The sequence below is a fragment of the Solanum verrucosum genome, unplaced genomic scaffold (assembly GCF_900185275.1).
Source record: "Solanum verrucosum unplaced genomic scaffold, falcon-dt-bn FXZP01000118.1, whole genome shotgun sequence".
NCBI lineage: Eukaryota > Viridiplantae > Streptophyta > Magnoliopsida > Solanales > Solanaceae > Solanum > Solanum verrucosum.
In genome coordinates this window covers 2,777,076-2,849,164 of record NW_026020568.1, presented here as the reverse complement: position 1 = coordinate 2,849,164, position 72,089 = coordinate 2,777,076, and the positions used below count along the sequence as shown (strand labels likewise).

General features: G+C 34.3%; 3 protein-coding genes and 1 pseudogene across 3 annotated transcripts; all 4 read right to left on the bottom strand.

The window, feature by feature from the left end:
- Window positions 1-9,043: 9,043 nt before the first annotated feature.
- Window positions 9,044-25,594, bottom strand: LOC125810626 (uncharacterized; annotated as a pseudogene).
- A 14,922-nt stretch (window positions 25,595-40,516) lies between these two features.
- On the bottom strand, window positions 40,517-46,791 carry LOC125810627 (uncharacterized). The gene is made up of 7 exons (XM_049490097.1): window positions 46,606-46,791; window positions 44,856-44,927; window positions 43,282-43,371; window positions 42,605-42,647; window positions 42,152-42,258; window positions 41,318-41,422; window positions 40,517-40,773 (listed from the first exon to the last, which is right to left on the bottom strand). The coding sequence occupies exons 1-7, from the start codon at window positions 46,789-46,791 to the stop codon at window positions 40,570-40,572; spliced, it is 807 nt and encodes a 268-aa protein (XP_049346054.1). The 3' UTR covers window positions 40,517-40,569.
- A 1,005-nt stretch (window positions 46,792-47,796) lies between these two features.
- Window positions 47,797-56,048, bottom strand: LOC125810622 (cellulose synthase-like protein H1). The gene is made up of 9 exons (XM_049490093.1): window positions 55,634-56,048; window positions 54,782-55,106; window positions 54,092-54,220; window positions 51,953-52,069; window positions 51,590-51,802; window positions 51,043-51,154; window positions 50,026-50,219; window positions 49,125-49,475; window positions 47,797-48,448 (listed from the first exon to the last, which is right to left on the bottom strand). Exons 1-9 carry the CDS (start codon window positions 55,894-55,896, stop codon window positions 47,921-47,923), a joined length of 2,232 nt encoding a protein of 743 aa, XP_049346050.1. The 5' UTR covers window positions 55,897-56,048; the 3' UTR covers window positions 47,797-47,920.
- An 831-nt stretch (window positions 56,049-56,879) lies between these two features.
- LOC125810476 (secreted RxLR effector protein 161-like) lies at window positions 56,880-57,452 on the bottom strand. The gene has a single exon (XM_049489945.1). The coding sequence runs from the start codon at window positions 57,450-57,452 to the stop codon at window positions 56,880-56,882; it is 573 nt and encodes a 190-aa protein (XP_049345902.1).
- Window positions 57,453-72,089: the final 14,637 nt, after the last annotated feature.

The following is a 72,089-nucleotide window of genomic DNA, read 5'->3' as shown; positions in this document are numbered from 1 at the left end:
GCAATAAGGTTCCATCAGTTCCATCCCCAAAATCTAAATATTTCTCCGTGGAATTCGTCACCAAGTCTGTGGGATTTCACTAGTGGGTTCCTTTCGCCCATTGGGTCCCTAGAATTCAGTCAGATTCTTGATTCCGTGATTATGAACAAACCTAGGGTTTCTAGAATCTCAGTAGATTATCATGAATTACTTATGAATATGTCCCAAATTAGATTATCATATTTGTACTCAGTTTATTGCATGAATTTCAGAACCCTAGCTATGTATTTCTTTAGTTCTTGAATTACACATGCCAGGTCAGATATTTCAGTTATTCAGATATACATGCTCCAGTTTTGAACGCCATATTATTAGTATAGTTCAGCATAAACCCTATTTTGAGTTATAAATCTTGAGAAGCTTTTTTTAAGACAACAGTTAAGTTTTAAACTGAGTTTTTGAGAAAGTTAAGATGAGGTTTGAGAAAGACCTTCTAAAACATGATTAGTATGACAATCGAGTAGGTCATCAATGTATGAACAGTATGGTATCTAGATATACCATCGATGTTTATGCAGTATGACTTCCCAAGTCATCAACGATCATAGTATTATATGATTTTGAATTATTTTCTAAGAAGGAATTTTCAAGTATGAGTATCTACACGTCAGTATTTTGAGCTATTCAGTATTTCAGTCATAAAGCATTCAGCTATACATGCCTCAGTTTATGAATGCATCATTATTAGATTAATTGTTGCATTCTCAGATTGCATGTTCAGTTTTGAGCTATCCAATATTTTACAGAAATTCAGTCATAACCCGTAACCACTTAATTCATTGGGAGTAGCATAATACCGAGTTGGACTAGGGTTCAGTGTACCCATATAGTCCCAGAACTACGAGCCACGTAGGTGTAAGTCCCCTTTGTGGGCAACATCAGTTTAGTGATCACGCCAGCATGCCTCTATACCTCTGGCAGGGTATATTGGGTCCTCTCGATGGGGGTATACATTGGACTCCACATTTAGCTCATGTGATTTTACGTCGGTTATTAGTAGCTCCCACAGTTCAGTCAGACTCTATTGCATTGACCATATTTCAGTACAGTTAGTATTCAGTCTCAGCATGTTATAAATTTGGTCATTACATCAATTAGCTTAGAATTTAGTATTTTCAGTATCTATATCATGTTCAGATTATATCATTGCTTATTTGCTTTGTTCAGTTATATGTTATTTCAGTTTTACTCTATCTTGCATGCTCAGTACCTTTCAAGTACTGATGCATACGTGCGCTACATCTTCTTGTGATGTAGGTTCAGGTTCTAAGCATCCAGATCACGCTTAGATCGGTTCCCGATTTCCAGTTCAGCAGAATCAGTGGTGAGTCCTCATTCTCTGAGGACAACAGTCATGAGTTTCTTTTCAGTATTTTTTTTTGTCCTTTAGTTTCAGTTTTGCTAGACTTAGCTAGGGCCTGTCCCAACATTTCTAGTCAGTTAGAGGCTATTTTCAGACATAGTTAGATTCAGCTTAGTATTGAGTTAATAGCTTCTATTTATTAAACTCATCAGTTTTCATTTATCTTAGTTATAGTATATGGGTATTCCCCATCTTTTCATTTTATTTATGATTTAGCTTCCGCATCAATTTATTATCTTTAGTATGCTCATGATCATGCCAGCAGGGTTAGCTTGGGATCAGTTGTACTCCTAGGTCCCATGTCCGCGTCTCGGGGAGTGACAACTATTTTCTAGAAATTGATTTCTGACTGTACTGTGTTCCAAGAACGTGCAAATACGATGAAAATGCAAGGCTGAATGAAGGAACAAAATACTAAGACTGAATTAGCGCATGAATGACTGAAAAATTGAAGAGGAACTATTACCTCAAGCTGGAATGGAATCGGAAGGAAAGAGGTGAGGATACTTGGCCTTCATGGCTGCTTCTGCTTCCTAAGTAGCTCCCTCTACGGACAGACTCCTTAACAAAACCTTGACTGAAGCGACTTCTTTGTTTCTCAACCTTCGAACCTGACGATCAAGGATTTCAAATGGTACCTCTTCATAAGTGAGACTATCCTTCACAGCCACACTTTCTAAAGGTACAATAGATGCTGGATCACCCACACTCCTTCAATAGCGAAATGTGAAAAACTGAATGCATTATTGCTAGTTCAGTTGGCAACTCTAACTCATACGCCACTCTACCAATCCTTTACAAGATCTTGTAAGGGCCTACATATCTAGGACCGAGTTTCCCTTTCTTGCCAAATCTCATCACCCCTTTCATAGGCGACACTTTTAGAAAAACCCAATCATCAACTTGGAACTCTAGTTCCTTTCTCCTTACATCTGCATAAGATTTCTGGCGACTCTGGGCTGTCTTAAGTCTATCTCTAATGAGTTGCATTTTCTCCATAGTTTCATGAACTGAATTTGGTCCTATCAAGGCTGCTTCACCTACTTCAAACCAACCAACATGAGATCTACATCTATGCCCATACAATGCCTCATAATGGGCCATCTGAATGTTGGAATGGTGACTATTGTTGTAAGCGAACTCAATAAGAGAGAGGTGATCATCCCAACTACCCCTGAAATCGATCACACAAGCTCTCAACATGTCCTCTAAGGTCTGAATGGCACGCTCTGCCTGACCATCCGTCTGTGGATGAAATATTGTGCTAAGGTTAACCTGAGTACCTAGACCTTTCTGAAATGACTTCTAGAAATGAGAGGTAAAATGAAGACCTCTATCTGAGATGAAAGACAAAGAATCCCATGCAACCTCAAAATCTCATTAATGTAAAGCTTGGCGTAGTCCTCTGCTGAATCTGTAGTCTTGACCGGCAAAAAGCATGAAGACTTAGTAACTCTATCAACAATCACCCAAATAGAGTCATGTTATCCCATAATTATTCAAATATTATTTCTAATATTTAAGAAGTTTGCACAAATTAACATTGAATTATACATGAGCAACGTACGTGTCTAAAATTAGTTTTCAAATAAAAGGTTAAATTGAGGTCATGTTGAATTCTACATCATGCCCATTTTGGGTAAATATGACCTATTTTCTTATAATATAGAAAGAGAAAACTAATTATATCATCATAAATTCAATAAAGACCGCTAACAAAAGTTCATTCATTGTGAAATCTAATGTCCATTAAAAAAACATCACGAAAAAAATCAATGATCGATGAACTTTTTCGCCTCTCTATCTCACTCATCGAACGAGTATCAAGTACAAGAAAACAATATATAACAAACATATATATCAAAATTAACACTTATATAAAATAGATATATAATAAAAAATAATTTAAAAATTAAACGTGCCATATACCTTGTAGAGGTGATGCATGACATCTTCATGAAGACTAGCATCATAGATTAATAGCACCAACTGACTTGGAGTGAGAGCACCTAAGTCAGTAGGATTTTTCTGTGATGTTGATGATGACGATGATCCCAATGTTGATTCAGAAAATGGTGACTCTGGTAGATTATCCATTCAAAAGTCTTAAAAAAAATTATTCGCTTAAAAAATCTTCCAAATGAGAAAGGAGACACTAAAATGACGCGTTTGATTTTCTTTCATAGTGAATGACAAAGAGTAATTGTTTGTTTACCTTTAAAAGAAATTGAAGAAGGAGATAAATAAATGTAGTTATATTTATAGGGCCACCTTTGTTGACATAATAGAGCTCAAGATCCTCAAGAAAGATGACGACGATACAATTGAGAGAGTTGAAGAAACAATGATTCAGTATTAAAGAAGATGAATAATGTAACGCTTGAGAATTTGTCGGAGTAAACAAAGTAAAGAAAGACTTAGCCTTTCAAATTCCAACCATGTGGCTTTGGCTGGATGGGACTGGGCTACCCGTTTTGACAAATCTAAGCGTAAGTAAGTCTTTTATTTCAGATATGGACAGACTCACTATATATTGGGCCACTCAACATTTCTTTTGGGCTTCTCACTTTGGTCTCATGTTTTATCAGAAGTTTAGTAGAGGACCAAACTCAAAATAGACCCAAAGTTTCTCAACCACACAACAACAACATATCATAATATTAGTTCTGGAAACGTGTGTTGCACATTTATTCCAAAAAAAAATCATATAAATTTTGTAATGAAAATGACATATTTTATTCATTTCAATTCTATTGGTATTTACTAAAAAAATATGATCATAAAATACATCTTGACAAAACAAATATTAGTCTAATAAATATAATTCCATTACAATTTGAGATAGATAAATTTGTTGACTTTCAATTAGTACATACATTTTGTATGATCTTGAAACAAGAAATCATTCATTACATTATTTTTCCTAATTAATATGGTGTATATCTTTATTATGATTCTTTTTTTGGTTAAAAAGGCTTTTGTTTATATCACAAACTAGATCGTTACAAACGGGTTATTTCCCCCTTCTACCTCAATAAGTTGAGACATAGTAGTAGCTTCTAAAGATGCAGGTGGATGAGGTATATTTAAGAGTTCTTCCTCATCCTCTGCTAGACTGGAATTTAAAATACTAAGATTACTAAGTTTTGCTAGATTATTACAGTACAACATGCTAGATTTCCTAGTAGTATATCCTCCAAAAGAGTCATTATATAAGTAGTCCTTAGACCATGGTGGAGGTTCCATCAAAAACATTACTTCATCTGATGTGGCTCTCCTTTGTCCTTCACTTGCTAACATATGAGCCACTGTGTTGCCTTCCCGGAAGTTATGTCGGATCTGGGGATTCCCCAGTTTCCTCAGTGCATACCTGCAGTCATTCACAATATTAGAGAAGAGTGGGGATGGGTGTTGTATTTGTTTAATTACCTCTGTAGCATCTGTTTCAACCTCTGCGACGGTTAATTCATGAGCAATAGTCACTTCCAATCCTTGAAGGAAAGCTTGAAGTTCCATATGAGTGTCGTCAACACCTTTGCCTCGTTTATAGAAGCCAGCGATCCAGTTCCCACAATTGTCACGAAAGACACCACCAATCCCATTAAAAATAGAGTTTTGGTTATAAGAACCATTGATGTTAAGCTTTATACCCGGAGTCAAGGGAGGTAACCACTTGATTTTAATGTCAATTGTTTTGTTGCTACGACTGGTAGGACCCACCGTATATTTAATTCAAGAACTCAGGCCACGAGATTGACGATGTTAATGGGTCTGACACATTTGTTAAAAGTATTATGATTCCTATTAAGCCAAATATGCCAAAGAGCAAAGGGATAGAAAAGATCCCAAGATAGAAGAGAGTTTTCGAAGGTATGATTGATGGATCGAAAGTTCAAGAGCCATGAACTAGTGAGAGGGGGAAGGTTAAATAAGACTTACTTTTTCTTTAATGAGAGAAGAATGAAGGGGATCATTTAAACTTCATTTGAATGAAATTTGTGGTGTGATTGTACTTTATAGCGATAATAAATATCGATTGATTGTACTATTCATGAATTTGAAAATGCATCCTTCCCTTTCAATTTTGTCCAACTCATCACACAATTATTCAAATATTATTTCTAATGTTTTAAGAAGTTTGCACTAATCAACATCGAATTATACACGTGCGTTGCATGTGTAAAAATTTGATTTTCAAATAAAATGTTAAATTGGGGTCATGTTGAATTCTACACCATGCCCATTCTGGGTAAATATGGCATATTTTCTCATAATATAGAAAGAGAAACTAATCATATCATCATAATTTCTATAAAGACCACTAACAAAAGTTCATTCATTGTGAAATCTAATGTCCATTAAAAAAACATCACGAAAAAAAATCAATGATCGTTGACTTTTTTGCCTCTCTATCTCATCCATCAAACGACTATCAAGTAGAAAACAACAATACATAACAAACATATATACAAAAATTAACACCTACATAAAATAGACCATATAATAAAAAATATTTTAAAAATTAAACGTGCCATATACCTTGTAGAGGTGATGTATGACCTCTTCACGAATACTAGCATCATGGATTAATAGCACCAACTGCTTTGGAGTGAGAGCACCCAAGTCAATAGGATTTTTTTTGTTAGCGATGATGACGATGATGCCAATGTTGATTCAAAAAATGGTGACTCTGGTAGATTCTCCATTGAAAAGTCTTACAAAAAAAATTATTCGTTTAAAGAATCTTCCAAATGAGAAAAGCGACACTAAAATGACGCGTTTGATTTTCTTTGCTAGTGAAGGACAATGAGTAATTGTTTGTTTACCTTTAAAAGAAACTGAAGAAGGATAAATGTAGTTATGTTTATAACGTCGCCTTTGTTGACATGATAGATCTCGAGATCCTCAAGAAAGATGACGATGATACAATTGAGAGAGTTGCAGGAACAATGATTTAGTGTTGAAGAAGATGAATAATGTAACACTCTCAGAACTTTGTCAGAGTAAACAAAGTAAAAAAAGACTTAGCCTTTCAATTTCCAACTACGTGGCTTTGGCTAGGTGGTACTGGGCTGACCCGCTTTGGCAAATCTAAGTGTAAGTAAGTTTTTATTATTTCAGACACGGATAGACTCACTATCATGGGCCGCTCAACATTTCTTTTGGGATTCTCACTTTGGTCTCATGTTTTATCAAAAGTTTAGTAGAGGACCAAACTCAAAATAGACCCAAAGTTTCTCATCCACACAACAACAACATTGTACAAGATCTCATAATAGTAGTTCTGGAAAAAAAATATTTCGTATAAATTTTGTATTGATAATGACATATTTTATCCATTTCAAATCTTTTGGTATTTACTAAAAAAATCCACCATTTTTACGATAGAAAGTACTTTTAGAAACATACTAGTTTCTCGACACGTGTTTTGCACGTGTATTTCATGTTCTTTTTTTATGAATTTGTTAAAACCAAAAATTCTATGGATGTGTAGTAGGATTAGCTTTCTCTGCATGGACTCTCTCTCTCGGTGAACGTTAGCCTAACGTGCCAGCCATGGGCAAGAGGACTCGAGCTCCATCCTTGAAGGCTATAATGGCAAAGGAAGCGCAGGAAAGGATTGAAGCAACTCAGAGGGAAAAACAACATGCTAAACTCTTGTGGCATATATATACTTTTCATGTGTTCATGCTAGTAGCATTTTTAACTGCATCTGCTGCCCCTTGTGTCGTGACATAATTATTAGCATCCCAAAAATCCCTCATAATCAGGCACAATCAATAACTTAAAATATATTGTTAAGATATACGATATATGAGCAATATCAATGAAACCCCTTAACTGACACATTGAAGATAAATAATGAAAAAGAAGGAGAGGAGGACAAGTGGTATTGAAACTCCAAAAGAGAACCTCAATGAATTTACCATGATTCACTGATTTGACAATTTATAAAATTCTAATTTCTAAAGCTACAGTTGGAAGTTGAAAAGAACTTCCAAACATTGAATTAGTTTAGGAAGATGAAAAGTTATTCTAGAGTATTGAATAGGCTGCAATAAGTGGAAATTGCAAGAAAATTAATTCACCCCTTTGTATACTCAAATATTTGATTGAATATTGTTATTAAACTTTAAGTATGCAACGTATGTGTCCATTCTGGAGTAGTATTGAATATGGTGATTTTCTTAATTAATGATAGAATATTTAATTAATTATATTTTATAATAATTTAATCTAGTGTAGGGGTAAAATGTAATCTAACTTTTTACTTTGGAGCTTTCCACTTATATTAAAGTAATATAATATAAATATATAGTATATATATATATATATATGATATGATGATAATTGATACTTTGTAAATAGGATTCCTTTTTAGACTCTTCTAGATCGAATAACTCTTCATATGTGGTTATAATACTTCTAATATCTTTTGGCATGAATAAAAAATATAATTTTTTAGGAGTTGAACTACAATTACCCTTCCACTCAAGCCCATACATCCTTGACATAGATATGAAAACTATCTTGGCATGATCGTCTAAAACAACGTTGTATGAAGACAACCAAATCATCACAAAAATGACATCGAAACCAACCATGTTTAAGATCACTAAGTCTACCAAGATTTTATACACACAAAACTAATAGACTCTATCAACAATCACATAATCACCCAAAGGAGTAGAAAATATGAATATGAACATCAGGTGATTCACAATTAGCCATGACAATCAATGATAAGCTCGCTTCATTTTAATGAACCTCCAAAATAGATCATGCTCATCTCAAATCATTGTCGATCCAATCATCAGTCAAAAAAACACCTATTTCTTAAAATCTCGTCCATCTGTAGAGCCATAAAAACATGCTAAACGCTTGGATACTGCCTTGTGGGAATTGTAAGTGTCGCCCCAGTCTCTTTCAAACTACCCAGCAAAGTTATCTAACGAAGTCAGAACAGGTGCAACATTCTCCTAAACTGGTGCCTCTGTCTCCTCTGCTGCTATTTCAGGAGCGAGAGGCTCTGATCTGTCTCATATCTAATCAGCAACTTGAGCCCTGGCCCTGGATATGGCTGCTTCTCATTTCCTTGCCCGAAAGCCTTCTCTAACACATCTCTATCAGTGAGTTATATATGACAACAATGGCAGCCTCTTGTAGTACATATAACTGAATGAGTATTTTTTAATTAAGTTTAGGATGCATGCAACATACAATAACAACAACAATGTACCAAATTTAATCCCACAAATGGGATCTGAGGAGGATGGTGTGTACGCAGATCTTATCCTTGTGAAGGTAGAAATGTTGTTTCCACTAGACCCTCGGCTCAAATAAAGCATAAATATACCGTGAAAGAAAGACATTGACAAAGTTGCAATACAGGAAACAACAGATAACTTCATTTCAGATGAACAAAGCTACCATTCAGTACACACAAACCAACCCATTCAGTACACAACAAAGCAACCATTCAGTATACAACAAAGCAACCATTCAGTACACAATAAAGCTAAAGTATCAGTCTTAACGAGGCTCAAAACGTTCTCGAGCTTTTAAAAGTTGAACAGTCAACTTAAAACATTCTTCCCTCTACTGAGGTCATTATTTGCTGTCTTTTCCTACAGAACAAGTTCACTTCTTTCCCTTTCCCTTACCCTTTGAACTTGATGCAGAACTTGATGCAGCCTTCATTGCAATCTTTTTTCTCTCTTCAATTGGCGGAAAATATAGACATCCATAAATATTGAGATGTAGCACCTGCAACATCCACGAAGCTTCGCGGTCATGCTGCAAAGACATACAAAAGCTTACAATTATACACATGAAGCTGTAACAGTAGTTGAAAAGATCTATATTTTTTTATCGATACAAAAGAGATTTATCGATGGTCACTAAACTTAGTCACAATTATTTTTTTAAGAGTAAAGTAACTAACTTTTTGTAACACTAAAGTAACAAGACTAGTTTTTGTAACAGTAAAGGAGAGCAGATGAAACTCACAAGAAGAGTGCGCCTAAAGGTGTTGTCAAATAGCTGAGGAGGAATTTGTCTTACGAATGCATCACATGGCCTGCATTGTGAAGGTTGATCAAACAATAAATCCAAGAGAGATATAGTTGATACTTGGAGAGAAATCACAATCATGAAACTTGAGCAGCAGGGACGAAAATGTTTACCCCATGAACCTTAATATTTTTGAAAGACATAGATAACACTGTATAACAAGGTTTTGGAGAAAGTTTCTCAACCACTCATCTCAAGACCTGTACTATCGCGAAGAAGCGTTCAGGTGTAGCACAACAATAGGTCAGTCCGCTCTCTTGCGTCAGAATTTTCATAACTATGAGAGTTGCAAGCTGTGGAGGTACAACATTCATTTCATATGAGATCCAAGAAACAGAATATCATCATAAACCGGTGAAGTAATTCAGAAACACTATTAATAAAACAGAATGGACTAACCTTCCGTGACATTTCGTCACATGCATCCATGCACTTCAGGCACAAAGGAACCACTTCCGATTCCAAGAAGAGATGAAGGGCTTGTGATCCATATGGATCATCAAACTGCACCAGCAAGTAAAATATCAGAATCATGAAGTAGCACTTCCACAAATGGAGAACGCGTGTGTATATCTGTTCAAATGGACGGATACCTTTGTCAGGTCACCGAGAACACCCAAGGTAGTGATCCTCACATGCTCCAAAGGCTCATCATGATCCTCACAAGGCTTGAGAAATGGATAGAAATAACATGGTATTTTAGCTGCAAAATGAAATTACTAGAACAGTAAATTGTTTCTCACACAACAGTAAAAAGAATTCTTACAGAAACTTTATTCACTCTATCGAGTAGTTTCTCATAAATTTCATTTCAATTGGTGTCATTTCAAGAACTGACATTACCTTTTATGAGGCCCCTTCTTGTTTCTGGGTTATTAGCCAAAACCTGAAGAATATAACCATAAAAATTACATGTTGTGCACACACTTATCGGTTGTCTTGCACAAAAATTGCATTACAACTCTTTACTAAGAAAATGTGTCACAGGAAGTTAAATATGAAGAACATTATAACACAAACTATAGCACACTATTTTGATGGTATATTACTGACCTGAAACAAAGCAAGAGCACAACAAACTCGAGTTGCTTCCCTCATAGATAGCATTGAGGGTGAAAACTTCCTATACACTGATGTGACTTCCTGAAATTCATAAGACAAATATTATTACGCGCGCATTGATAACTTCTTGCACATCAAAATGCGAGTGTTTGATATGTTTCCGATTAGATTTCACATAATTTAACATGTATGGTATCAAAAATGTTCTCTCTGTAACATCTTAAACTTTTAAACGAGAGGTCCATAAAAATTCAATTTAAAATTATCCAACAGAATATAAAACCGAAAAAATTAAAAAGAGGTATACCAGCAAAAGCATGTAAACTGTATTGAAGTTGTTCCACAACAGCAGAGCTAGAACTCTGCATGAATCTTTCTTCTGAAATATATAACAAAAGTCACCAACTCAGTCAGAAGATTAAAAAAGGACTAAAATTTGTTTTGCCAAATGTTTAAAATGAAAAGTCTTGTTTGTCAGAAATGCTTATCAGTACTTTTGAAGAGTAACAATTTATGTTTAACTAATTAACATGAAAATTAATTTTGATAATATTAGAGCAAGCTTAACTTACAAGTTCAGAACTGTCTTTTTATAACGAAAATAAGGGTCCTCAAATTGGTTATTTGTGTTGGGTTTAGCAGGTGTGAATGGGAAATAAAAAGAGAAAATGGAAATTGGAAGAACCAATGAAAGTGGGGGAACCAATTTTGGAGGGAAAATGAAAAGTCATTGCAAAAGTGCAAATGAAAGGTCATTTTTACCATATTGGTAGAAGAAAGAAAATTGTTGTCCTTATATTAGGAAACACTTCCTTTAGTTCTTAAAGGGTTAAGAAGAAGGTGCCCCTCGCGCCGTCATCGTCGCTCGCTCGGCTTCGGATTTGGCAAATGATTGATTGATAATATTTTTGGACAAAATTTATTTAATCGATCTTGTTAAATCATTTCCTTTCTCTTATAAATTAATTCAGAATGTTAATTAAATAACAGAATTAATTTGGCGCAACTGAATTTATTTTAAATTCACAAGTAACGGTAATCCTTCCGAAAAGTCGTTACTTTTCCCAAACGGTAATCCTTCCGAAAAGTCGTTACTTTTCCCAAAGGACACAATGTTTTGAAAAAAATGGGTCTGAACAGATTATTTTGAACAGACACGTTCCTTGCTACAAATGGCTATAAATAAGAGGTCTTTTTCATTTTTCTAACACTGAAAATTTTTCCTCTCTGCATACATATTCTTACATAAATAAAATAGTCAATCGACAGAGTCTGTGTGTGCTCTTGTTGTTGTTCTTGCGTTCGCTGAAGTTATTGAAGTTTGAGGTACCACTACTTCTTTAACAGGTTAATCCGTTTTATCTTGGAAGGAATTAATCTGCAACCTCGGGTACAGTGAGGGGATTAAATTTCTTAAGGAAACATAGTGGTTTCTGTGGACTCGGATTAAAAAAATCATTCTGTCTATTTCATTTTTTTTCTGTTTCTGTATTTTTGACTAACCTGAATATAGGAGATAACAATCTTAAGAAATTTAATAGTTTTTGTATTTGAGGTTTCTGGAGATTAAAACCTTTATGGTTTTCTACTCTGTTTGAATTTTAAAATTCATTCGGTTAACGATTAAAAGAACATAAAAACTTTATCGTTAAATCAGAAATAGTCTGTGTAAGGATTTATTCTTTACTGGTAGTATTTCACATACTAAATTGTCTGCCATTTGTGACAGAAAAATGACTAATTCAAGTCAAGTAAATGTTGGAACAGTAAGTGCTGCAACAACATTGGTTGCACACAATCGTTCAAATGCTGCCCTAGCACCGGCTGAGAAACCTGCAAAAGTTTTCTGGAGTCGACTTCAAGAGATGGCAGCAAAAGATGTTCTTCTATTTGACTACGTTGAGTCTGCAGAGGTTCATTAATGAGAACGTTCTTGTTATGTCGGATGAAACTCCGCCTGAAGAACGATTCTTGGTAACAGAAGCATGGACACATTCTGATTTTTTGTGTAAAAATTATATTCTGAGTGGCCTGCAGGATGATCTGTACAATGTGTACAGTAATGTGAAAACCTCAAAAAAACTCTGGGATGCTTTAGAAAAAAAGTACAAAACAGAGGATGCCGGAATGAAGAAGTTTATTATGGCAAAGTTTCTGGACTATAAGATGATAGACAGTAAGACCGTCGTCACCCAAGTTCAAGAATTGCAAGTCATAATCCATGATCTCCTTGCTGAAGGTATAAATTTATTTAATACCTATGTTGGAAATATTAAGTTTATTCTTAATACTCACATAATCTTTAATATAGGATTGGTTGTGAATGATGTTTTTCAAGTGGCTGCCATTATTGAGAAGTTACCTCCATTGTGGAAGGACTTCAAAAACTACTTGAAACATAAATGCAAGGAGATGATTGTTGAAGATCTCATGGTAAGGCTGAGAATCGAAGAGGATAACAAGGCCGCAGAAAAGAGGTCGCGTGGTAATTCAGCAATATCAGGGGTAAATATTGTTGAAGAAGATCCCACAAAATCAAATAAAAGAAAGAAAGCATCTGGTCCAAAGAGCAATCCTCCTAAGAAGAAATTCAATGGAAGCTGATTCAACTGTGGCAAACGTGGTCATAAGGCTACTGAATGCAAGGGTCCCAAGAAGAACAAGAAGAAGGATCAAGCAAATTTGGCTGAATCCAAAGGAGAGATAGACGATCTTTGTGCAATGCTTTCAGAATGCAACTTAGTTGGAAATCCAAGAGAATGGTGGATAGATTCTGGTGCATCATGCCATGTTTGTGCCAACAAAGAATTATTTTCATCATATACTCCAGCACCTACAGACGAGAAGTTGTTTATGGCAAATTCCACTGTTGCAAAGATGGAAGGAACTGTCAAGATCCTCCTAAAGATGACATCAGGCAAGGTGGTGACTTTGAACAGGGTCTCGTATGTTCCGGAATGACGAAAGAACCTAGTTTCTATACCATTTCTGACTAAGAATGGATTCAAATGTGTATTTGTTTCTGATAAAGTTGTAGTAAGTAAGAATGAGATGTATGTAGGAAAAGGTTACCTCACTGAGGGCCTTTTTAAACTCAATGTAATTGCAATTGATATGAATAAAGATTTTGCTTCTTCTTACTTGCTTGAGTCTAAATGTTTATGGCATGAACGTTTGGGACACGTTAATAACAAAACCTTGCGAAAACTGATTAACTTAAATGTTTTGCCTAAATTTCAGTGCAATAAATCAAAATGTCAAGTTTGCGTTGAATCTAAGTATGCTAAGCATCCTTATAAATCTGTTGCAAGGAGTTCATATCCCTTAGTACTAAGGCTGGCAAACGGACAGGACCGGATCAACAGGACCGGTTTTACCGGAACCGGGTCTTACCGGAACCGGTTTTACCGGAATTTTCCAAAGGTTCCGTCTGGTCCCTTAGTTACCGGATTGGAACCGGTTTGGACCGGACCGGAACCGGTTCTTACCGGATCATTTTGTACCGGTAAATTTTTTTTATTTTTTTATTAACTTTAATTATTATATAATATTATATTATTAATTAATAAAATTATATTATTAAAAAACTTCAATTTAAAACTTTAAACTTTAAAGTTACTTTAAAGTTTCAATTGAATTTAAGTTTAAACTTTAAACTTTAAAGTTTAAAATTGACTTTAAATTTTAAAGTTTATAACTTTATATTGAATTTAAAGTTTAAAATTGACTTTAAAGTTTAAAGTTTAAAGTTTATATTGAATTTAAAGTTTAAATCTTAAAATTCAATTTTATATTAAAGTTTAAACTTTAAACTGATATTAAAATAGTTGAAAATTAAATTTCTAAAATGACTTGGATTAAATATAAGAGACTATTTTAAAAGAAAATCAAGGCGAATAGCCGTATATTTATTCAAATAAATAAATTGTACAATACAATTATTAGAAAGAGACAAAGAGTACATAATCTAGGTATTGAATATTAATTATTGTACTAACAATTGAAACTCTTTTAAAAATCTTTTCGTAACTTTTGTATCATTTCAAAAGAAACATTTTTTGGAACTTGTATTTGTCGTTCTTCTTCCATTGCTTCCATACCATCATCACTATTATCACCAAATATTTCATCTATTTCGTCTTCTATTTGGCTATTTAATTGTGGTAGTCCGGTATTTCTTCTTTCGGCATTGACCCAATCTCGAAACAACACCGATATTTCCAAACTATCCTTTGCTAATGAATATCGATGATCTCCAATCATAAATCTCGCCGCACTAAAGGCTTGCTCCGAAGCGACTGATGATGCTTGAATCGCTAGCACATCTCGAACAATCCTAGCAAGGGTCGGAAATTGATTTTCATGATTCTTCCACCATACTAATATTGGAGCTTGAAGTTGTCCTTCTTCATGCCTAATCTTTTCCCGTGCCTGATTGAAATATAAATCAAAATTATTATTAGTAGATGATTCAAGCTCAAGATAATCATCCATCCAATCATCCGTATCATCGCTTCTAGGTTTACAAGATGGAGGTTCAACTATTGGAATATTTTTTTCCATAGATTTATATGTATTATATAACTCTCTAGCTTTTATATATATGCTACTTTTACAATCTTCAACACTAGGAGTTTCATCATCTCTAATTTCTAAATTTGCATAAATCTTTTCAACCATTCTTTCAACACCTTTTAATTTGTAATTTGGGTTGAAAGTAGTAGCAGTCAAATAGATTTGAGGAATAGGAAAAAAATATTTTTTGAATTTTTCAATCATAAAAGCAAGGGAATTTTCAAATCGATCTTTTCCTTTATATTTTGCAAATTCAGATGAAATAGCACAAATATTTACTAAAACAGAAGAAATAGTTGGATAATATTGACCAGAAGCAGCATTTGTTGCTTTATAAAAAACACTTAAAAATTCAATAAGTTCTTTTGTATTTTCCCAATCTTCATAGCCAATTTTCAAATTCGGGTCCGCAATATGAGCATTAAAAACTAATTGTACCGGCTCTTGATAAATATAAGCAACTTGAAGCATTTCAAATAAAGAATTCCATCTAGTGCATACTTCTTTTGGAACTTTTCTATATTCAAGTCCACATTCTTTACAACGATTTTTAAATTCTGTAATTCTAGCTTTTATTTTAGCTTTAAAAATCCAATTACAAACAAGTCTAATTTTTTCACAAGAAATTCCAAATTGAGAAATACCATCTTTTACTATCAAATTATACACATGTGCGGCACACTTAATATGAAAAGAATCATTATCAATTGGACAAAGTCTACATTTTAAATAATCAATGGCTTTCAAATTATTAGAAGCATTATCTAAAAGTGACACTCATTATTTTATCACATATTCCATAAAATTGTAAAACAAGGCCTATTTTTGTTGCTATATAAGCACCGGTTTTAGTTTCTTCAACATATTTATATCCTAATATTCGTTTTTGCATGTTCCATTCATGGTCAATCCAATGTACAGTAATTGTAAAATAATCATTACCATTAGGACTACGTCCCATATCAGAAGTAATAGATAATCTACCATCATAATAAACAAATAAACAACGAAGAAAATGACAATATTCTTTTTGATATTTAAAAAGATCACTTTTAATTGTACTTCTTGGAATACCTTCATAATCTGGGTTATACAATTCTCGAATATACTGAATAAAACCAGGATGTGAAGGAAATGAAAAACGCAAACCACAAACAGCAACCATTTTAGCTAATTCTCTATGATCTTTTTCTTTACTATATGTGCGGTGTGTGCTTCGGCTAGCCGGGTTAGTCATATTTAATACACTTTGAACCATATTAGAACCTCCAGCTCCCATAGAATTTTCAGGTTGAGGTATTCCATTTCTATTAGCCCTTTCTATATCATTTAGGCGAGCAAATTCTTTATTACACTTTCTCAAATGTGTTCTTAGTCGTCCCGTTCCCCCTTGTGTACCCGTAGTTACATGTTTCATGATCAATTTACATTTCGTGCAAGTAACAGTAGTTTTTTCCTCATTTTGTACCAAAAATTTCCATACTAAAGATCTTTTAACACGTACAACGGTCTTTGAAAAAGTAGGTAAAGAGGGGACTTCATCTTGTTCCGGTAATTCGGTAGCCGGACTAGTAGGGGTAAGGGTCTCATCATCTTCCTCATTTATTTCTACTTCCTCATCTAATTCTTCCTCAAAATTTGTAAAACATCTATTTAAAGTTTCATGATCTACTTCATTTTCGGAATTAAATTCAATAGGTCGTGAGTCTTGTGTAAAAGAAGTTTCATCAACATGAGTATAATCATTAGTATTAATTCTAAATCTAGGAGGTGGCAAATTTTTAGAATTAGAACTACTTCCTCCTCCTCTATTATTTTTTCTTTCCGACATTGGTCTTTTACCACTATATTTTTCAAAATTCATGTTCAAGTTTAAAATAATTAATATTATGAAAAACAAGCAAAGATAATATAACAAAAAAATAAAATAACTTAATTAATAAACAAATAAAAAATTAAAGTTGGACGAATGTACCAAACGTCTACGTAAAAGTAGACGTATAACCAAAGCCGGAATTGAGAGATGCCAATTGAAGCTTCCGATTTACTTCAAATAAATCTCCGAAATTTGAACTCCAAGTCAATATCACAAAATAATAATTATGAATTTATGAGAGATTGAAAATTAAGAGATTTTATAAGATATGAATGAAATAGTTTGTGAATTTGTGATTTAAATGAAAAAATATGATATATTTATAGTGTTAAGGGGTAGAGAGGGGTGGGGGGGGCTGTTTGGAGCCGTTTTGGGCCCCAGCCCAACGGCTAAAAGGGCCCAACGGCTCCTTAACGTTCACATTTAAAAAAAAAAAAAAAAAATCAAATTGACCGTTGAACTGGACCGGAACCGATTCTTACCGGACCGGATCAATCGGATAAAAATCCGGGTTCCGTTTCGGTACCGGTTCCGGTACCTATAAGACCGGTTCCTTACCGGTTCAACCGGTACCGGTCTTACCGGACCGGACAAAAACCGGTCTGTTTGCCACCCTTACTTAGTACTGATTCACACTGACATTTGTGACATGAAGTCAACACCAACACGTGGTGGGAAAAAGTATTTCATAACTTTTATTGACGATTGCACTAGATATTGTTATGTCTATTTGCTAAATGGTAAGGATGAAGCAATAGATACATTTAGGCAATATAAAACTGAAGTTGAAAATCAGTTGGATAGAAAGATCAAAATGATCAGAAGTGATAGAGGTGGAGAATATGAATCTCCATTTGCAGAAATATGTTTGGAAAATGGAATAATCCATCAAACTACTGCTCCTTACTCTCCACAATCTCATGGAATTGCAGAAAGAAAAAACCGAACTTTAAAGGAAATGATGAATGCCTTACTTATAAGTTCAGGTTTACCACAAAACATGTGGGGGGAGGCTATCCTTACAGTAAATCGAATACTCAATAGAGTGCCTCATACGAAGACACATGTTATTCCATATGAGAAATGGAAAGGTAGAAAACCCAACTTGAAATATTTCAAAGTGTGGGAGTGTCTTTCCAAAGTCCAGGTGTCTATACCTTAGAGGGTGAAAATAGGGCCTAAGACTGTGGATGGTGTATTCACTGGATATGCCATAAATAGTAAGGCATGTCGATTTTTGGTTCATAAGTCCGAACATTCGGATATTCATGATAATATGGTAATGGAATCAGATAATGCTGAATTTTTTGAACATATCTATCCGTATAAAACTAGACTTGAGTCATCTAGTGGAAGGTCTAAACAACCTCGAGAAGAACCAAAAGAGAATGAAACCAATGAAGAGAGTTCAAGGTGCAGTAAACGTCAAAGAACAGCTACTTCATTTGGATCTGATTTTGTAACATTCCTTCTTGAAAGTGAGCCTCAAACATTCAAGGAAGCGATGTTGTCTAGCGACTCAACCTCTTGGAAGGAGGCTGTCAATAGTGAGATTGAATCAATCTTAAGCAATCATACCTGGGAGTTGGTTGATCTTCCTCCAGGGAACAAACCCTTGGGTTCAAAATGGATCTTCAAAAAGAAGATGAAGATGATGGAACTATTGACAAATATAAAGCAAGAGTTGTTGTCAAAGGCTTTAGACAGAAAGAAGGTCTTGATTATTTTGACACATACTCGCCAGTGACTAGGATTACATCAATTCGGATGTTAATTGCCCTAGCTGCAGTATACGGTCTTGAAATCCATCAAATGGATGTGAAAACCGCATTCTTAAATGGAGAGCTAGAGGAAGAAATCTACATGGAACAGCCTGAGGGCCTCGTAGTTCCCGGCAAAGAAAAGAAAGTATGCAAACTTGTTAAGTCACTTTATGGACTAAAACAAGCACCGAAACAATGGCATGCAAAGTTTGATCAAACCATACTGTCAAATGGATTTAAGATCAATGAGTGTGATAAATGTGTTTACATTAAAGACACTATGGATCAGGAAGTCATTGTATGCCTATATGTGGATGACATGTTGATAATGAGCAAGGACATTGCCAATATAAAAGCTACTAAGCGTATGCTTGCTAGTAAGTTTGATATGAAAGATCTAGGAGTAGCTGATTTAATATTGGGTATAAAGATTCACAAAACTCCTAACGGTATAGCATTGTCTCAATCTCATTATATTCAAAAGGTACTTGAAAAGTTCAAGTATTTGAATTTCAAAAAGGCAATGACTCCAATTGATGTGAACCTTAATCTTGCTAAATTGGATTACGCCAGAGTATTGGGAAGTTTGATGTATGTCATGAATTGTACACGACCAGACATAGCCTGCGCTATAAGTAAACTGAGTCGATACACAAGTAATCCCAATCAAAATCATTGGTTGGCAATGAAGAGAGTTTTGGGGTGCTTAGAAGACACTCAAAACTATGCTTTGCATTACAACAAATATCCAGCAGTTCTTGAAGGATATAGTGATGCAAATTGGATTACTGGGTCAACTGAAACGAAATCCACGAGTGGATATGTTTTCACTATTGGTGGAGGAGCAATATCTTGGAAATCATCCAAACAAACATGTATAACTCGCTCTACAATGGAGTCAGAATTCATCGCCTTAGACAAGGCAGGTGAAGAAGCTGAATGGCTCCGAAATTTCTTAGAAGATATTCAGTTTTGGCCCAAACCAATGGCCCCTATATGCATACACTGCGATAGTCAAGCTGCATTATGAAGGGTTGGAAACGTTATGTATAACGGGAAGTCTCGTCACATAAGATGAAGACATAACTCTGTTAGACAACTACTCTCTAGTGGAATTATCACAATTGACTATGTAGGGCTGGAAACGTTATGTATAACGGGAAGTCTAGTCACATAAGACGAAGACATAACTCTGTTAGACAACTACTCTCTAGTGGAATTATCACAATTGACTATGTAAAGTCAAAGGATAATGTGTCGGATCCACTTACAAAAGGCCTAACTAGAGAGGGAGTTGAGAGATCATCGACGGGAATGGGACTATGTCCGAGAACAAGTCATCGTAGCGGTAACTCTACCTAAAGACTGGAGATCCCAAGATCTAGGTTCAAGGAGATAAAACAAAGTCATAGATGACGGTTCAACATTGTCAAAAATTATTTTATGTCTATTTTCATGATGAGACAATGTTCAATAACTAGGATAAAGGCATAAGGACTTTTTAATGGTTTCTAAGTTTGATACATGGTATATCAAATAGTGTATCTACGGGATAACACGGTTAGAAACCACCTATGTGAGTGTGAAGTGTAAGTCGCTTCAAGGAGAATCCGGTAAGGCCAGTTCTCTAAGCACTTATTAACCGAGATGTGTTCATGGCTGAAACGAACAAAACAATGAGAACCAAAAACAGTTCAAGGGTTGATTGTCTGACTTATGTTGTCTAGGTATACACTAAAGCTCGACGGTTCAATGTTATAAAATCTACCGATTGACCGAGTATATACGATATATGTTCACTACGGAAAGTTTAAAGGGAAACCTACTTATACATATGCGATTAACCCTTACTTACGAGACACACAACTTTTTCATGCATATGTTTTAACAATAGCCATTCCCCATTCATGTGGAGGATTGTTGGGTTTAGCCAGGTGTGAATGGGAAATAAAAAGAGAAAATGGAAATTGGAAGAACCAATGAAAGTGGGGGACCAATTTTGGAGGGAAAATGAAAAGTCATTGCAAAAGTACAAATGAAATGTCATTTTTACCATATTGGTAGAAGAAAGGAAATTGTTGTCCTTATATTAGGAAACATTTCCTTTAGTTCTTAAAGGGTTAAGAAGAAGGTGCCCATTCGCACCGTCGTCGTCGCTCACTCGGCCTCGGCCTCGGCTTCGGCTTCGGCTTCGGCTTCGAATTTGGATTTGGATTTGGCAAATAATACGATTTATTGATAACATTTTTGGACAAAATTTATTTAATCGATCTTGTTAAATCATTTCCTTTCTCTTATAAATTAATTCAGAATGTTAATTAAATAACAGAATTAATTTGGCGCAACTGAATTTATTTTAAATTCACAAGTAACGGTAATCCTTCCGAAAAGTCGTTACTTTTCCCAAACGGTAATCCTTCCAAAAATTCGTTACTTTTCCCAAAGGACACAATGTTCTGAAAAAAATGGGTCTGAACAGATTATTCTGAACAGACGCGTTCCTTGCTACAAATGGCTATAAATAAGAGGTCTTTTTCATTTTTCTAACACTGAAATTTTTTCCTCTCTACATACATATTCTTACATAAATAAAATAGTCGATCGACAGAGTATGTGTGTGCTCTTGTTGTTGTTCTTGCGTTCGTTGAAGTTATTGAAGTTTGAGGTACCGCTACTTCTTTAATAAGTTAATCTGTTTTATCTTGGGAGGAATTAATCTGCAACCTCGGGTACAGTGAGGGGATTAAATTTCTTAAGGAAACACAGTGGTTTCTGTGGACTCGAATTAAAAAAATCATTCTGTCTATTTCATCTTTTTTCTGTTTCTGTACTTTTGACTAACCTGAATACAAGAGATAACAATTTGTGCACTTCCTCTCAAAAAAAAATCGGTTGTGAGGTCAATCTAAGATGGTTACTGTAACATCCGGTAATTTGAAATATCTATGAAGAGGCTTAAAAATCGGAAATAGTCATTTTTGGAAGGAATTCAAATATCTGCAAAATTGGCTAAGTGTGGAAATCAGTGAAGTTTGGCCAACTTTGCACAGTCATAACTCCTAGCTCAGGATGAATTAGGAGTAGTTCCAGTTATGATTGTGAAGCTTGTGGAATGATCTTTCCAACGCCACCGAGTTTGCTCGATTCCGAGTCTGTACGAGCGAGTTATGCCCTTTGAAAGTTGGGCAGTTGGCAGGGAATCCGTCCGGAAATTTTAAGGGCATTTTGGTCTTTTCCCTAGCCATTTCTTTTGGGATTATATTGTTGTGTTAGGCTGATATTTGGATCATTTTGTCCCATTTTAAAAGAGAAAATAGTTAGGGTTCTTGAAGAAGAAGAGAAGAAGAGGAGAAGAAGAGGAGGAAGAGAAGATCAAGCAAGGAGTTTCCGTCAAGGATCCTCGTGAATATCGTCGGGGGTGATCCCTACTAGGTATGTGAGTTCTAAGTGTGGGTTGATACTTTCCCCCACACACCAAACTCATTTTTTTATTATTTGAGAAAAGATTGGGTTTGTTGTTGAAGTAGTTGAAGTTGTTGAAGTTGTTAGTTGTTGTTGGTGTTGTTGATTGTGTTGTTGAAGCTATTGTTAGCTGTGGGACATGATTTGGTTGTGCGTTTGAGTTGAATCTCTTGTATGTTGAGGGATTTTATGATCCTTAGTGTTTGGGGTTGAATCCATTGAAGTAAGGGTGGTTTAAAGTTGGTAAAACAAGGGAGAAAAGTCGAGTTTTTTGGGCTAGGAGTTAGCGCGTCGCACCTGCCAGCACGCTCCAAGAGGAGCTCTGAAGCCCAGCCCTTGGGGCGGCACGCCAGCCAGACCCTTCTGAACTTCAAGGGCTGGCGCTCCGTGCCTTGCAGAGCGCCAAGGACCCCAACCTACCCCTTTCATCCCCCACTCTTTCATGCATGTTCCTAGGTATTATACCTATGTTTCCTAGTTGTTTCCAACACTCTAGGTACATTTAGACATCCCGAATTCATCCATAAACGTGTGATCATATACCTTGAATCCATAGTTCAATTCAAGGCAAGTTAGTATCAAGTTAAAGAGAAGTTAGAGTCAAGTCAAGCAAAGTTAAGAAGTTAGTTCCAGTAAGTTTTCAAAGTTGTTCAAGAGTCTTTATTGAACGTTTTCACTTCATTCTAAGGCTCAAGTTGCAAGTCAAGTAAAAAGTAAAGAGTCAAGAGTTCCAAGTTGAGTAAAGAGTTTAAAGTTGAGTTCATTTCTCCAAGTTATTAGGGAACTATGTATTCCCAAAGAAGTTTAAAGAAATGTTTTTTTTACATTTAAACAAGGTTGGGAACTGAGATTTCCAAAGAGCATTCGGGCTAGTTTTTGAGTAATTATCTCAAATCAGCAGGAAGACATATGTTTTAAAAACATAAGAGCCAGTACATTTTTGGGAGTAGTATCGAGCACCGAATTGGGGGAGCGTTCAAAGAACCCACAACCCCCATAGAACGATGTTAGCCACCATGGGTAGAAAAGGATCATACTTTTTAGTCGAATCCTTTTCCAGATAGACTAGTGGATCCATTAGACAGTTCAGGTCTTATACCTTTGGCCGGGTATAAGATGCTCTGGCAGCGTGAGGTCGATCGATGTATCATCACTATAGCTCTCATGTGATGGTTGTCGGTTAGAGAAACTCCCACAATAGTTATTGTATTTTCATACACAGAAAATATTATATTTTATATACATCAGTTCAATTGTATTTCTATATACATCTCAGGCTTATTGTATCTTTGTATACACACAGAGTTTATAACATGTTTAAAGCAGTCTTTCTTTATATCGCACTTGTTTTAAATTGCCTTATATTGAAAGAAGTCAGTCAGGTTGAGTTGAGCCAGGTAAGCTATTTAGTTTCTTCCAGTTTTCCTTCTAGCCTATGTTGCTTAGTTTTCCAGCTCGCATACTCGTACATTCAATGTAATGATGTCAGTTGGCCTGCATCTTATGACGATGCAGATACAGGTACCCCGGATCAGCATCCTGCACGTCGTTGATCCAGCTGAGCAGTTCAGAGTCAGTGGTGAGCCTCCTTGCTTTCCGGAGGACTCAATTATTTTGTATTCTTAAGTTTTGTTTTATTAGGATGTTGTGGGGTTTGTCCCAACATCCATCTCAGTACTTTAGAGGCTTCATGGATAGTTAGTCGATCAGTTAGTTTGAGTCTCTCTTTTGTGTATATATATATGTAAATATTCTATTTTGAGACTCGAGTTGCCGTTTTGGCCAGATTTTATCAGTTGGGTTGTTTGTAACCTTGCGTTTGCTTTGAGTTTTCTGTTGAGTTAGGTTTCCGCTGAGTTAAGAAAGCCAGGCCAAGGGTTTGCTTGGGGCCAGAAATGGTCTCCGGGTGCCGGTCCCGCCCAGGGTGTAGGCTCGGGGCGTGACAGTTACTCAATTAAGTTTTTTTATGAGAAAGTCAACTTTCTTTTATATCCGTAGTTTAGTGATTTTGAGGTTATAAAAGAAGAAAATGAGTGACTTTGAGGTTCTAAAAGAAGATAAAGTGACTTTCTATGAGGTTATCGGTTATCGGTTAACCTGTTAAAAATACCCCAACCTTTAAGAACCGATAACCCAATAATAAAACGGTTAAAATCTTTTTGTTTGTTTCACACACTGATATGCTCATATCGTGAGCTTCTCTAATTTTTCCGGGCTTCTCATGTTGGGCACATGTTGTACCACAAGTTTAGCGTGGACCAAACTCAATACTCGATGCTTATCAATTACTTTTAAACAACGAATCCGAACATATTCAAAGTGGATGAATTATATGTAAGTTGAAAACAAATTAAATGTATAATTAAAATTGGTAAACCATAGGATTAATAAATAAATTAAGTAAAATACTAAACGAAATTAGCACTAATTAATAAGGACTTAAAAATAGTATACAACTCTAATAAATGTAATTCCATTACAATTTGCGATAGATAGATAAAGTTGTTGACTTTCAATTAGTACATACATTTTGTATAATCTTGGAACAAGAAAACATTCATTACATTATTTTTCCTAAAAATATGGTGTATATCTTTATTATAATTCAATAAATAAGAATTACTTTTTCTTTAATGAGAGAGAATGAAGGGGATCATTTAAACTTCATTTGAATGAAATTTGTGGTGTGATTGTACTTTATAGCGATAATAAATATCGATCCATTGTACTATTTATGAATTTGCGAATGCATCCTTCCCTTTCAATTTTGTCCAATTCATCACACAATTATTCAAATATTATTTCTAATGTTTTAAGAAGTTTGCATTAATCTGTATCGAATAATACACGTGCAACATACGTGACAAAATTTGATTTTCAAATAAAATGTTAAATTGGGGTCATGTTGAATTCTACATCATGCCCATTTTGGGTAAATATGACATATTTTCTTATAATATAGAAAGAGAAACTAATCATATCATCATAATTTCTATAAAGACCACTAACAAAAGTTCATTCATTGTGAAATCTAATGTCCATTAAAAAAACATCTCAAAAAAAAATCAACGATTGATGAACTTTTTTGCCTCTCTATCTCTCCCATCGAACGACTATCAAGTAGAAAACAACAATACATAACAAACATATATACAAAAATTAACACTGAAATAAAATAGACCGTATAATAAAAACATTTTAAAAATTAAACGTGTCATATACCTTGCAGAGGTGATGCATGACCTCTTCAAGAAGACTAGCATAATGGATTAATAGCACCAACTGATTTGGAGTGAGAGCACTCAAGTCATTAGGATTTTTCTGTGATGGCGATGATCCTAATGTTGATTCAGAAAATGGTGACTCTGGTAGATTCTCCATTGAAAAGTCTTACAAAAAAATCGTTTAAATGATCTTCCAAATGAGAAAGAAGACACTAAAATGATATGTTTGATTTATTTCCTAGTGAAGACAGAGTAATTGTTTGTTTACCTTTCAGACAAATTGAAGTCGGAGATGGATAAATGTAGTTATATTTGTAGCTTCGCCTTTGTTGACATGATATAGAGATCAATATCCTCAAGACATATGACGATGATACAATTGAGAGAGTTGAAGAAACAATGATTCAATAGCTAGTAAAGAAGGTGAATAGTGTAACGCTCTTAGAACTTTGTCAGAGTAAACAAAGTAAAAGAAGACTTTGCCTTTCAAATGACAACCACGTGGCATCAACTAGGTGGGACTGGACTGACCCGTTTTGACAAACTATCTTGGGCCGCTCAACATTTCTTTTGGGCTTCTCACTTTGTTCTCATGTTTTATCAGAAGTTTAGTAGAGGACACAACTCTAAATAGACCCAAAGTTTCTCATCCACACCACAGCATTGTACAACATCTCATAATATAAATGATACTTCATAAATGGGATTCCTTTTTAGACTCATCTAGAATAATTTTTCAAATGTGGTTACAACACTTCTAATGTCTTTTGGCACAAATAAAAGATATGATTTTTTTAGGAGTAGAACTGCAATTACCCTTCCACTCAAGCCCAGACATCCCTGACATAGATATGAAAATTATCTTGGCATGATCGTCTAAAACAACATTGTATGAAGACAACCAAATCATCCCCAAAATGACATCAAAATCAACCATGTCAAAGATCACCAAGTCTATCAAGATTTTATACCCCATAAAAGTCGCCACACAAAATAATAGACTCTATCAACAACCACAAAATCACCCAAAGGAGTAGAAATATGAATATGAACATCAAGTGATTCACAAATCATACTCAAACCCACAACAAAATAAACAGGCACGTATAAAATGGTGAAAGCATGGTTAAATAAGGATGTATCCATTCGATCATAGACTAGAATAATACATGTGGTCACTACATCAGACATTTTTGCCTCATGTGTGCCCCAAAAAAAACATATAAGTGAGTCTGACCTCCTGCCTACGAATTGCCTCAACTGTGTTAGCCTGACCATGATCTCGAAATAGGATGGATACCATATCTATCTATTGTGTAACCACCCCATCCAAATTGAGGATGATATCTACCATACAAGCCACATCTCCTAGATGTTGGAACTAAGGCTCGAGAAGCCTGTTGTTGAACTACCTATTTACTATGTCTGAATTTGGGGTACCACTTGACCATACTCATAGAAAATCTGTCCAATGTAGGTCAATATGCTAAAATTAAAAATACAGAGTAACCTCTTTAATTTGATGATTGTTGGCTGACCTTTGACGGACCATCAGATGAAACCTGCATCGTTGTCTAAATAGGGGTTTTGAGAGTATACTTGAGGATCAACCCCTTAGAGAAGGATTCATTGAAACTATCACCTCCTTTACACTCCTTACATGCTCTACCACTTCTTGAAAAGTCTTATTAGAAGACACCATCTGGAGTGCTACTAACTAAAGTCCCACGTTCAAACCTTTGACAAATCGTCTGATCTTCTCCCGCTCAGTGGTAAGTAGCTACAAATAATATCTAGTCAAAGGGTGAATCTGACCTTATAGGTGAAATATACAAATTAAAGGCAAGAGTATTACTGAAAATGTGTTAAATGACCCAAGAAATTATTACTGATATAAAAAAAAAAGGTAAACCTGCTAATGTGGCATTTAAATTAGAAATGGCTATGCCCTACGATAGAGTTGATTGGAAATTTTTTTATGAAAGTCTTAGAAAATATGGATTTTGAGTTACGATGGATGGACATGGTGTGGAGATTAATGGCAAATAATTGGTACTCTGTATTAGTGAATGGACAAGCACATGGATTTTTTTCACTCTACTAGATAGGTAAAGCAAGGAGACCATCTATCCCCTGCTTTACTTATTTTGACTGTTGAGGTGCTATCGAAAGCTCTTAATCACTTGTTTTATAATCACGAGTTTAAGATTTATGGATTACTTAAGTGGAGTGATTAAATCAATCATTTGGCCTATGTAGATGATACTATTATTTTTGCTAATGTTGATAAAAGATCTTTGCAATTAATAATGGAAACTCTTACTCTTTATGAATCTCCGTATGTTCAACTGATAAATAAAGGAAAGAGTTTCTATTATATGTTTAGTAAAGTTGCTCATTATGTGGTTCAGGAAATGAAAGATGTTACTGGTTTTCTGAGAGGCAGTTTTCCCATGATGTATTTAGGGTGTCCTATTGGACATGCTAAAAAGAAGAAGGTTCATTTCTCTGAACTCATCAAAAAGATTCAGAGCAAACTACAGGTTTGGAAAGTGAAGTTACTCTCTTTTGGAGGTAAGGCAGTGTGTAACACCTCGCTAAGTGAAAGAGCTAGAATTAGAAAGAGTCATTTTTGGAAAGAATGAAAAATCTGGAAATTTGTTTAAGTTATGTTAAGCTTAAGTTTTGGGTCAACTTCAAACGACCATAACTCCTAGCTCAAGATGAGTTAGGTGTGCTACCAGATACCATTGGAAATATCTTTGAATTATCTTTCCAACGCTGCTGAGTTTTCTCAATTCCAGGTTTCTATGAGGGAGATATGTCAATTCAAAGTTGGGTTGTCTAGTTAAGGAAAGTCAAAACCAGATTTTAGAAGGGTATTATGGTCTTTTCATTACCCAATTAATTAAATTCATTTTTGGTAATTAAGTTGGGGTCTCAACTGATGGGATTCAGTTTATGCTATTGAAAACAAGTTAGGGTTTTGAGATAACAGAAAAGAAGAGGAGAAGAAGCAAGGATTTGTCGCGTTCTTGAAGTTAAGCTCGTTGATTTCACTAAGGGTTGATCCCTGCGAGGTATGTGAGATCACATAGCATTGGGTTAGTTCACCCATACACCAAACATGATTAAATTCAGCGTATTTGTGTTCTTGAAAGAAAAGCTTATGAGTTCTTGATGAATTTTGTTGAAGTTTCGTTTGAATCTTGATTGTGGAGTTTTTGGAGGAGTTCTTGATATGATTTGATGATATTTAAGGTTGTTTTTGAGTTGATTCTTGTATATTTTGGTTATGTATTAGAATTTAAACGTTTGGGGAAGGAACCATTCGAATCTAGAGGGTTTAAAGTTGAAAAATGAGCAACAAAGTTCTGGGATTTTTTGGGGAGGGGTCTGGGCTGCCGCGCCAGCCAGAGAGCCCCACTTTGTGCTCTGTAGTTTAGGCTCTGGGGTGCCCCATCCCCAGTTTTGAAGTTTTCCCTCTGGTGCCCCGCGCCACTCAGAGCGCCAGGGTCGCCAGGCCTTCTACCATTTCCCACTTCTTTCCATACGAGTTCACTTCAAACGTATCTATGTTGTAATTTCTACACTCTAAGGTACGTCTAATCAACATTAAATCATCCATAACATAAGATAATGAGCCTTGAATCCATAATTCAATTCAAGTAAAGTTAAGAGTCAAGTCAAGAGAAGTTCTTAGAGTCTTCCAAAAGTCTTTTACAAACGTTTTAACTTTGTTTTAAGGCTTGAGTTTTGATTTGAGTAAAGAGTAAAGCTTGAAGTTCATTTCTTCAAAAGAGTATATCGGAACTATGTATTCCCAAAGATCAAATGTTTTCACATTTAAACAAGATAGGAAATATTGATTTCCAAGAGAGCCTTTGAGCTAGTTTTTGAGTAATTATATCAAACAACAGAAAGAGTTTTTGTTTTTAAACATATGAGCTAAATATATTTTGGGAGTAGTATTGATCACCGATATTGGGACGAGTTCATAATAACTCAAGTCTCCATAAACCATGTATCCATCGTGGGTAGAAAGGATCATACTTTTTAGATGATTCCTTAATGCTTTTTACAATAGACTAGAGGATCCACTTAGTTGAGGCGTTCTATATCCCGGCAAGTTATAGGACAGTTTTGGCAGTGTGGGCGCGACGTTGTATCATCACTTTAGCTCATAGTGATGGTTGTCAGTGAGAGAAACTCCCATAGAGTTACATTAATTTATTATATATGTATATTGAGTTGTTTCTTACTGTTTTAAATGTTTTATATAAACTGCACATTTATTGTCGTTTAATTCTGCATTGAGATTGAGTATTCATGAGTTGAGGTAAGTGTCCTTTCAGTATTCATTTCAAGCTTATGTCGTGTTTAGTTTAAGATGCCATACATTCGATGTACTAATGTCATTTGGCCTGCATCATTTTATGATGTAGATACAGGTAACAAGGATCAACATCTAACGCCTCGTTGATTCAATCGAGCACTCAAAGTCAGTTTAAGCCTCATTGCTTTTCGGAGGATCCATTTGGTTATGTTTTGTTTATTTCTTTTGGTTATTTCCATTGTTAGGATGATCAGGGGTCTTGTCCCGACATCCCTCTTAGTATCTAGAGGCTTCATAGACAGTTAGATATGAGTTATTTAGTCTTGATATTTTAGTTGTTTGATTTAAAGACTTGAGTTTCCATTTTGGCAAAGTTGGATGTCATTTTCTAAACATTCTCAGTTTATCAATTGAGATAGTTTATTTAAGATTGTGTTTAAGTACATTTCATGTTGATAAAGTCTGTCGCTGAGAGTCTAGCCAGGCCAAGGGTTCACTTGGGGCCAGCAATGGTTCTCAAGTGTCAGTCCCACCCAAGGTGTAGGCTCAGGGCGTGACAAACTTGGTATAAGAGCACAGAGTTTAAGAGTCCTAGAAAGTCTATGAAGTCGTGTCTGTAGAGTCCTAGTTATCGGTCTGAAGCGCGCCACATCTATAATTGGGAGGCTACAACATTTAGGAACTATCTCACTTCTTTCACATTCATTTCGTGCGATAGAGTCCATCTCTATAAAGTCTCCTTCTAACTCGTGTTTGTGCGTGTCTTTCAGTTGATCATGCCTCCACGAAGAGTTGTCTGAGGTTGTCCTGCTAGGAGGAATGTTGAGGAACAAGAAGTACCTAATGCACCAGAAATGCAACCCCAAGGAGAGGTCACGAATGCTGAATTTCGGGAAGTAATTGTCACTCCCCGAGCCTACACCCCGGACATGGCTGGAACTCGAGAACCATTTCCGGCCCTAAGCGAACCCTTGGTCTGGCTTACTTACTCAGCGGAAGACTTAAACACAAAAAGTATTACTCATGCAATAACTTTAAGAAATAAAAATCTTAGCCAAAATGGTAACCAAAGTCTTAAACGTATACAACTGAAATGAATAAGACCGGAGAACTAAAACTATCTGTCTATGAAGCCTCTAAAATAAAGAGGGATGTCGGGACAGGACCCCTAATCATCCTAACAACTGAAAACTAGAAAACACCCGATAAAAAGAGTCCTCTGAAATGCAAGGAAGCTCACCAACTGACTCTGAGTGCTGAACCTGATCAACAAGGCGTTGGATGCTGATCCTGGTTACCTGTGTCTGCATTATAATATGATGCAGGCCAACTAGCATCAGTACATTGAATGTACGAGTATACAAGTTGGAATGCTAAACATAACATAGGCTTGAAAAGATTCTGAAAGAAATACTTACCTTGGCTCTTCTCAACTCATGAATAACTTAACTAATAATAAAACAATAAGACAGATGCAATATACAAAAAGCTTTATAAAACGGTGAAAGCAACTTAGGTCATTAAGGAAAAATGCAATAACAAACTCAACTTTACTCATATAACAAAGTAATATAGTTTCTGTGGGAGATTCTCTAACCGACAACCAACACTATGAGCCTAAGTGATGGTACAACATTTTACCTCACGCTGCCAAGGACCGTCCTATACCTTGCCGAGGGTATAAAACCTAACTCACTAAGTGGATCCACTAGTCTATGCTAAAAGCATCTTAAGGAGTCATCTAAAAAGTATGATCATTTACTACCGATGATGGCTACATAGTTTATGGAGACTTGAGTTAATATGAACTCGCATCCCCATATTGGTGCTCAATACTACTCCCAAAATATACTTAGCTCATATGATTTAAAATCAAAACTTCTTTCTTTTGTTTTAGATAATTACTCAAAACTTTAGCTTAAAAGCTCTCTTGGAAATCGATGTTTCCCTTTGTTATTCAAATGTGAAAACATTTAAAACTCTTGGGAATACTTAGTTCCCTTATAGATTTTTGAGAAATGAACTCAACTCTTTACTCTTTGTTTAACTTGAAACTTAAGTCTTAAAACACGGTTAAAACATTTGTTAAAGACTTTTGAAAACTTTATAAACTTTGCTTTGACTTGCTTCTTAACTTCTAGACTTGACTCTTAACTTCTCTTGACTTTGATCTTAATTTTCCTTGAATTGGATTATGGATTCAAGATTTTTGATCTCATGTTTATGGATGATTTCATGATGTTTAGATGTACCTTAGAGTGTTGGAATCAACTAGAAAATATAGGTACATTGCTAAGGATTAAGTACTAAAAGGTGGGAAATGAATGGGGAGAACTGGCGTCCCTGGCGCTCTGAGAGGTGCGGGGCGCCAACCCTCAAACTTTAGAGAACATGTTGGGGCGCTCTGGCTGGCACATCGTCCAAAGGGGTAAACTTCAGAGACCCTTTTGTGGGCGCGACGCCCCACCCCCCTTCCCCAGGTGTTTGACAACTTTTCTTGCTCGTTTTTCACCTTTAAACCCTCTAAACTTCAATAGTTATTTCCCCAAACACTTCGAATCATTAATACCCTCAATATACAATAGATTCAACTCAAAATTACACACGGAAATATGAATCAAATCATCAAGAAAATTGAATACACAACCCACAAGAATTCAACGAAACTTTCAACAATGTTCATCAAGAACTCAATTTCTAAAATTTGAGAGACTTAAATTCACTGAATTGAATCATGGTTGGCACGTGGACGAACTAACCCAATGCTATGTGAACTCACATACCTTGTAGGGATCACCCCCGACGAAATCCACAAGCTAACCTCGACGAAATCGACGAATCTTGAAAGTTCTTCTCCTTTCTCCTTTTTTCTCCTCTTCTCCAAGCCCTAGCGTAAAATTCACTTTTCTAAACTGACTAAAATCTGAATTTACCCCAATTAAACTCCTAAAAACGAATTAGAATAATTAGGTAAGGAAAAGACTAAATTACCCTTCCAAAAATCCGGATTAGACTTTCCTTAATCCAACAACCCAACTTCCAAAGGGCATAACTTACTCATACGAACTCAAAATCGCACAAACTTGGCGGCATTGGAAAGATCATTCCAAGAGATTTCCAACCATATCTTGAAGTACACCTAAATCATCCTGATCTATGAGTTACGGTCATTTGAAGTTGACCAAAACTCAACTTTTCCTAACTTAAACAAATTTCCAGACTTTGATTGTTTCCAAAAATGACTATTTCCAATTATTAGCTTCTTTCTAGTTATTTCAAATTGCGAGATGTTACAGTAATCTGAATGCTAAGTCAAGTTGTGACTAACCAGGTTGGGAAACAAAGAGGGGCTCGACAGAAAGTGGCTAATCATACTTCGAGGATCTATGAGTTCTTGAGGATGAATCTTTCAAGCTTCACTGGTTCAAGCACTACTGAGATCCAAAGAGTTTTATTGAGGAACAGAAAAAGGTGTTTGAGGTTATGCACATTGTTGATGTTGAGAGAGTGGAACTAGTTGCATATTAACTGAAGAGTGTTAATAGGACTTGGTTTGACCTGTGGAAGAAGAGTAGGGCTGAGGATGCACCGATTTTAAGTAGGTTGTGTTCAAAAGTGCTTTCTTAGGGTGTTTCTTTCCCCGTGAACTGAGGGAAGCCAAGGTACGGTAATTACTCACCCTTAAGCAGGATTCATCGAGTGTTCATGAGTACAGTTTGAAGTTCACCCAACTTTCCCGATATGCTCCGGAGATGGTCGCTGATATGAGGACCAGGATGAGTCTGTTTGTCACTGGATTGTCTCGTCTGTCAAGCAAGGAGGCAAGGCAGCTATGCTAATAGGGGACATGGACATAGAGAGACTTATGGTTAATGTGCAGCAAGTTTAGGAAGAGAAGCTGAGGGATAGAGAAGAATTCAGAAACAAGAAAGCTAAGATATGGAATAAGTCTGGGCAGCAAAGGGGTAATGTGAACCGTTCTTCCTTTCAACATAAGCAAAAGGGACCTGCTCCATCATCTGCTAGTGCACCTGCACCAAGGAACAAAGGTGAGTATAATAGTAAGAATTAGCAAAATTTCAGAGCTAGACTTGCTCAGTCTCAGGGTAGTGTGGCACAAGGAGGTAATTGGGCTCCTACATGTGCTAAGTGTGGTAGGAACCACCCAGGTAAGTGTCGCGATGGCTCCACTGGTTTTTTTCAAGTGTGGTCAAGAAGGTCACTTCATGAAAGAGTGCCCTAAGAACCAACAAGGCAATGGGAATCAGGGCAATAGAGGTCAATCTTCATCAGTTGCTCCACTAGACATAGTTGCATCTAGAGGAGCTACTTCAGGTACTGGCGGAGGATCAAACCATCTATATTCTATCATTAGTCGTCAAGAGCAAGAGAATTTTACATTTGTTGTCACTGGTATGATCAAAGTCTTTACTCTTGATGTTTATGCTTTGCTAGACCCAGGAGCGAGTTTATCTTTTGTGACTCCTTATGTTGCAATGAATTTTGATGTTCTTCCTAAGAAACTTTGTGAGCCCTTTTGTGTTTCTACACCTGTTGGGGAGTCTATTCTAGTTGAGTGAGTCTATCGTGATTGTACCATTTCCGTCAATCACAAGAGCACCATGGCTAATTTAGTTGAGTTAGACATGGTTGATTTTGATGGTATTCTTGGCTGGCTACATGCCTGTTATGCCTCCATTGATTGTAGGACTCGAGTTGTCAAGTTCCAGTTTCCTAATGAGCCAATTATAGAGTGAAGTAGTAGTTCAGCAGTGCCTAAGGGTCATTTCATTTAGTACCTTAAGGTCAGAAAGTTAGTTTCCAAGGGTTGTGTCCATCACTTAGTCCGAGTTAATGACTCTAGTGTGGAGATACCTCCTATTGAGTCAGTTCCAATTGTGAGTGAGTTTCCAGAAGTCTTTCCTGATGATCTACCCGGAGTCCCTTCTGAGAGAGAAATAGACTTTGGTATAGATCTTCTTCCTGATACTCATCATATATCTATTCTGACATATAGAATGGCTCCAGCAGAGTTAAAAGAGCTAAAAGAATAGTTGAAAGATCTCTTTGATAAGGGTTTTATTGACCAAATGTCTCACCTTGGGGCGCTCCGGTTTTATTTGTGAGGAAGAAAGATGGTTCCCTTAGAATGTGTATAGATTACCGTCAGTTGAACAAAGTTACTATCAAGAATAAGTATCTTCTTCCGAGAATTGATGATCTCTTTGATCAACTTCAGGGTGCCACTTGTTTCTCTAAGATAAACCTCAGATCTGGCTACCATCATTTAAGAGTAAGGGAATGTGATATTCCAAAGACCGCATTCAAGACCCGTTATGGTCATTATGAGTTCCTAGTTATGTCATTTGGTTTGACTAATGTGCCTGCAGCATTCATGGACCTTATGAATAGAGTATTCAAGCCTTATTTAGATATGTTTGTTATCGTGCTCATTGATGACATACTAATTTATTCGAGGAATGAGGAAGATCATGCTAACCATCTCAGAATAGTTCTCCAGACTCTAAAGGATAAGGAGTTGTATGATAAGTTCTCTAAATGTGAGTTTTGGCTTGAGTCTGTGGCATTCTTGGGTCACATTGTTTACGGTGATGGGATTAGAGTTGACACTCAGAAAATAGAGGCAGTGCAGAATTGGCCTAGACCCACATCTCCAACTGATATTAGGAGTTTCTTGGGGTTGGTTGGATATTATAGAAGGTTCATAGAGGGATTCTCATCTATTTCGTCCCCTTTGACCATGTTGACTTAGAAAATAGTGAAGTTTCAATGGTCTGAAGTTTGTGAGAAAAGCTTTCAGGAATTGAAAAAGAGGTTGACTACTGCCCCAGTATTGACCTTACCAGAAGGTACTCAAGGTTTTGTTGTGTATTGTGATACTTCTAGAGTTGGTTTGGGTTGTTTGTTAATGCAGAATGATAAAGTTATAGCGTATGCCTCCAGACAGCTAAAAGTTCACGAGAAGAATTAGCCAACCCATGACCTAGAATTAGTTGTCGTAGTGTTCATATGGATGTGTTCGCCAATCACAAGAGTCTTCGGTATGTGTTTAGTCAAAAAGAGCATAATATCAGACAGAGGAGGTGGTTAGAGTTACTCAAGGATTATGACATAAGTATTCTTTATCACCCAGGTAAGGCTAACATTTTTGCTGATGCAATGAGCAGGATATTTATGGGTAGTACCGCCCATGTGGAGGAAGAAAAGAGAGAATTAGCTAAAGATGTACATAGACTTGCACGATTAAGAGTTCGCCTAATAGATTCCACTGAAGGAGGAGTAGTTGTGATGAATAGAGATGAATCATCATTAGTGTCTGAAGTTAAAGAGAAACAAGACCAAGACCTTATTTTTCTTGAATTGAAGGCAAGTGTTCATAAGCAAAAAGTAATGGCTTTTGAACAAGGAGGAGATGGCATTTTGAGGTATCAAGGTAGGTTGTGTGTACCAAAGGTGGATGAACTCTAAGAGAGGATCATGGAGAAAGCTCATAGCTCCAGATATTCCATTCATCCAGGTTTCACAAAGATGTATCGTGACTTGAGAGAAGTTTATTGGTGGAATAGTATGAAGAAAGGTATCGCAGAGTTTGTTGCTAAGTATCCGAATTGGCAACAAGTTAAGGTAGAGCATCAAAGGCACGGTGGTATGGCTCAGAATATAGAGATTCCGGAATGGAAGTGAGAGTTGATCAATATGGACTTCATTACTGGGTTGCCTCGGTCTTGCAGGAAACATGATTCTATTTGGGTGATTGTTGATAGAATGACAAAATCAGCCCACTTTTTGCCGGTAAAGACTACCCATTCAGTAGAGAATTATGCCAAGTTGTATCTTCAAGAGGTGGTTAGACTTCATGGAGTTCCAGTTTTAATTATTTCAGATAGAGGTGCCCAATTTACTGCACAGTTTTGGAAGTCTTTCCAGAAAGGTTTGGGTTCGAAGGTGAACTTGAGTATTGGTTTTCATCCTCAGACAGATGGTCAAGCAGAGCGCACTATTCATACACTAGAAGATATGTTGAGGGCCTGTGTGCTTGATTCCAAAGGTAACTGGGATGATCACCTACCTCTCATTGAGTTTGCCTATAACAATAGTTACCACTCTAGCATCCAGATGGCTCAATATGAAGCTCTTTATGGGAGAAGATGCAGATCTCCAATTGAATGGTTTGAGGTTGGTGAAGTTGGGTTGATAGGACCAGACTTAGTTCATCAAGCTATGGAGAAAGTGAAAGTTATTTAAGAGAGGTTGAAAACAGCGCAGAGTCATCAGAAATCTTACACTAATGTTAGGAAAAGGGAGTTAGAGTTTGAGGTAGATGATTGGGTATACTTGAAAGTTTCACCCATGAAGGGTGTTATGAGATTTGGTAAGAAGGGGAAGCTTTGTCCCCGGTATATTAGACCTTACAGAATATCCAAAAGGATTCGTAATGTAGCTTATGAATTGGAGCTACCACAAGAGTTAGCAGCGGTCCATCCGGTATTTCACATTTCCATATTGAAGAAGTGCATGGGAGATCCTTCACTTATCATACAAAATGAAGATATTGGTATCAAGGATAACTTGTCTTATGAGGAGATCACTGTTCAGATTCTAGACCGTCAGGTTCGCAGGTTGAAGACCAAGGAAGTAGCATCGGCCAAAGTTCTTTGGAGAAATCAGTTTGTTGAGAAAGATACTTGGGAAGCTGATGAGGATATGAAGAAGAGGCATCCACACCTCTTTGAGCCCAGAGAAATTCCAGACCAAGGTACTAATTCTTTTCTTAGTACTCTTTAATTGATATGTTTAATGTGTTAAATTTGTTTGTTGGGTGTTTGAGTTGAATGTTAGATGTTACACCCTTAGTCTACTTAGAGTGATCTCATTCGAGGACGAATGTTCCCAAGGGGGAGATATTGTAACACCTCGCTAAGTGAAAGAGTTAGAATTAGAAAGATTCATTTTTTGAAAGAAAGAAAAATCTAGAAATTTGTTCAAGTGATGTTAAGCTTGAGTTTTGGATCAACTAAAAACGACCATAACTCCTATCTTATGATGAGTTAGGTATGCTACTAGATACCGTAGGAAAGATCTTTGAATTATCTTTCCAATAACACTGCTGAGTTTGCTCAATTCTGAGTTCGTATGAGGGAGATATGGCCATTCAAAGTTGGGTTGTCTAGTTAAGGAAAGTCATAACCGGATTTTAGAAGGGTATTATGGTCTTTTCACTACACAATTTATTAAATTCATTTTTGGTAATTAAGTTGGGGTCTCAACGGATAGGATTCAGTTTACGCTATTGAAAACAAGTTAGGGTTTTGAGATAAGAGAAAAGAAGAGGAGAAAGGAGGAGAAGAAGCAAGGACTCGTCGCGTTCTTGAAGTTAAGCTCGTTGATTTCGCCAAGGGTTGATCCCTACGAGATATGTGAGATCACATAGCGTTGGGTTAGTTCACCCACGCGCCAAACATGATTAAATTCGGCGTATTGTGTTCTTGAAAGAAAAGCTTATGAGTTCTTGATGAATTTTGTTGAAGTTTCGTTTGAATCTTGATTGTGGAGTTTTTGGAGGAGTTCTTGATGTGATTTAACAAGATTTAAGGTTGTTTTTGAGTTGATTCTTGTATATTTTGGTTATGCATTCAAATCTAAGCATGTGGGGAAGGAACCATTCGAATCTAGAGGGTTTAGAGTTGAAAAATGAGCAAGAAAGTTTGGGGATTTTCTGGGGAGGGGTCTGGGGAGCCGCGCCAGCCATAGCTCCCTACTTTGTGCTCTGTAGTTTGGGCTCTGGGGCGCCGCGCTAGCCAGTGCGCCCCATCCCCAGTTCTGAAGTTTGCCCTCTGGCTCCCCGCACCACTCAGAAGTGTCTGGAAACTGTTTGTAGAAGTTGCTGGAATACAAGTCTAAACATGCTTTAATACTAGGTGTGAATAGAATGATTCACTTGTTGGTTAAGGTAAGATATTCATGGCTGAAGGAAATAACTAATACTTGGCCACTACTTGTTAAACATTTGGAAGAGTATACTCCTTTAAATTGTTGCAAGGTGGTGACTTGGAAACTACCGTCTCGGGGAGGATTTTTAAATGTAATACTGATGGGTGTAGCAAAGGGAATCCCGGTTTTAGTGCAGTGAGATACGGAGGAAGATGCTCTAAAATTGATGATGAGCTGAAATGGACGTCTAAACGAATATTTCCATACAGTGATTTGTGTGAGGTCGTCTTCATCTTGCAGCTCTATCTCAGATAATATTTTCACTCATCAAGTTGAAGAAGTCTTCCTAGGTGTTGAATCATGGCCTCAGTGAGAGCTTTTGACGTATAAGTAATTTCACTCCGAAATTGGAGGCGTTGAAGATTTCAGCTGGTCTAGTGGATGCGGTGAGGGCGGTCAATTGGCCAGCTTTCCATCGGAGAAGATGAAGTTTCATCTAGAGATTTGAGGAAAGTCAGTTGACCTTTTTGGGGATTCAATTTCCAAATGGGTTTCACTGCTTTGTTATTTAATTTTGTTGTTTCATTTCTCAGGTTTGGGCCTTTTGGGTCTTGACCATATACTTTCTATTTTTTTTATTAATAAAACCCACTTTTGAATTTTAAAAAAAAAAACACATGAGCTTCCCTTTTAATCCTAACTTTTAATATACAACTTCAATATTATTAACCAGTGTTTATTTTTAACACACACGACTCCATTTTTAGCTTAGGTCAACTTTTAACCATGGTAAGTAAGTAACATATTTGATATATGAAAATTGTGTGAAAAAAGATGATCAAGATTATTTTGATAAAAAAAATCAGGCAAATGGGAGATTTGTTAAAGTTTGCCGTGATTATCTACCATAATTAGATCTTTCTTGGTGAAAAGGTTTCTTGTTGGAAAAAATCTCTTCCCTATTTAGTTAATCCTGTCTTGGAAGAGATGTTTTGATTTTTTACAAACTATGCCACCACACAATAACATCAACAATCCGGTTCTTATAGAGTTTTATGTAGGGGAGATTATTCTCTCAATTCAACCCCAAAAGTTACCTTACAAGGGAAGGACGGTCCAAGTCTATATAGCAAATTACCCACCCATTCCCTAACCACCGTGGGACTTTAATCCACTCTAACAAAATAAAACCAAAACCCCTTTACCTGTCAAATATAAATATATAAAAAAAAGAAAACAAAAAAGCAATTCACTCAAACACCAAATGGTATACTAAAAAAAAAAACACATATAACTTAATTCCAGCTGAACATAAAGGCACAATTCAGCACACAACAGAGCAAAAGTATCAGTTTCAACAGTTGAAAAGTTAACTTAAAAGCTACTCAGGTCATTGTTTATTGTTTTTTCCTACAAAACAAGTTCACTTCTTTCCCTTAATCTTTGAAATTGTTGTGTTCTGCATTGCAATATTCTTCATAGTTGATACTGTCTTCATTCAGGGGAAAATAGAGGTCCATAAACATTGAAATGCAGCACCTGCAGCATCCATGCCGTTTCGTGGTCATCCTACAAAATACAAAAGTTTTACAAGTATACACATGAAGTTGTGACAGTATATCGACGATGCAGATTTAAGGTCTTCTAAGAAGAGCAGATGAACTCACACGAAGAATGTCCTTAAAGGTGTTGTCAAATAGCTGAGGAGGAACTTGGCGTATGAATGCTTCAGATGGCCTGCGTTGTGAAGGTTGATCAAACAATAAACCCAAGAGAGAAATAGATGATACTTATAAAGAAAATCACAATTATACATAAAACTTGAGCAGTAAGGACGAGAATGTTTACCCGATGAACTTGAATACTTCTGAAAGACTAAGAAAACATTGTATCACATACATTAGATGCAGCAAACAAGGTTTTTCAGTAAGTTTCTGCACCACTCGGTACAAGACCTGTACTATCGAGTAGAAGCGTTCAGGCGTAGCACTACAATAGGACATTCCCTTCTCTTGCATCAGAATTTTCATAACTATGAGAGTTGCAACCTGTGCGGATGTACAACATTCATTTCATATAAGATGCGAGAAACAACATATCACCATAAACCAGAAAAGTCATTCAGAAACACTATTATAAAACAGAATGGAAAATCAGGAGTGACAAACATATCACACGTGCTAGAAGAGATGTTTTAGCACTAGGTATACCATGTGGCTTAGATGCATGCAGGGCAGAGTCAGGGGAGCAGAAGGAATGTCATCAAACACCATTCACCAGATAATTACACTGTTGTATGTATATACAGTAGATATTTAATATCGTTGCCTTATTCCTATGTTTACTCTTTATATTTTGATTGTCTCTTATTAAAATTTGGATTACTCCCATAAACTTTTGAACTTTATTCCCATATTCCAATTTTTCATTCGAAAAATACATGTTTATTCAGGTAATACAGATACATTCTTATGATGAATAACAATAAAACTAAAATACATCATTTTGTGGTTACCTTAGAACCACTCTGAAGAACGTAGATAAAAGAAACTCATAACTTCTAAGCCTAAAATCATTACATAGCAGGCTAACCTTCCGTGACAGTTCATCGCATAGATCAATGCACTCCAGGCACGAAGGAACCACTTCCGTTTCCAGGAAAAAATGAAGAACCTTTGGTCCATATGGATCATCAAACTGCACCAGCAAACAAAATATCAGAATCATGAAGTAGGCACTTCCAAAAATTAGAATAATTCTTCAAATGTATGATCAGTGGTTAAATTGCATGTTCTTCAGTTTCTTTTGCTATTTATGGTTTCATGTAGTTTGATTATAGTATTATTTTGTTTTAGTACTGTTCTGCTACTATTTGTCATTAGACGGGACACGACACAGTTGCAGGTTATCGAGGACATGGCCTCAGATAGGAAGGTGTGAAAGATACAAAATAGGGTAGAAGGTTAGTAGGTAGGAGTGCGTCCATACTACTGGTAGTCATAGTACTACTCTTGTAATTTCATGTTCTTCGGTTTCTTTTGCTATCTATGGTTTCATGTATTTTGATTATAGTATTATTTTGTTTTAGTACCGTTCTGCTACTATTTGTCATTATTGTTACTACCTATTGTCTCTTGTATTTCCATCACGTTTCTAGACTGTTTTTGTCTTTAGCCTAAGGTCTAGCGGAAACAACCTCTCTACCTCACCTCTGAGGTAGAGGTATGGTATGTATTTACTCTACCTTCCCCAAACCCCACTTTATCCAAACCCCACTTTATGAGATTCGGTGGCATATGTAAACAACAAAGTATAATCACTGAACACATTCAATCTTGAAGAAAACTGGAAAAACTAAATCCATGAAATGAATTTAGTGACAACAGTGAAGAGAGCGTGTGTATATTTGTTCAAATGGGCGGATACCTTTGCTAGGGCACCGAGAACACCCAAGCTGGTGAGCCTCAAATACTCCAAAGGCTTGTCGTCTCCACTAGGCTTGAGAAATGGGTAGAAATAACATGGTATTTTAGCTGCAAAATGAAATTACTGGAAGAGTTAACTGTTTCTCACACAACAGTAAAAACATTTCTTATAGGCACAAAGTTAGAGTTTGAGGTAAACTAGAGCATTAAAAGGACATATTTCCATCGAAAAGAACTTGCAGGCGCATGATCTGCATTCTCACCGCAAAAATGATAATGAAATCGAATTTATCTTTTTGAAAGACTGAAGACATGAAAAAGAGGACTGAAGTGGAAAGAATTTGTTCTTCCACTCACTTTAAAACCTAGTCACCTGAATCTTTCCATATTCGTACAAAAACTTGATTCACTCTTACTAGTCATTTCAATTTTATCATTTCATGACCTGACTTACCTTCTATAAGCTCCTTTCTTGTTTCTGGATTTTTGGCCATAACCTGTAGAATATATCCATAAAGGAATAAGGTGGATACATATAACAAAGTGGCGGAAAAGTGGTGTCAAGAAATAAGTAATAACACAATATCAAAACTTCATTTCATGACGGCCTCATCTCAACAGAAGCTTGTTGAAAAACTAATTACAATTGAAAAATCATGTTCACCGAGTATGTTAGTCTTAGAGAATTATATGTTGTTCATACACTTATCAGTGGTATTACTCATAAATAATTTCCTCTTTTAGTTGTATGGCATTACGTTGATATTGATATCGAAATCAACTCTTTTACCCTTTCTAAGAAAATAGCTCACATATACTGATCCACTTACTGAAGTTAATATGCAGTTCTAGGTATTTAATATTGGTTCATGCTGGAAACATGATTGTTATAGTGAAATGTTATTATAGAGAATGACTGTTATAGAGAACATATAAATATAACATAACATGAAATATCGGCTTAATAAAGATTTCAATTTGAGAGAATTGAAAAAGCACTATTTCGTTAAAAGGTTCTATACAACTGCCCTTTCTCAACGTAGCATTTGCTTGAAATAGTTTCCAAAATAACTGTTTTGCACCTTGTAAACCAACAAGGGAAAGTACACTGTTTAATGAGATATTACTGACCTGAAACAAAGCAAGAGCATTACACACTCGAGTTGACTCCTTCATAGATAGCGTTGGGGGTGACAACTTCCAATACACTGATATGACCTCCTGAAATTCATAAGACAAACATTATTACACATTCACAACTTCTTGCACATTATTTCATCCAGAAACTTTTCTGCTAGGAACTTCTCTCTCTAAAAAAACTTTGCTCTCACTTCTCTATATAACTCTACACACCAACGGTAACTATGTAAACAGGGGAACCCTTATCCCCAGTCCACCTGCTGCACCCAACGGAAACTTGACAGCAACCCATTCTCAACCACAACACCTGTTATTCACAAATCACACCCCTCATCTTTCAATGATAAAGGGTCTCATCGATGTGATTGTGGACCTAACCTCTGATAGAGAACAACGAGGATAAACTAAACAATCTACATCAAGGCTAACTCTCCCCCCCCCCCACCCCCACCCCCCCTCCCCCCTTTTTTTTAAAAATAAAAAAAATTGTGCATACTTACAGAGAGAGGGCAATATGGTAGCTCATAGGGGTGGCAAAATGAAAACCCACCCGTTCAACTCGCCCAACCCGTTTAAGTTTGGGGGAATTATTGACCTGCCTATTCATTAGCTCAACCCATTAAAAATTGGGTTGATATGTAACCTGAATTGGCTCATGAGCAATCTTGTCAAAATATTTTTTTAATTTTTTTCAATTTGATATGTTATATATAGGCATAATTAAAAAAAAAGATGATTTTATTAGGTACTAAATAGTTAAAAAAAAACAAATAAAATAATTAAACTTAGTAAAATTGGGTTGGTTTGAGTCTTGACCCGTTATATAACTCATGACCTAACTCATTTTGACCCAATCCTTTCACTCAAGCAAATTTGGATTGGATTGGGTCTTGACCCCATTGTTGTCTTAACCCATCAGGACACATCCAAATTAAACCCAACCCATCCAATTGTCACCCCTAGTAGGAGAATCTACTAATTAGAATCTCATAATAGAAAATGTTAGTTTGCTACCTGCTTCTATGTGGGCTTTGTTGAGTTTGGATCAACAAGGAATTCCTAACTTCAGGTTTAAACGAAGGAATAGTTATATATTGATATTGTCTCTGTACATAACATCCACGTGTATATGTGGTAATTATCCTAGGAAAAATGTCATGCTCTTTAAGCTGATATTTTTGTCACCTCATCTTTTTTCTTGTTCAGGAGTATATGGTCTATGTCCTCCTCCATATACTTGTTTTCTTCTTTAATTTACAAGTTGGGGACAATGCCTAAACCCCCACAAGCCACCATCGTGGACTTTTGAGAGAAAAAAAACGCGTTCTTTTCAAAATATGTTGAAGATATAATTAAGTAACTATGAATGTATTTTCTCTAATCATCTAACCTTTTAAATTAGATGATCACATAATTTAACATGTATGGTATCAAACATTTTCTCTCTGTAACATTTTAAACATTTAGTCTAGAGGTCAAAAAATTCTAGCATAAACTCTAAAGAAAATCCAATTTAAGATTATACAACAGAATATATAAATCTGCGAAAATTAAAAGAGGTATACCAGCAAAAGCATGTAAACTACATTGAAGGTGTTCCACAGCAATGGAGCTAGATCTTCGCATGTATCTCGCTTCTGAAATATATAACAAAAGTCACCAAGTCAGAATCTAACAATTACAAGCACTATAAGCAATTTGTGTTTTACTAAGGTTATGAAGTTTTTTTTAGCTTTCAAAAAATAGTTTGATTCTACTCAATAATATTTACTTTTTACCTAACAGCTTGACCAAACACGTCAATTCTCTAGAATAAGCTCTTTCTTCAATTAAAAAAAAACACTTTTGATCAAGGTAGCTTGGCCAGAGAAGTGATTTAATTTTCACTTAATTATTTAAGTTATATGGAAAAAAAAATCAAAATGTTCTTTTCTTTGAGCTTTATGATAGCTGATTTAAGGTTAGATAATTTATATTTACTGGGTGCTTGGTTTTGTGTTGAGGGGATCCTTGGGGCCGATGTACCCCAATCTCGATTAGTCCTTAAATCAGTCTAAAACAACTCACTAGTTGGATGTTTTTACTTCAATTCAGCTAGTCCACTAACCTGGTGGATTAGACTAACCTATAACGCCAAACAAAAAAAGGGTTTTTTTTTTCTTCTATAGGTATAGAAATTGGATGGATAGTCTTTATCAGGCTTAGTGAGATTTTAGGGGTTTCAAAGAGTATTGAGCATCTTTTTAACAAAATTCATACAAATTCGGTCAAAACATATGATTTACATACATTTTTTATTGTATAGAATTTGGTTAACTTACGTACAACTTGCGTACAAATTTTGTTGTGTACAAATTTTATTAAAACATACAACATAACTTATATACAATTATGTTGTTGTATGTATTTTATTTGTTGTTGATTTTATTATGTATGTCATGTGTATTTCATTGTATACAATTTATTTATTTCTTCCTCATCGAGTTTCAATATGAAATTTCAATGAAAACCAACTCTCTAATTAAAATTTTGATACAAACTCCAAAGGATCAATAGTTTGCGGGAACAACTCAACCTGAATAAATAACAATTTCGCGAAAAATCACTTTGATTTCAAAGCTTCAAAACTTTTTAATGATTGTCAATGAAGTTTTTTAATAAAGTTATTGAAGCCTAAAGTTGAGAAAATTGAAGTCCTATTCCATTTGATAAATAAAGTTAATTTTTGCAATCAAATGGGAATTTCCCTCATATTGATAAATAAATTTATAATTTTACTTGTATATCTTAAAATTCACAAAAGTACTTGTACTCATCATCCTACAACAATAACAGTATTATTTTTTTTGTTGAAAAATTTAGTTGATTGTATTCATGTTACTCAAGAATTGCATTAATAATCTGTCTAGTTATAGAAATGACATTCCTAATTTTTATTATTGACAAAATTAAATAAATTTCTCTTTTTAGAAAAATTGAAATGCTTACCCTTAGGCTAGCTTGCGAACCACTTAATTAGGGCTTGTATATGCCCATTTTGGTACATATGATATATCTAATAATATATAACATGAGAAAAATAATCATATGAGTGATTTCTACAAACGAATAGCAAAAATTCATCCAATGTAAAATTTAATGGTCTTTTAAAAATAGCATATAAAAACAATCACAGATCTATAAATTCCTTTGCCTTCATATCTCAAAAATGCATAACAAGCACATATATAGAAAAACTAACACGGACATCAAATGTATACAAATGAATAAATAAAAATGTATATAAAAAAAAAGCATTTGAAACATTTCATATACCTTGATGAGTTGATACATGACTTCTCCACGAAGATTACTATCATGGAGTAACAACACCAATTGATTTGGAGTGAGACCATCTAAGTCATGAGAATTTTGTTGTATATCCGCATGAGAAGAAGAAATGTTGCATAGCGATGATATCAATGCAGAATCCGAAAATGGTGACTCTGGTAGATTCTCCATAAAAATTCGTAAGGGAAAATTTTTTCCTTTTGATTTTTTTTCAAATGAGAAAGAAGACAATAAAGAGAGAAATGTTTTGACTCTCTTTTAAAGGTGAAAGAAAAAAGAGTTATTTGCTCAATTCTTTGAAAGAAAACTAAGTAGGAGATGGACAAATTTATAATTATATTTAATTTTTTGGCTTATGTAGATTCTTACAATTAGGGGGAAAAAGTTATGTCTTACAGTAGTATTTACTATTCAACCCCTTCTAAATTAAATGACACTCCTTTTATTTTTGACCAAAATGGATATTATTTTATGCAGAAATTTAAGTTTTGTATGTATTGGGTTTTAAAAAGGTATGAATGGAAAATAATGGGTTGTGATTTTTTTTAAGAGTTGTAACTTTTTCGAAAGGTTGTGACTATTCATTAAGGTTGCGACTTTTTCGAAAAGTTGTGATCTTTCCTATAAAGCACAATAAGCACATGTTCATATTATCCTTTGTTGTCTATAAATAGAAGAGTTTCCTCTCAATTTTCAGCAACGGATTTTCTAAACTTCTCTTATTCTGCATAGACGAATTCTAGTGTACTTTACTGCCTTTGAGTGGTTCGCTGACACCCGTGGTTTTAGGTACCAATAGACCGGTGGTAAGATCTTTCTATCCTGATAGAATATATTTCATTAACCTCGAGAACTTGAGGGGAATAATTTCCTTAACGACACATTGTGCATTCAGTGGCCTCGATTTTTTTCTTCTCAATATTGTTTTTATTTTGTTGCAGACTATACTTTCTTTATTGGTTTTAACTTTTTGATTCTGAAGCTAATATTCTTTAAACTTCGTTGTATCTTACAAAGTTTTGCAAAGCTATAATTCGAGTCCTTAGTAATACAGATAAACAACAGTATGTAATAGAGTAAAATAATATAATATTGTAATTTTATCAAATGACTGTTACAAATGATTAATTTTCGGAAAATTAGAGATTCTAATTGCTATCCTCAATTTCATGATATATAGCCAAATAAATATTTGACTAAACAAAGAGTTATATTATATAATTACACTTACACTTAAATTCAATTACAAGATATTCTTCCAAACATTCAAAAGTAACATCTAAAATTATATTCTTACAATTTATTGTTTAAATTTGAAAAGATGGACTAACAACAATGCCAATGCCCCTGCCTTGAGAATACTTGATGTTGGTATCCCATACTTTCCTTTAGCAAAAAAGCCCTTCAAAAATGCCCAAAATACAAAAACAATCCACATAATGCATATAACTTCTCCTAATCCCCATTCAATATTATTCCCTTTCTTAAAATCCAACACTCCAATAAACAAGGCACTAAGATTCAATAAGAGAATTGCAGTTCCAGGCACAAAAATTGGAGAATCATCAAATGTGAACCTTCCAATATCAGAATTTGTGTCATTTTGGTCCTTTTTTGTAACTTCAAATGCAGTCTCAGAAAATCCAAGTAATTTAGTTGTAGCACTTAGAATACCAAATAGCCATGCACTCATAGCATTAACCCTCCATATTCTTTGATTGTTCATCCATGCTATTATTGGTTCATTTGCTCTAATATACTCTGATAAACCATATAGATTGTAGATAATAAAGATTAATGCTGGTATAACTATACTTGGTTCATTTGCCTGCATATATACATGTAACAAAATTTTGTAGTCATTGTTGGTATATACTCAATATATAACATGTGTATAATCATGTACACTTTTTTTATACAGTAATTATATATTAGTTGTACACTATAATGTTAAATATGTATAATATTTATGTTAATATAAACAATATATACATTTATTGGTTAATTTGGTGGTGGTTATACAGTATAGAAATCTCGATTTTCTATTGTGAGTTTCGTTGAAAAGTTGTGTAGTGAAAAATTTCCTGAAAAGATATAGGGCGATTGACCAAATATATAAGTGTTGAAGGTGTGTGGTCTTAAATGTTTGAACTTACTTCACTACAACAAAAACAACTTTTAGCGGCAATAAATATTGACATTAATAAAGAGTGTTAAAGTCTTTACCGGCATTAGTTAAGTGCCATTAGAACCAATGTCACTAAAGGCATTAGGGACATATACGAAGAGTGTTAATTGTCGCTAAAAATACATATTTAGCGGCAATTAAGAATTAATTGCCGCTAATAATCATTTTTTATGTAGTGCTTGTCTTATAGGAAAAACTTCAATCTTAATAAGTTTTGACTTTTGATAGGGAAAACTTCAATATTGACCTAGAATGTTTGTATATAGAAGACATAGGGGATTAAATGTTCAAGACCACCCATTTTAAATATTCTTACCTGGGGTAAAAAGTGGGAATTGGTGATGAGGCAATATGCAGGCAGAATAGCATAACAAACTTCAAAAATGGATCTCAGGGCCCATAATTGGATCTGCAAATAAGCCATGCATTGTCTCAATTGAAGCTTCCCAAAAAGGGTTCCAATAATTGGGCTTTTACTGTTAAGGAGAACTTCAAAAAGCCCAGTAGCCCATCTTTTTTGTTGGATCATTGAGGCAGGCCCAGCTGCAGGTGCACATCCAAGAAAGGCAGGCGGGTCGGGTAAACAGTAGGCGGATTTCCAGCCTCTTGATTGGATAAAGAGTCCAGTAAGGACATCTTCTGTTACAGTACCATATAGCCAGCCCAACTGATAAATAGTACGATGAATTAGCGTTTGACTATAGATTTTACGAGAAAAAATGAAATTCTTATTTAAAATATTTATTTATCATGAAATTTAATTATATTCTAAAAATATGATTTTCAAAAACTAGCTTAGACCAGTTTTTGGGACTTCCACTAAAAAAACTTAATAATTTAGCTTTTAAAATTTAAAGTCAAACTTATTTAATCAATCTTCTCATCAAATGTGAAAAAAATATGTCCAAACTTTTAACCTCCACTTGTCCTAAGAGCAAAACCTTCAAATCAAAAGTCAATTTTTAAAAATTTGAATTTTTGCCCTTGTGATAATAAGCAGGGTCAAAAGTTCAAGACAACTCCTTTAAAATCATTATTATAAATCACCTGATAAGAAATGAATTTAAACATTAACTCAACTTCAAATTTCATTAAGTAAGAATTGTATCATACCATACTAAAGATACCATTTATTGGGACTGCAAAATACTTTATTATTATTTTTTTAGTTAAATGAATAGTTAAACTATTACTTATAAAAATGAATCAATAATTACCTTTTGACCCCAAGCAGTGCCAAATTCAAATCCACAGCTTCCAACTTGATGTGCTATCTCAATGGAACTTGAGGGACAATCAGAATTGAATTGCTCAATAATATTTGATCCTTCTAAGAGAGTCTTAGCAATTGATGTTGATAACTTCTCTGACATTCCATAAGTTTTCTGTATATACTCATCCTTCAATTCTCCTAATTATCATCATGAAATTAACATGTCTTACTAAAATGTTAAATTATGATTTTTCAATTGTGTCAATACAATAAGATAGATGCATGAATCGCTATGTGGTTTTATACACCCTAAAAACGAATGAATACGCGCCTAAATGAAAAAAAATACGATAGAAATAAAATTTGTAAATGAAAGATAAGCTCACGAAAACAATAAGATCATCAACATAAACTATAAGATATATACAGTGCCATAGCTACAACCAATCAAAGGGTGTCCAATTGGACACCCTTTGTCGAAAAATTACATTATATATACATGCCAAATTCTACATTTAAAAGATATATATTTAAAGTTGGACACCCGACAAAAATTATGTCTTTGGCGCAGTAGTAATGGGTGTCCATTTGAGTGAAAGAGTTCCAGGTTTGAACCCAAAATAACACAATATTTTTTTGTTTTATTATGACAGTCACAAATCATTATTGTTGGACACCCTTAATAAAAATTTTGACTCCGCCACAGAATATATAGACTACTTATAGGTTAAACCGGGTATAATGTTAAACAATATTATATGAGGATATGTGGCATAAACCGTTTTTCTTACTAGACATAAAGCGTAAGTTTTCCATTTTTTTTTAAATATACCATTTGAAAATTCATATATTTAAAAACTAAATAACAAAATCTTATAAGTCATAATAGTTAATAATTTAAATTATTTCAAAATGTCGCGATAATCTTTTAATTTTATTTGACTCTCCAAAAATAAATGTGTCCAATAAAGTGGAGCCAATAATATTATTTTTTTTATTAAAAAAAGGTTAGTTTTCATACCTGCAGTTATTTTTTCATATGGTGACGAGCCATATATAACTTTTCGTCTATGGAAACATCCCGATCCTTGATAAAATGGCCCTTGAATACCACTAACTCCTCTTCCAAAATACTATAATAAGCAAAAGATAAATATTAAATATTAAATAATTAAAAGGCATAATTTATAAGTATGTCCTTTAACTTAGCTTCATCTGACATCTATGTCTCCCTCAATTTTGATGTGTACAAGTGGATACTTAAACTTGTATAAAATTGAACAAGTAGACACAGGTGTCCTACGTAACACCATACACATATGACGCCACGTAGGACATAAAATTGCTACGTAGAATGTCATATAGGACGAATGTGTCTCTTTGTTCAATTTTATACAAGTTTAAGTGTCTACTTATGCACAATCAAAGTAAGTGGACGTAGATATCAATTGAAATCAAATTAAAAGACATATTTATGTATTATACATACAAAATCTATAATGATCAATGAAAGTTTGGTCTTAGAATCGAGTTAACAAATATTTTTTTAATTTATTATTTGAATTTACCTCGTGTAAAACTTTTAATTGATTTCCATAAGGATCTTCTTTCAATCCATCATAAAAGAATTGTGGAAATTGAACAAAACCACAGTCTATCTCATCCTTAGCACCAAGAAAATAACACATGGCATGTAGAACAACTTGTGGGTTATTTGCATACATGTCACAATCCACATTTAGCATGAATGGTGCATTTGTCATCACTCCAGATACTCTAGTCTGTTTATAATGCACAAAATAAATAAAATATGTACAAATTAATAAAGAGCAAAAAAAAACAAGGAACATTTATTTGATATTTTTTTTTAAAAATGAATTAACTTTAAAAATACGTTTGATTATAAAATTTCGAAATTCAACGGATCTAACCAGAACATTCATGGCGCCAGCTTTGAATTGATGTGGATGTTTTGGTCGCTTCTCTCTAGAGATGTACACAAGATGAGGCAATCCATCAGCAACACCCTCCTTGTTCTCCAATATAACCTTCACATTAAATTATATGTTATGCATTTACAAATATTGTAAAATATTTTGTAATTTAACTTGTTATAATAAATTATTTATTTTATTTGAAGGATAACCTAGCTAGTATTATTGTGAAAGTTCTAAAGAGTATTAAAAACATTATTGAAGATTTAAATATATTTAATAATAGTGGTTGAATATGAATTTTACTTGAAAAATGATTGAAACTTGAAATACTTTACAAATTAGTTTTCAACTACAAATTCTCCCAAGCTAAATTTGATATAACGGAGAAAATTGTAAAACAAATATTCATTATGTTTCAACTTTGTTTGTCTTACTTTTTCTTTTAATTTTAAAAAAATGTTTGTTTTCCTTTTTAATAATTTTTAATTTTAATTTTCCACGTGACATGTTTAAGACTGCAAGACTAAAAAATATTTTATTACATTCTATATAAATATTTTTAGCTTCAGATTATATTAATATTCAAAAATCTTTTTCACTTTTTTAAGCTCCGTATCAAGTTAAACCAGCAAATAAATTGAAATGGAGAAAATATCAACTAGTATTCATGTCCAAACGGCTGCCGTTAAAATCGAAAAGCTATTGGACATATATTGTCTAGTTTTAATTTGAGAATTGGTGGATATGAAAAATAAAAGGAATTCTTTTCGCAAGGATAAAAAAATATCAGTATAAAACAGAAAATGAATTGTTGCAATTGAAGTTGACTGAAAATGACTAAGTAAAGAATATATATACGTCAAAACATATTAAATTTAGACCTTACATTATATATAAACAATTTTGTAAGGTTCGATGGGACCCACAATAATATTATGACAATATATCATCAAACTTTTATTGAATTTAGGGAAAAGGCCTAATATACCCCTCAACTTTGTCATTTAGAGTTGATATGCCCCTTATTATGAAAGTGACTCATATATACCCTTACCGTTATACAAACAGCTCACATATACCCCTACCATTACAAAATGAGCTCACATATACCCTTCACTTAACGGAAGTGAAAAAATTAGTTTTAAATTTATATTTTTGACTTTTAATTTTCTTAAAAATTAGTTAGGGGTATATATGATTCTTCTAGCAAAGTTCAAGGTATATTTTAATCTTTTTCATACATAAATTATTTTTTGACTTCTTTGATTATAATTATTTGAGTTTCTTATTCTTATTTTATTTTTTTCTTGCATTCCTTAGTGTAAAGAAAAAAATTTAAAACTATTTTTTTGTGGCTATATTATAATTTAAAACTATTTTTTTTGTCTATATTGTAATTTAATTTTTGTATTTGAAGAAAAAAATTTGGTCATCTATAATAAGTTTTACAAGAATATTAGTGAAACATAAATAAATTTGACCATCAAAATAATAAATTTAAATTAGTCATCGAAACAAAAAAAAGTTAAAAAAAAATATGTTTGAGGAGGATTAAATATTGGGATTATGTTTTTTTTTTTAAATAATAAATTTTAAAGTAAAATTAATTTTTTTCATTTCCGTTAGAGAAAAAGGGTATATGTGAGTCATTTGTATATAAGTAGGGGTATCTATGAGCCACTTTCATAACGAGGGGTATATCAGCTTTAAATAACAAAGTTGAGGGGTATATCAGACCTTTTTTCCTTGAATTTATATGATGAAAAATAGGAATAAAATCAAGCATGTTGATAGATATTTTAATTATATTTACATGCCTAGTGTTAAAATACTACAAACGAAAATGATAGGTGGCAACTTTGCAATGGAATGACTAAAAAAGATTTTGTAATATTTGAAATTAGAGAGGAAATGAAAACTTTCCAAAGAAAAACAAAACATACATCTTCTCTCTTAGTAATAAGTTAGATTTAAAATATCATTTTATCAAATAAATAAAATGATTTATAACTACACAAATATATAAGACTTATTTTAGATCATAAATTTCAAAAAAAAAAAAAAATTCTTATATTTTATGTTAAATTAAAATATATCATATAAATTAGGACGAAAGGAGTATAACTGAAAAACCTTTATAATGGTCGGATGATTTTTTTGTTGGATATTTGAGAAAACAGCAAAATCTCCAGCAAAATCAAATGTCTCTGGTTCTTGAGTACTTGCGTCTTCTATCTTTTTACACAACTGTTTATATTCATCCTGCAATTTCCAGACAAAAATTAGTTTACTTTATATAGTACTCCTTGCAGGTATCTATAAAATATTATATAATGATTGTACCAATCAAAATTTATATTAAAAAAATAAAGATTAAAGTTCCCTATTTTTATTGTGTAAAAATCCTATTCTTGATTTACATTTACATTTTAAGAGGCGGGTTAGACTGAATTTGAGCATATCAAAAATTACTTGGGCTAAAATGAATTGGACACGCATAAACATACTAAAATATGTGTCTTAACTCAACCCTCTCACTCCTTACTAAGTTTCACTTAGTTTATTTGTTCTTGCATAATTTTTGAGTACCTAAAAAAAAATAAAAATTATTATGGCTATGAATAACCTATCAAATAAAAAAAAAAGCATTTTAATAAGATTACTCATGACTCAATTTAGCTTCATATAAGCTCATATTTTTCTTAGAATGAAAGAGTTTTTATGAGTAAATAAATTAATGAAAGCATTAAATAGCAAAGTGATAAATTATATTTAACTCTTTTTATTTATTTTATTTAGAAACTATATAATATACATATATACCTTCATTCTTGTCCAATCTTGTTGAAACTCTTGTGAACTATCTTGTGTTGGTGATGAGTTACCACTAAAATATCGAAAAGGAGCTCTAAGGGCAATATTATATTTCTTACAAAAAGGAACCCAAAGTTTAGCAAATTTTGATGCTTCAACAAGTGAATAATACGTAACAATTGATGCACCATCGTCTGAGACATAACAAGCTAGCTTATTAGCCGGATAATCCACCGCTAACAACGATAACACGGTGTTTATCGTTATGAGAGGCGGTTCTAGGACGGGATCTGCTGTTGTAACAAATATGTCCACAGCTGGAAACTTCGAAGTCCTATATAAGATTATACAAAATAACAAGATCTTATATTAGATATATGTACCTAACAGATATTAAAATCTAAAAATTGGCAAGTGATTTATACTTATTAAGGAAATATTTCAATTATATATATCTATACAAAAAATATTTTATGGGACATATTTTTAATTGAAGAGGTTTTGATTGAAGCCCTTAGCTCCACTATATATTGCTATAAGGTACTTCAAATATAACTTCAAATAAACAATTATAATAAGTGAAATTAATAATCTGAAAGAAGAGAAACGACCTATATTAACAAGCAATGATATCTACAAATAAGTTATATAAATTCAAGAGTGACGTTAGATTTTGCACGCATATATACGAGTTCAGTAGAATTCAGTAACTTCGACTCATGATTTGCTTTTAACAATTCACTTAATACATAAAAAGGAATTTAATAGCTTGTTTTTTATTTAGCATTCAAAACTCATTAACTCAAAATTCTATCTCCGCCGCGACTAACTATATATCAAGAGGAAGTTTGATTGTGGTACCGTTCCAAAAGGCGTAGAGGATATGTTTTTGGTTCAACTTGATTCCATTTTGTGCTAACGGTGAGAATCCAAATGAAAGTGAACCATGATTCACATATAAGAGCCAAGAGCCATTGTAAATTATGAAATTTTAGAGTGAGGAATCTATAGGCCAAAAGTGAGAACAAAAGGAAAAGAATGAAGAGTTCTATTACTCTTGATATATAGTTTTTTCTATACTTAATTTCATAAAGAGGAAGAGAAGAAGGTGTTTTGGGAGCCATTAATAATGGAGAAACAAGATACACAAAAACTACTAATTATTGGAAATGAGTTTTTCCCTTTATTTGCTTCTCAATGTTTACATATATTTATAGATAGTACACCACGGGCTAAACGTTGTGCTAGGGCGGTACTAAGCTTGCGTTTGAATATGTAATTTCATATCACAATCGGCACAATAATATTTATTTTTTTCTAAGTAATTAATACTAGCCACTTAAAAGATTGTAGTGTATTGTACAATTGTTTTTTAAAAAAATATTTATTTATAACAATATCCCCACCTTATTTAGTAGAAAAAGAATTTAAGGGATTTCATGAATAATTTTTTCATTTTCACTATTTTATTCAGGGACAACTAGTCTCGATATTATCATTCCATGATCTAGTAGGTATAAAATTTGTTGGAGAAGAAGTACAGAGAAATCTGGAAATAATAAAAAAGAGAAGGAAAACTGCGACTTCTTTCAATTTATGATTAATTGGAAGTTACAAAATAACAAAATATGCCCACATGATATATAGGCTAAGTGATAAATAACTAATCCTAAAATATAGGTCCTATAACCCCACTAAAACACTATTTCAGCAACACTAGGAAACTACCTAACAGGATGCAGAAGATTAGTTCAACCAAACTATCCATGTCCTAATGTACGTGTTCCTACTTTGTTTTGAATCACTTTTCAACATTCCCTCTTGATTCAAAACTACAGACACCAAATAATCCTCTGAAATAGCAAAATTTCTCTTTAGATATAGCCTTGGTAAGTACATCTGTCAGCTGGTCTTGTGTCTTGCAATACTCCAACAATATTTCCTCTTTTGCTACCAAATCACGAATAAAATGGTAACGAATATCAATATGCTTTGTCCTGCTATGGAATGTTGGATTCTTGGTCATGGAGATTGTTGCTTTATTGTCACAAAATATCTCTGTTGCTCCCTTCTGCACTTGTTGAAGGACTGCTAATACTCTTCTTAGCTAGACAGCTTGACAAGCTGTTGAAGTTGCTGCAATATACTCAGCTTCTGAGGCTGACAATGTAGTTGTAGCTTGCTTCTTTGACCTCCAAGTCACCGCACCTGAGCCTAGAGTGAAAACGTTTGCTGAAACACTTCGTCTGTCATCCAATGAACTTTCATAATCGCTATCTGTGTACCCACACAATCTGAAATTATTGGTATTTGAGTACCAAATGCCATAGTCCAAAGTTCCAGCAATGTACCGTAAGATTCTCTTTGCTGCTCCATAATGTACCTTTGAAGGTTGCTGCATAAACCTTGAAACAGCACCAACAGAAAATGCAATATTAGGTCTAGTGTGCGTCAAATATATTAGACCTCCAACCAAGCTTCTGAACCTCCTTGCATCTGCTAACTCTTCTTCATTCACCTGCTGCAATTTTTCATTTATAATCATTGGTGTAGCCGCAGGCTTGCAATTGAGCATGCCAAATTTATTGAGAAGGTCTCTGCCATATTTCCTTTGTAAAAGAAATATTCCATCCTCGGTTTGGTGGACTTCAAGGCCCAAAAAATAATGCAATAACCCCATATCCGACATCTCACTCATTCATCATTTGAGACTTGAAATTATCCATAAAAGAATTAGAAGAGCTACTGTAAATAATATCATCAACATAAAGGCATACAATGATGAAATCATTACCTTCCTTCTTCACATATAATGTGGGTTCATTCTCACTTCTCATGTATCCATTTTTCTGGAAGTAACCATCGATCTTGCTATACCACGCTCGAGGGGCTTGTTTCAAGCCATACAATGCCTTTTTCAGCTTGAACACCTTTGTTTCATTGCCTTCCTTTATGAAACCTTCAGGTTGAGTTACATAGACTTCTTCTTGTAAGTCTCCATTGAGAAATGCCGACTTGACATCAAATTGGTAAACTGGCCATTTCAACTGTGCAGCCAATGGTAAAACCAGCCTCATTGTTTCAAATCGAGCTATCGGAGAAAATGTTTCTTCAAAATCAACACCATACTGTTGTGCATAGCCTTTTGCCACAAGACGAGCTTTGTGCTTTTGTAGGCTACCATCTACAACAAATTTTGTTTTAAACACCCACTTCAAACCAATTGCGTTTTTCCCTTTTGGTAACTCCATCATTTCCCATGTTCTATTCTTTTCAATGGATTTCATTTCCTCCACTATTGCTTTCATCCATTCTTCTTTTTCTGCAACTTCTTCATAATTTAAGGGATCTGAAACAGAAAAAGTAAATTGACAAGTCGCATAAAGGTTATTAGCATACTTGGGATTTGGCGTTCTAAGCCTTGTTGATCTTCTTAATGGAACTATCCCATCTGAAGACTCTTCATGAGTTGCTGAAATCGGTGAGGTTGGTAACTCCATGGAAGAACCTGAAAGTGAACTTGCAGGGGTTGACCCTTTTTCTTCTTCTTCAGTGATTCAAATAGGCATAGGAGTTTCTTGTCGCACCAGCTTTTCACTCCAATCCCAACTTGCATTTTCATCAAATATTACATCTCTTCTAACTAAGATCTTGCCATTAAAAGGGTTATACAATCTATATGCTTTGGAGTGAGTACAATAGCCAATAAAAATGCATTTTTCAGATTTTTCATCAAGCTTTTGACGAGCTTGTGAACTTACCAAAGCATAAGCAACACACCCAAAAACCCATAAATGACTTACATTTGGTTTCCTACAATGCCAAGCTTCATAAGGAGTTTTATTCATAACAACTTTTGTTGGTGAAAGATTCAACAAGTAAATAGATGCTGCCACAGCTTCTACCCAGAACTGATTTGTGAGTTTCTTTGCTTGCAACATGCTCCTTGCCATCTCCACCACAGTCCGTTTCTTCTATTCAGCGACACCATTTTGCTCTGGGGTATAAGAAGTTGTTAACTCCCTATGGATGCCATTTGTTTCACAAAACAAATTGAATTCGTTGGACACGAATTCTCCTCCTATATCTGTGCGAAGAACTTTGATACTGCAGCTACTTTGGTTTTCCACCAAAGCTTTAAATTTCTGAAACTTTTCAAATGGTTCAGACTTGCTCTCCAGAAAATACACCCAACTCATGCGACTATAATCGTCAGTAAATAACAAGAAATAACGACTTCCACCTAAGGACTTAGTCTGCATAGGACCACATAAGTCAACATGTATTAATTCTAAACATTTTGAAGCTCTCCATGCTTTTCCAACAGGAAAAGATTTCCTAGTTTGTTTCCCATAAATGCACCTTTCACATAAATCAAGAGAGCTAATTTTCGATAATCCAAGAACCATGCCTTTATCACCTAGCAATTTCAGGCTCTTTATATTGAGATGACCGTACCTCAAATGCCATAGCTTCGAGTCGTCCTTTGCACTTGCAGCGAGAGCAAAATTTTCCATGTTAGAAACGTCCAGCGGAAACATATTGTTTGGTGTCTTGGTGATGTGAACCTTTTTGCCCAACTTCTTGTTTGTAATGACACAAGCATCATCATCAAACAAAAGAGAATATCCGTCAGCCATTAGTTATCCAACACATAGCAAATTGAATCCTAAATCTGGTACGAATTGAACATCATCCAACATATTTACTTTGTCGTGGCTAATGTCTACAGCCACCTTGCCTTTTCCTTCAACCTGCATCTCTTTTGTGTTGCCAAGTTGCACCTTCTTCTTTTGCTTATCATAAAGGTCTCTGAACATAGATTTGGCCCCTGTCATATGATTTGAACAACCACTGTATACGAACCATATATCACTTGGCTTATGGTTTGCATCAATGCAAGCCATAAAAAGATAATTCTCTTCCTCATTTTCTTCTGCTGCAAAATTCATTTTTTGGTCTTTAAACCAACAATCAGCCTTTATATGCCCATAGCGGTGGTAGTGATGACATTGAACGCCATTCTTTGTGTTGCCTTGCTCATTGGACTGCCTATGCCCATAATTTCTTCCTCTGCCTCTTCCATAACCACGGCCTCGACCACCGCAAAATCCTCCTCTTCCTCGGCCTCTACTTGCTGGACCATTATTATCTCCATATTTAGTGGTTGCGTCTTTCACTTGGAATGCCTTTTCTTCATTCTTCTCTACTGATCGATTGATTCTCGCCTCATGAGCTTGAAGAGATCCCATCAGTTTATCAAAGGAAAAAAATGATAGATCATTAGATTCTTCGATAGCCGCAACTACGTGATCAAATTTTGGATTCAAGCTTCTCAATACCTTTTCAACAATAATCTAATCAGTAACCTTCTCTCCATAGGATCGCATTTGACTGACAATTGTCATTGCTCTTGACAGAAAACTAGCAATAGATTCACCACTTTTCATCATCAAGGTTTCAAAGTCACGCCGAAGTGATTGCAGTCTCACCACAATGATCTTTGAATCTCCTTGAAACTCTTTCTGCAGAATGGACCAAGCTTGCTTTGATGTTATTGCTATTGCGATTCGTGAAAAAATGTTGTCATGGACAGCCTGCTGGATAAATACCAGCGCCTTAGCATCTTTTTTCTTGTTGTCTCGCAGCCTATTTTCTTCATCAGGATCTGTATATCCACGCTCTACTAAGTCCCAAAGATCTTGAGGCTTGAGTATAGTTTTCATACGTATACTCCAGAATTCGTAGCTTTCTCCCTTGAAGACAGGAATAAGTGGTTGTGCCACACTCAATGAACTACCGTTAGTTGCCATGACTGGCTCTGATGCCAAATTTGTTGGAGAAAAAGTACAGAGAAATCTGAAAACAATAAAAAAAAGAAGGAAAACTGCGACTTCTTTCAATTTATGATTAATTGGAAGTTACAAAATAACAAAATATGCCCACATGATAATAGGCTAAGTGATAAATAACTAATCCTAAAATATAGGTCCTATAACCCCACTAAAACACTATTTCAGCAACACTAGGAAACTACCTAACAAAATGCAGAAGACTAGTTCAACCAAACTATCCATGTCCTAATATACGTGTTCCTACTTTGTTTTGAATCACTTTTCAACAAAATTATCCTAACTTTGATGTTTAAGTTATACGTATCATGTTTAATAGTCAAATAATGAATAAAATAATATTAAATTTGTACTTTAAAAATATTTATATTTGTACAACGTACTAAGAGTTGCTTTTATTTAAGTGAAATCAACACGCTTGGGTAAGAATAAAAGAAGAACATCAGAATTGAAGAAGTTAATTCGATAGAATCAGGATCAACGAAAAACGATTAAAAAAAATCATTTAGAAGCATGATCTCCTATCCTCTCTCTTTCTTTTGGAGAGAGATGGAATCAATTACATACTTAATAAAGTTGATTTAATACGTCTATAGGGTTCTTAATTGCAACTACATTCTAATTAATCACCTATGTACATTTTAAACAAGGCTCAAGTCTTACACTTGCTCTTTCTACAGAACAAAAATAATTGATTGTCATGCATATGATAAATTTAATTTTGTAACATAATTGTTATTTGTAATTGTGTTTTAAAGAGAAAAAAACAATAATTTCTGAGTTTCTTTCCATGACAAACCTAAAAGCACTATTTTATAAACGGTAATCTTTATTAATCTCTTTTAGTAAACCCAAAAAAAAATAAAAAAAAAATAACAACGTTACGGTCTAGACTCTAGATGTTCACTTTTTTCACAATAATATATTTTTTTACCAAACTTAGCTCTCCTAAATTAAACCACCAATATAATTTATATTGTCTAAATTCAATTTTTATTTTTATTTAAAAAAAATAAATAGACAAGCAAACTCTTGTTTCCAGCCTGTCATGAATAGTGGTCTTTATACAACCATCAATTTGAAGAACGGCATGCCACACAATATATGGTTAAATTTTTTAAATTATTTTTTTTTTAAAAAGAAAAAGGACATAAAAGTGAGGGACCATTGTGGGAGAGTTGGCAAAATAGTCACTCTCCAAACTTAATTGAACATTAAGACAAAAGTCTTGAATAATTTATGATATATCCACTATTAATGACATCATCCACATGCCCTAATTGGCACATACAAAAGACCTCACTAAGTTTTCATATCTCCACTTTGGTCTCCCTTCTTTTTCAACTAATTTGGAATAATATATATCTATTTGCATTTGTTAAAAATTATATTAGAAAAAAAGAAAAAAGCCAAACAAACAGGAAAGAAGAGCAGCTCATTTTGCTGCTATCGAAACTGATGATTCCGACGAATTTTCCGGCCAAAATATCATTTTCAAGGTAAAATCATCATCATCTCCTACTCCAAAGTCATGTTTACTCCATTTTCTTTCAAAAACCAAACTTCAAAATGATTTTTCCGCCATTTTAGAAATTAGAGAAATGTTCCATAATAAACACTTGATAACTCATTATAGATACATTTTAGCAGTTTAAAAGCATTAAAAAAAATTTTCGCCATTGCAGGAGCTGCATTTTGTACCACGATCTCATTCAGTCGTGTTTCTGTACGGATGTCAGACTTCATCGATTGTTAACGACTGATATTGTAATCTAGTATATATCTTTGTAGTCTATAATGGCAGTAACTGAATTTGTTGTTACTGGTGGTGATTATATGGGAGTATGAGAGGAGACTCCCAAATGCTGGAATTGGAAATCTTTTAGTAAGACGACAGTGCCCATTGCGTTGCGTCGCAATGGTTCATATGACGATATGATTGCAAGCGTAATTGAGGCCGGTGAGTTAACTTGCGAGTCAAATGACTTGGTGATTAGCTATCAAATGAATGAGAGGGGGAAAATGAAGGGTGATTATGGCGTCATGCAGAAATTTACAATTTACAAATCATATGGTTGATAAATCAGATAACAAAAACTTATACTAAAAACATAATATTATTATATCAAAACTAATATAAAGAAAAACATTATAAACTTTAGAGAGAATAAATCTCTCCATAAACTAAACTCTCAAATGTCTACATTGTGGATGTTATTGTTATTGTGTTAGAAGAAACAAATCTATATTTATAGAGTCCTAAAACTTTTCCTACTAGAAAAGAACTAGCTACTCCAAAACCTTTTCCTAAAAGGAAAGAATAAACCAAATATGAAAGAATATTATATTTTCCTTTCCGAAAAAGTAAAAACATTTATGGTAATGTTTTGTCTTTTCTTTAAGAAAAAATAAATCTTAAATTATGGTAAGAAAATCAGGGTAAAACCCTAACAAATCTCCTCTTTTGGCTGAATTTACTTGACAAAACTTGATCTGTCTTCTTCATATGCTTGATAATCTTGTTCTTCACAAAATCTTCATGTATCACTGCTGCTTACCATGATTTAAAAATTGATATGGGTTAAAAAATTGGAACCATGTGTTAAAAGTTATAAGCAGGGTTGAAAGTGAAGCTCATGCGTTAAAAGTAAGATGCATGAGTTAAAAGTGGAGCTCATGCGTTAAAAGTAAGATGCATGAGTTAAAAGTGGAGCTCATGCGTTAAAAGTGAGATGCATGAGTTAAAAGTAGAGCTCATGCGTTAAAAGTGAGATGCATAAGTTAAAAGTGGAGCCCCAACATTAAAAATTGCTGGGGTTGAAAGTTGGAGCCCATGTATTAAAGCAAAGATGGGTTGAAAATTGATTTTGTTTTAAAGGATGAAGCAGCAGAATATTGTTGAAAATATATTTGAAATTTTTTTCTCCACATGTAGTAGCAAAAAAAAAATCTTCATTATCATCAAATTTGTTGCAAATTGATTTGAAACCACTTGAACCTTTCTTCAATCTTGTTGAACCATCGGATCATTGAACCATGTGCTTTGATACCACTTGTTGGGTTATGAAAGGGTGATTATGGCGTCATGCAGAAATTTACAATTTGCAAATCATATAGTTGATAAATCAGATAACAAAAACTTATACTAAAAATCAAAATATTATTATATTAAAACTAATATAAAGAAAAACATTGAAACTTTAAAGAGAATAAATCTCCCCATAAACAAGACTATTAAACGACTACATTGTGGATGTAATTGTTATTGTGTTAGAAGAAACAAACCTATATTTATAGAGTCCTAAAACATTTCCTACTAGAAAAGAACTAGCTACTCCAAAACCTTTTCCTAAAAGGAAAGAATAAACCAAATATGAAAGAATATTATATTTTCCTTTCAGGAAAAGTAAAAACATTTATGGTAATGTTTTGTCTTTTCTTTAAGAAAAAATAAATCTTAAATTATGATAAGAAAATCAGGGCAAAACCCTAACAATTAGCTATCAAATGAATGAGAGGGGAAAAATACATCCCACATTCATAAAAAATGATAGGCACGTGAGCTTGTACATATTAGATATTGGTATCTAGGCCTACATTGAGGATAAACGTTAATGTGAGGCCTCCAATTGAACCAAAGAATTCATTTAACGACGACAATGATTCGATTGGAAATGAAAGATTGGGTGATCATCCAAAGGAGAGCTTGGGTGATAATTCAAATGAGAGTTTGGGTGATCATTCAATGAATATACATGATGATCCAACTAATGTGGAAAATCAGCTAGTAGATGCGGAAGATCCCGAACCCGAATGTTGTGAAGAAATGCAGGTGCAAAAGGAATTGGGATTACAATCCAACCATTCCTTCTCCGATGGACCTAATTTATGTGTAAACCAAACTTTTAGTAACAAGAATGAGTTGCAATTGTTATTAGCCGAAGCGGCGGCAAAAAAGTTTTTTGATTTTGCTACTGTGAAGAGTTGTACTAAATACTTAAAGGTGAAATGTGTATCTCGCAATCAGGGGCGGAGCCACCTTGTACTAAGGGGGTTCAGATGAACCCCCTTGGGTGGAAAATTATATTAATTATATATGGTTAAAATATATTTTTATGTATATATAGTAGATGTCGAGCCCCCTTCAGCTACTTCGTATGTCTATTTCTACAGATTTTGAACCCCCTTATTGAAAATCCTGGCTCCGCCACTGCTCGCAATTGTGCATAGATGTTGTGAGCAAGGAAATATGAGTGTTCGGATAGATTTTGTATCTATAAGTACATTGGCGAACATAGTTGTGGCGTTGAACATGCCAACAGTAGCCATAGAAAAATTTCAATCAAAGTGATTGCTTCACTTTGTGTAAATTTGTATCGTGATGGCAAGGGTCCAAATGTTAAAGAGATTCAAAGAGCTATGTTAAATTCTTTTCAATGTAGTTCAAGCTATTGAAAATGTTGAAAGGGTGGTGTGGTTGCTAAGGAAATGGTCCGAGGGACTACGAAGAACGGATATTCATGCTTATCGACTTTTTCTTACATATTCGAGACATTTAATGTTGGTTCTAGTTATTGTCTCATGGTAAACAAGGATAGTCATAGGTTCATGTATTATTTCTTGGCCTTTGGTGCTTGCATTAAAGGATTTGACCACATGAGAAAGGTAATTGCGGTTGATGGCACTCATTTACATGGTAAATACGATGGCGTGTTGTTGAGCGCTATTGCACAAGATACGGAGAATTATGTTTATCCGATTGCCTTTTGTGTCGTGGACAAAGAGAATGATGGATCTTGGACATTTTTCTTTGAGAAATTGAAGGAGATTGTGGTCGATGAACTAGATTTGTGTTTTATCTCCGATAGACACAAGAGTATCGCCAACGGTATTATAAACGTTTACAATCATGCTCACCACGGATATTGTATGAGGCACCTCGGTGAAAATCTCCGCATAAATCATCATTGTGGGGATTACCTTTATCTTTACTACAATGCGGCAAAGGCTTATTCTTTGGAGGAGTTTGACAATCATTTTGTAGAATTCAAGAACAAATGCTCCGCTGCAGCCGTCGTCCTTGAGCATGATATTGGTTTGGAGAAGTGGAGCAGGGCACATTTTCTTGGCAATAGATATGATGTTATGACCACAAATATCGCCGAGTCACTCAATGCTATGTTGATAGACGAAAGAGAGTATCCTGTGGCATCTATATTTAATTTGATTGCTAAGAGGTTTGGAGAATTGTTTAGGGAGAGGCATGCATATATCCTCAAATCAATGGGTAATCAAATGGTGCCGCCTGCCGAAAATATCACAAGAAAAAAAATAATCGAGGGAGACTCATTGTATGTGGAGAATGTAACCAGGGACGACAATCAATTTAACGTGTTCGATGCGGGTATTACTGGCTATGTGGACCTACTGTAAAAGTCAAGTTCATGTAGGGAATTGACTTGATCAAGATAACTTGTGCTCACGCGATCGAAGCATGGTAATGAGTATGGTATGAGCATCTATGAGTACTCTTTGCCTTTGTATAAAGTTGAAGCTTACCTTCTTGCATACATGGATTCTATTAATGTTGTCCCTCTCGAGTCGGAATGATGTGTTCTAGAGAATTGCTTAGTGTGAAGATTCTTGCGCCTCTTGTCGATACCAAACTTGGAAGAAAAAAAAACAAAACGTGTCAAAGGCATCGGTGAGAATTTCAAGAGCAAAAGAAAGAACAAATGTTCAATTTGTAAGAGCATCGAACGTAAGAGAACTACTTGTGTGAATAACAACAAATTGTAAACAAGCTTGATTGAATTTATTTTTGTAATCATGCTACTGTTTTTTTTTTTTTTTTGCTAATGTAATCAAGCTACTGCCAGCATTTTGATCAATTTATTGTCATCTATTATCGTAATTACTCATGATCTAATATAGACCAATCAAAAGATGACATACATTTTGTACACTGTCTATTAAGCTGTGTATTATTAATATATGAAAATTATTAATATATGAAAATTTATGATATTTGTAATGAATTAGAATATGATTAAGAATTAGAATGATATTTGTGACTATTTTTAATGCACCAAATCAAACAATGCTTAAGAAATAATCTAAGTATAACTAGTTCAACTATAACTAATACAAGCATTATTTGCATTACACTCTACCAAACGAATCCTTAATGAATTGTCAAAAATATAGATGTTACCATTAAAAAAAGTAGCAATTTGAAATTTTTTTACCGTTGTAAAATTTGTATATCTAAATATTTACTAGTTATCAAAATATATAGACCCTTTATACAATAGATACATCTATATGTGTAAGGTGTATGTATGACATATGAGACTTACACTCTGACATTAGTAAGGTATATTCAGATTTATATCTATGTTAACGCATTGTCGATACTTCACCAACTAGAATCTGACACTTATATATAGATCAGAACTAGTAGAATTTAAAAAAGACAGCAATTAATTAATAATAAATTATATATTTGAAATTTATTCAATTAAATAAGTTTAAACAAGTCATATGATCATGTCAGAGTCCACATAAATTGTGTGTGGTGATTAGTGATGTACGAGGAAGAGTTGTGGTTATAGAATCAACATCCTTTGAACAATGTTTGAGAAAATATAAGTATGTTGTGAGGATGTCACTTGTTCAACCACACATTGTTGATTGTCACCCCAATTTATATGGACTCATACATGATCACAAGCTTATGTTGTAAAGATGTTGATTGTGTAACCACACATAACTATTCCTCATTCATATTTGTGTTTTCTTCACACATTAGCTTGAAGATGTTCATTGTATAACTATAACTCTTTCTCATACATCATTTATCTCCACCCCCAATGTATGTGGACCTTTACATTACTTGTTTAAACTTATTTAATTTAATAAATTTCAATAATATTATTTATTATTAGTTAATCATTCTCCCTTTTAAATTATACTAGTTACAATCTATATTTAAGCGTCATACTCTAGTAGGTGCAGTATAGATCATTTATGGATCATAATATCAACCCCTATATACCTTATTAGTGTTGAAGTGTAGATGTCGTTGGTACAATCTAAATCAAGCGCATGAAAAAATATCGATTGTCTTAATTATTTATATATTTTTATCAACAGTGACAATACTCAATTATCCAAGTTTTACAACGGTAACAAAGTACAAATTGCTACTTTTCAACGGTAACATTTGTTTTTTTTAGTGTATAAAAAGAAGAATTCATGAACTCTTCCATCCTATTCTATTTTATAATACTTAAACATCTCTTTTTATTATGTCTCAAGCATCTCAAACATCCAATGCAAAAAAATATTACGTTTGTCGTTGTGGTAATTTAGCTATGTTGAGGACATCACACACCGATACGAACTCAGGTTGACAATTCTTTAACTGTGCAATTGGTGCATGTCCTTTCATCAACGAGCCTCCCATCAAAATTGAGTCTGGAACTCGAGACATCAAATTTTCAAGGTGTTATCAAATATCAAATATTAGAAAGGCTTTGAAACTCCGAAGAAAATAGGGATTTGCTATTGAGTTAATTCAAAGAGGCACAAGAGCAGAGAGAACAATTTAAAGGATTGCTAAAAGACACCGAAAAAGATAGGAATCAACTAAAACAAAAGATGATATTGGCTGAAGAAAAAGAGAAAGGCCTAAAAATTATATTGTATGATTTGTTGTTAGTGGTTGCTTTTTGGAAATGTGTAACAGGGATGCAGTAGTACAATCTTATATATTTTACTCATGTAGTAGTACAATCCATTAATAAAATGAAGTCTTTTTGAAATTGGTAGAACAATGCATTATATATACAATTTAAAATTCATAACTGGCAACAATATCCATCAAAACAAAAATAACATTTACATGATCCAACTGTCTTAATCATCAACTATCAAAAACCAACCATTTAAAAAAACAATTGTCTTAATCATCTACCCACTTCAAAAACCAATTGTCTTAATATTCCACCACCAAAAACTAATTATCTTAAAAATTAATTGTCTTATCATCAAACAAAAAAAACCAATCATTTCAAAAACCAATTGTCTTAAACCAACTTCAAAAACCAATTGTCTTAATAAATCAATATCACCAATACCTTACTCATCACCATTTAGCTCACCATTGAGCTTCATAACAATACCCATCACGTCCACTGAATTTTCATCATTGCCTTCATCTACTTTCTGTTCCAGCTTCTCCTGTTCTTTTTCTTCTTCCTGCAATTTGATCTGCTCCTCTTCTTTTTCTTGTTCTTTGTTCTCTTCGATCTTCTCCTCTTCTTTTTCTACTTCTTTGTTCTCTTCGATCTGCTCCTCTTCTTTTTCATCTTGTTTCTTCTCTTCCAACTTCTCTTCAATTTCTTCTTTGTTCTCTTCCAGTTTCTCCTCTTCTCTTTCTTCATTTTTTTCTACCAACTTCTCCTCCTCTTGTTCATTAACTTCTTCTGCAAAGTACTCATCAACTGTAACCAAATCTTCATCGACTATTGCTAATGGAAGTATTTTATCAACATCAATTGCAGCACCATTTTTATCAATTATTGGTGTTGTTAGTCTTCATTAACTGCTACAAGATCAATGGTTTAGCATTCTTACAAATAAATTATTTCATACAAATTGTATATAAATTAGTCTACCTTCATTTTTCTTGTTCTTTTGAGCTCTCCTCATTTTCTCATCTAGTATGAAAGCAACAACTTCCATCATTAATAGTTTAAGGGATGCAACACGCTCACACAAATTATCATCTTTATTTTTTTGTCCACTCGAAACAGAATTCTCACAAGGTTGATTGGAATTGTTCTCACCCAATATTTTATCCTCCTCGTTCTCTATTGCAGAAGTGAGGACAGTGATACCTTTCAAATTGGCCTTTAAGGCATCAATAATTGTGTCCTTCACTTCGTTCGTATATGGCTTTAATGTTGTCGTATAATTTTATTTTGTCTCATGAACAGTAGGTACGAGATATGGATGCACAACCTACAAAAAAAATATAAATAGTACAAGACCTTTACTAATTTACAAATATTGCTAGATAATAATAAATAAGTTTATACCTTTGTACTTCTACCTTAGTACTTAAATGGATCACATTCGACAATGTTATCGTTCTTTGCCGTGTGCCATCTAAGTAAACGAAGAATTGACAGAGGAGAATCCAATGACTTCTTTGCATAATTATCAAGATGAGAAAAAGCCTCATATATTCAAACCTGAAATTAATAAAATAACAAATAAATAAATAGAGATTATGAAATACTATATAAATATATAAGAGTTTAATATTAATCAAGTCCATAATTGATAAAAATTACCAGAAATGCCCAGGGAAAGCCATACAAAGCATACGATGCACTCCCTCTTTCCTTGTACACTTCACTTTGTTTCATCAAATTAATTTTGTTCTTCAAATACTTCACTGTTAAATCAAAAAACTCTTTGCCCCAAAGATAACTCTTGAAAAAATCTAAATCATCAATCATCTTAATATGGTTGAATCTACAATCTTAGATCGATCGTGGGCAAGCAACATCGAGTGGATGAACCAAACTAAAGAGCACTTCAACTTCTGCTCTTTATTCAATCTGGTACCCTTAATCAAACTCATCAACTTTGTACCACTGATATTTTTATTCGTGGTCACTTTATAGTAAAAAAATTCACCTTTCTGAAGCACTTTTTTTCATTTTTGCATCACGGGGGTATCTGAGCAATTCAACCCCGTAATCAATGCAAAGTCTTTTAAGCCAAAACAAGTAGACTTATCATTCACACCAAATCACATCTCATGCAAAAAATTTTATCATTTTTGACACGATGCAACAACATGTAATGGACCATTTGTCCATTGAACTTGTAATGTTCTAGAATATGTCTTAAATGTCCAAAATAAGTAGCTTTAAAGTCATTATAATTTTTTTCTTGAACTAAAACATTTCTAAAATCACGATAAAGAGTCATTCTTGCTCTCACAAAAATTTTGGCAGAAAAAGGTCCTAACTCATCCATACATGTAGTTAGATTATAGTACTTACCAGAGATCACTCTTGCACAAGTTGGCAAGGACAGGGGATCATCATCCTCATCTCCAGTATCTCAGCTATCTCTACTACTCTCCTCATCTCCAATGTCAGTGTTTTCTTCACTAGACTCAACATCATCAGTAGCCTGGGCACTACTGTCCTCATAGTTATCAATTTCATCCATCGTATCAAAATTCAAGTTAGCTTAGGTTCTTCAACTACAATTTTTTTCTTTTTTGAAGATCTTGAAACTTCTTCAGCCTTTCTTTTCTTGTTTTTAGAACGCTTAGAAACAGTTCTTTTAACAATGTTGCCTCTAGTTTTAGGAGCCATACTGTATTATATTCAAAAACATAAATTGCATATCAAAATATCAACAAGTAGTCTATTAATACAAACAGAGTAATGCTAAAAAAATATGAAAGAAGTACCAGTTCCAACAAAACTCAACAATGCCATTGACATAAACACCATTATATTCGACCAAAATACAGTAAAAACTTTCAAATTGATAGGCCAGATAAACATTAAAAATCAAAAATTTCTACGCATTATAACGTCAGTAATGATTCCGAATAAAGAGCATGAACTAAAACGGGTCAGATTTTCAAAACTTTAAGCAAAAATCTAAACTTCGCTACACTATCGCAATAAAAACATCAAATAGGCTAAAACTTATTGATAACACGATTAAACTTACTTGAGAGGAAGAAGATTCCAAAAAGATCCAACTAAACTTGGGAAGAAGATCGAAGAAGATTCAACTGACTTGGGGAACAAGATTGATGAACAACAAAATAAACTTCACTTCGTTTTTCAAGAACGATTATAGGATCTAACGATTATACGATTATAGGAAGATGAAAGTTTTGTTGGAGAATGATCAGTTTTTTTATGGAGGTTGATGATATCGTAAAGAGGGTTTATGTAGAAGAGGAAGAGTTGAGAAGAGTTCTCTGAAAGGTTCTGAGGTTTCCTCGAAAAATGCATATACCTAATATTATTAAATATTCGTTTATACTTCTTGGGATTGTAATTTTTAATTTTTTATCATCAATAAATAATATTTTTGTAACATCTCGCAATTTGAAATAACTAGGAAGAAGCTTATAATTGGAAATAGTCATTTTTGGAAAGAATTAAAAGTCTGGATATTTGTCAAGTAAGGAAAAGTTGAGTTTTGGTCAACTTCAAACGGCCATAATTCCTAGCTCAGGATAAATTAGGTGTACTTCCAGATATGGTTGCAAAGCTCTTGGAAGGATCTATCCAACTCCTCCAAGTTTGCGAAAATACGAGTTTGTATGAGTGAGTTATGCCCTTTCGAAGTTGGGTTGTTAGAATAAGGAAAGTCCAATCCGGATTTTTAAAGGGTAGTTTGGTCTTTTCCTTACC

Excerpts from the sequence above, each read along its gene's own strand:
- LOC125810627 (XM_049490097.1), bottom strand. The coding sequence starts at position 46,791 with ATGGAGAATCTACCAGAGTCACCATTTTCGGATTCTGCATTGATATCA. Across the intron at positions 42,648-43,281 it reads ATGCTCTTGCTTTGTTTCAG|GTTATGGCCAAAAATCCAGA; the intron begins GTCAGTAATATC and ends TATATTCTACAG. Across the intron at positions 40,774-41,317 it reads GCGATGAACTGTCACGGAAG|GTTGCAACTCTCATAGTTAT; the intron begins GTTAGCCTGCTA and ends ACATCCGCACAG.
- LOC125810622 (XM_049490093.1), bottom strand. The coding sequence starts at position 55,896 with ATGGCTCCCAAAACACCTTCTTCTCTTCCTCTTTATGAAATTAAGTAT. Across the intron at positions 55,107-55,633 it reads CCTCTACGCCTTTTGGAACG|GACTTCGAAGTTTCCAGCTG; the intron begins GTACCACAATCA and ends AATCTTATATAG. Across the intron at positions 49,476-50,025 it reads GCACTGCTTGGGGTCAAAAG|TTGGGCTGGCTATATGGTAC; the intron begins GTAATTATTGAT and ends ACTATTTATCAG.
- LOC125810476 (XM_049489945.1), bottom strand. The coding sequence starts at position 57,452 with ATGGGGTTATTGCATTATTTTTTGGGCCTTGAAGTCCACCAAACCGAG.